Here is a 72,089-nt window from a genome sequence, read left to right as displayed (position 1 = left end):
CTGTGGCTGGCTGGCTCCCACAGTCACTGTGTCTGGCTCTTGTGGGTTGCTGGCTCCCTGGTGAGGATGGGTCACCATGGGTGACTGGCTGGCCCTGCTGTGGGTGGGGCACCATGGGTGGATGGCTGGCACTTTGGCCCTGCTATGGGTGGGTCACCGTGGGTGGTTGGCTGGCACACTAGCCCTGTTGTGGGTGGGTCACTGGGGTGGGTGGCAGCCTGGTTCGCCCCCTGGCCCTGCTGTGGTTGGCTGGTGTGTCCTCTCCTCTTCCACTGTTTCGGGCACTGTTTGCTGAAGTGAGGGAGGGATTGGAGGCAAGTAGCGGCCTTTGCCCTATCCAGGCAAACTAGAAGGTTTGCAGCAGGTTGAGAGTCTATGTTTGAAAGAGTCCCCATCAGTGCCCATCAAAGCAGCCTCACCAGTGCCCATCAATGCAGCCTCAAAAGTGCCCATCAATGCAGCACTTGATCAGTGTTCATCAATGCAGCCTCACCAGTGCCCATCAATGCAGTCTCACCACCAGTGCCCATTAATTCAGCCTCACCACATGTGCCCATGAATGCAGCCTCACCACCAGTGCTCATAATGCAGCCTTACCACCAGTGCCCATAATTCAGCCTCACCACTTGTGCCCATGAATACAGCCTCACCACCAGTGCCCATAATGCAGATTCACCACCAGTGCCCATAATGCAGCCTCATCACCCATGCCCATGAATGCAGCCTCACCATCAGTGCCCATAATGCAGCCTCACCACCAGTGCCCATAATGCAGTCTTACCATCAGTGCCCATCAATGCAGCCTCACCAGTGCCCATCAATGCAGCCTCAAAAGTTCCCATCAATGCAGCACTTGATCAGTGTTCATCAATGCAGCCTCACCAGTGCCCATCAATGTAGCCTCACCGGTTCCCATCAAGCAGCCTCACCACCAGTGCCCATATTTCAGCCTCAACACCAGTGCCCATAATTTAGCCTCACCACCAGTGCCCATGAATGCAGCCTCCCCACCAGTGCCCATAATGCAGCCTTAAAACCAGTGCTCATAATACAGCCTCACCACCAGTGCTCATAATGCAGCCTCAGCACCAGTGCCCATAATGCAGCCTCGCTACCAGTGCCCATAATCCAGCCTCACCACCAGTGCCCATGAATGCAGCCTCCCCACCTGCGCCCATGAATGCAGCCTCACCATCATTGCCCATAATGCAGCCTCACCAACGGTGCCGATGAATTCAGCCTCACCATATGTGCCCATGAATGCAGCCTCACCACCAGTGCCCATAATGCAGCCTCACCACCAGTGCCCATAATGCAGCCTCACCACTTGTGCCCATGAATTCAGCCTCACCACCAGTGCCCATAATGCAGCTTCACCACCAGTGCCCATAATGCAGTCTTACCACCAGTGCCCATAATGCAGTCTTACCATCAGTGCCCATAATGCAACCTCACCACCCATGCCCATGAATGCAGCCTCACCAACAGTGCCCATAATGCAGCCTCACCACCAGTGCCGCTCAATGCAGCCTGATTAGTGCATGGAGGTTAGAGAGGATCACACATATCTCTCACTGCTACACCTGGTGCTGCTGTCATCTGATGTTTTTATAGACACCACATGTCCCCCGACATTGGACCAGTGTGACATCTGTCAAAGGAGACAAGAGGCAGGGCATCGGATAATAGCGGTTGGAGTTTAAGCGGGACATCCCCACTCTGTGTGGCCCTCGCCCTCCCCACTTACGCTCTGAGGCAGCGCTGGGGCCTGGGTGGGCCCGAAAAGATGGTCGCCAGGGACCCACAGGAGCCCTTAGCCCTTGTACACACGGTCAGAGATTCAGACGGAATGTGTCTGATCGGACCGTATTGTCAGATAATCCGATTGTGTGTGGTCTCCATTGGACTGTTTCCGTCGGAATATCCGACGGACCAAATTTTCCAACTTGTCTATAAAATTTTCCGACAACATGCTTCGATCGGCCATACTCCGATCATGTGTAGCCTACTCCGATGGACAAAGTGCCACGCATGCTCAGATCAAATTCCTAGACCAAAGCTATTGGCTACTAGCCTGAACATAGTCCTGTCGTAACAAAATAACGTCATCACGTTATGTACAATCGGATTTCCCGACAACTTTGTCCGACCGTGTATATGCAACAGTTTCGGACAAAATCCGTCGGACAAAATCCAACGGATTTGGTTGTCAGAATGTCCGACCGTGTGTACAAGGGCTTAGAGTTTCAGCAGGTGGCGCTGGCGGGCCCCCTGCAGCAGCCAGGTCCTCAGGCCATGGCCGAACTGACCAACAAGTATACCTGATCACCACCACACCAATCATATGATGACGCTGTACTGCACTGGTGACAGTATGTAAATAAAAATGTGAAAATAAAAAGAAATTTAAATAAATTTCTTCATTTTCCAAAAAATGTTGACAAAAAAATTGCCATACCTCTTGCTAAATACCACAGACTGTTTACTTTTCAAAAAGGCATAATATGAGTGGTAATTGTACTGTTCTGGCTTTTTAGGGCCCCAAGAAATTAGAAAGATTGGAACTTTGAATGAAGCATGCATCAGGAAAGCAACAAGGACACTATGTACTGATAACAATGTATTTATTCCATGTAACATTGCACATACTCATGGCACACATGCAAGTATAAAATGAATAATAACAAATAAGTTTACAAGTGAACAACCATGGTAATGGTACAGGGCTTGCAATATACAAAATTAATCAATCCATATTTGCATATAAAATAGAACCCAACATGATTAATGTAGGCAAAAACTGTCCAAACATTGGTAAGAATAGATTAGGAATCCATGTTCTACACATCTGAATGTAGCATCTGAGAGCTCATTGTAATCATCTGAATGTAGCATCTAAAAGCTTGACGCGTTATAGCCATTCATCAGGAGCAGATGCAAGGAGAATGTCTAAAAAGTTTAGATAAATGAACACTATGTCAAAATAAAGAGGTAAAAAAAGTTCTATATATTACGCAGGGAGAGGATAGTGCAGCTGAAACCTCTCCCCATGAGCACCGAAGATAAACTGCAGACAGCATCTCTCCCGGGAGCAGAGGTGGTATAAACCGCAAAGATATACACAACGGATGTACCCGGGAATTAAATGGAATTAAATCCCCATGAAACAGCGTATGGTACGTTGTACATAAGTAGGGGCATCTGGGAATAAACATAAAAATAAAGAAAAATCTGGGTAGTGCTAAGTGATAAATTCTTTTTGCTGTATTAATAGGGAAGAAATGAGATAGGCCATCAATACATAAAGATTGATCAGTTTGTAGACGCTATAACTTTAATATATATATATATATATATATATATATATATATATATATATATATATATATATATATATATATATATATATATATATATATATATATATATATATATATTTTTTTTTTTTTTTACCAAAGGCATGTAGCAGAAGACATTTTGGCATAAATGTATGCAAAAATTCGACTTTATTGGATATATTTTATAACAGAAAGAAGAATATATTGTTTTTTTTCAAAATTTTCAGTCTTTTTTCATTTATATAATAAAAATAAAAAAGTCAGTGGTGATCAGATACCACTAAACAAAAGCTCTATTTGTGTGAAAAAAAATGATATACATTTCATTTGGGTACAGTGTTGCATGTCTGCTCAATTGCCAGTTAAAATTAGCGGAGTGCTGAATAGCAAATAATGACCTGGTCATGAGGGGGTAAAACTTTTTGGAGCTCAAGTGGTTAATGCGTACCTTGCCATGACACTGTAACTGTAATGGGGTCATTGCAATTATAACCTCGACGAGAGCAAATATTTCTTCTTAGAATAACACGTTTTTTGCTTGCTAATTTAAATAAATAAAATAACTTTATTAACAATTCTATATTCTCCAAGACATTAAAACAAAATAGAAATATAAAAAACAAAATAAATAAAGATTTTTTAGCTACAACTAGGAGTAACACTTTAACATAACAGTTCATTCTATGTGGTTTCATCATTACTTCACATCCCAGAACAAGGCTAAACATCTATACCAGCGACTGCCCTTTCCTTTTTAACAGTAAATTATTGCAGCTATTATCATGACTGCGGGACTACAATTATAAAGTGCCCTTTGTTCAAAGGTTTTGACAATAAAGAGCCTGGGCTGAAATTACGATGATAAACACTGGTAATATATATCCAGTTAAGACAAAGAAATGGTCTAAATATGCTTCCCGACCATGCATCTCCGACATCTGCAGAGCAGAGTGGCTTTTAAACATTTCAGTTAGCCCTGACACTGCACAGGATAGCCCACAGATTATCTCTGCACTGTGCTGTTTTATTAGCCTTCCTCTGCAAATAATATATTTGTGTAGCCATCTATAAATCCCAAGTGTTAAACAGCTAAATAATTGTTATAGATAATGTCAGTTCCTCATTTTCCTTCTTTTTTGTGTTTATTTTGTATAAAGCCATAGAACGTTTTTTCCTATTTTTCTTTCTAAATGGGTTAATGTATTCTCATTTAATACGATTTTACACTGTTTCAGGGTATTATGAGTAGCTGAATGCAAAATTCATAAAGTATCATTGTGTTCTCACACAATTGTGCTTCTGACTACATCAGAGGCACACCATTTGGAATTGACTATATTTTTGTAAGAGTTTTATAATCATCATATGTCTATCTATGTTATGTGTTTTGTGATCCTTTTCGAGAGCAATGTGTCATACAATCTTTTCTTATCAGATCCTCAATTTCTTGTGCCCAGCTACCAACAACTTCTTTCTAGAGGGTTCAGGGTGATTATGTAGCTAGATTTTTTTCAGGGGTGTCATGTTACCCAAAAGGTCATGATAATAGATTATTAAAGCTACTGTGGCATTAGAAATAAAATTTTCCTACTAAGGCCAGCCATACACCGTTCAAATCTCGGCCGGTTTCTGCTGAACCAGCCAAGATTCGAGCCATTAATGGGCCTGTCCAATTTGCTTTGGATTATCGCAAGCGACCAGGGGCGTAACTATAGGGGGTGCAGCAGTCGCGACCGCAACTGGGCCCTGTGCTGCAGGGGGCCCATGCAGCCCCCTCTACATATGTCCGGCAGCAGCATAGGCAGCTAGGGGTACCAGTGCACCATGCACACGGGTGGCTGGAGGTGGAGGGTGACTAGCAGAGCTTCACGCTCGACTATCGCACTGGCTGCTCTTTAGTTGTGCATTCCCCGCATGACCTGTGTCCTCGGCCGGCTCCTCAGAGTACCCCTCTCCTGCTCCATGCATTGCCGCTCAGTCCGATGTCTGTTCTCCCCAGCCAGAGTACCGCCCCCCCGAGTCCGGCCCACTACTTCTCCCGGGTAAACAAACTTTAAGCACACAGATGCAGTGCAGCCCTATGAGAGCCCCCCGGAGGACACTGCAGGCTTGTCTGCCAGCCCCCCTCCTCCCCCGTCATACACAGATGATGAAAGGTCTTTCTGTGAGATATGCTGATCGCCCGTCCAGCACACTGGATGGAGCCCAGGCCAACATGGATGAGTGCGCCGCCTACAGCTTGGTCATGGTGAGTGAGAGGACCCCATCCCCCACACACCATTACATACCCCCTCCATCTCCCCCTAGGGACAGGGACCCCTTCTCGCCTGGGGGTAGTAACTTCATCTGCCCTGGAGAAAAGGACCTCATCTCTTCTGGGGACAGGGACCCCATCCTGCCTAGGGCCAATCCCCCAATGGGGCACCTAAAAATGTAAAAAAATAAAATAAAAATAAACTACTGATACCAGTGGTGGGACTACAGGGCTCACAAAAGTCATACCTGTGACCACGCCCTGGAGTTCCACCGCCAGACTCAGAGGGAAGGGCCCTGGCTGAGGTTCAGGGGGGCCCTTCATGATTTCTTGCATCAGGGCCCTGAAGGTTCTAGTTACGCCACTGCAAGCGACTGCTATATCCGCTAGTAATAATCACTGTCTTCTCTGGGCGGGGACAGCTTGTACAATCTCCTTTAAATTTACCAACAGATATGTAGCTCAAAGGCCTGATATCTGAATACAAACTGATTGGACAGCTCCAGGTAGACACTCATATTACATAATTTTGGTAAATCTAAAGAAAATTGTACAAACAAACCTGTATAGTGAGCGGAGAGCCGAATTACATGTTTATTATGAGTTTAAATATTTTGTTTGGGCCAAGCTAGCCCAAAATAACTACTTCCTTGACAAACTGTGCCCACTAGGAGCATTGTAAAAACTGTATGTAGCATCAGCTACATGCAGTATACAGTGCTGTTTTCTGGCAGTAGGACAGAACTTCTGTCCCATTCCAAGAACAAAATTGAGTCCGGTGGGGGACTCCTGAACCATTCGTAGGAATCTTTGTATTTTATGAATGAATATAAGTGTTTCTCTGATTGGCTGAAGTAGATAAAGATGGGCAGATGACATTATAATCTCTGCTTCAGCCAATACAAGGAAGTCCTTCCCATGAATGGCTGAGCAACGCTCAGTCCAAATTGGTTCTGATTGGCAGCGGCGGAGAGACTTGACCTCCTACAGCAAGAACAGAAAAAAAAATTAATTGGGTTCCACCAAAGGTGCATACTAGACCTTTTGATTCTGATATGGATTCCAAGAGAGTAACTCACACAAAAAAAGTGTGAGATCCCTCTAAAAAGCCATACCAGGCCCTTAATCCAAGAATGCAGCGTTTCTGAGTATGCTTCATCACTCTAATGAAGTGAGGTTTCTGGGTTTGGAGGGGGCATGTGACCTACTTCATGTGATAGTTTTCATGTTCCAGTGGTCAAGTGCTAGGCCCCAAGCATGGAGGGAGATTTACTAAAACTGGTACATACAGAATCTGGTGCAGCTGTGCATAGTAACCAATCAGCTTCTAACTTCAGCTTGTTCAATTAAGCTTTGACAATAAACCCTAGAAGCTGATTGTTTACTATGCACAGCTGCAACAGATTCTGTGTGAGTTTTATTAATCACCCCCACTGCCACATGAAGTTTTAGGGATTTCATCTACCCAGTTACGCTCAGACACTGGAAGAAACCAGGGCTTAGTGACGGTGGACTCCTTTAGCATGGAGTCAATGAAAGATATGAGTATACTTTTCTGGACTATCAGCAGACACTGTCACACTGCTCTGAATGGGCAGGTGGTAGTATATCTTTAAAGCTCAACTCCATCTTTTGATACACTTTACAGCTTGATCCAAACGAACTATGTCCCCCACTAGCATGTGAGGCTGTTGGATGTGCAGTATAAACTGCATGTAGCTGAGGCTACATACAGCATACAGCTCTGTATTCCGGGTGCGAGCCGAGACTTCCTGTCTTATATTAGGAACACAGTAGGGTCTATCACAGCGGTGCTCAGCTATTCAGAGAAACCAATGTATTCTAGCAATGAATACAAAGCTTCCCTTGATTTGCTGAGTCAGAGAGGTGGACTAATTATGTCACAACCAGCCAATCACAGCTTCAGCTACATACAGTTTATACTGCACACCAGCAGCCTCACATGTTAGCAAGGGGCAAGCTGGACCAAACGACCTATGTAAAGTACAGTATATCAAAAGATGGAGTTCAGCTTTAACCTCCCTGGTGGTTTTCCACAGTGTGGCTTGGAGTTAAATTTCAGTACCATTAGCTGTAACCCAGAGTCACACTCGGGATTGCATTGTAGGATCCTGGTGTAGTGTACTTACCTTGTCCCCAGGATCCTGCGATGTCCCCCGGCTGTGTCTGCGGGTTGTGTCCTCCCCCGATGCCTCTGTGTGCCAGGCTCCATTCCCTGCGATTGTTGTGATGCACAGTTATGGATCCCAGCTTCAAATACAAAAAATAGAATATTCATGACACATACAGTACAATTTAATCCCTTTTGTCCCTAGTGCTTTTTTTTCCAATGCCCTGCATGCAGTTTTATATTATATATACTGTTCTTTCTGCTTGGAAATTTGAAATTGTCCATAGCAACTAAAAAGTGTCTATAAATATTTATAGTTATTTACTATATTATAATTTATGATTTTATGTTTCAAAATTTATCATAACATGGATATCTACTAGACTCTTGTTTGTACAGATTTAAATAAGTTATTGCTAAGAATTACAGGCCTACAATATAAAACGCCAAATTTCTATGCAAAACAATGTACCGCTTTGAGATGCAAAAATCTGACATAACCATATCATCGGGGTGGTTAAAGCAACACTCAAAAAGTCTTATTATGCTTGGGTGAAATAGTTCAAGGTTTGGTAATTCTTTAGATTCATGTGACAGACTGCACTTAGCTTTCAAACCAAGCCTGCAGGTGGAACCATAATAAAATTCCATGATCTATCCTCTAAGATGTGGTTGACACCATTGTTATGTTCCTTGTTCTTTATCTAGTTCAAAGGTTTTTATTGATAGATCACAATATGGTAACAAGTATAATGTATCAATTAAAGGTATTTTAGTAGTTACATGTAAAATAAAGAAGCAGGTTACGGCATTGTATTAATATGACACACAGGTGCTAAAATTAAGTTCCCCATTTATCAAAATAATACAGAGTTTTCAGACTGTTTCAATATTAGCTTACATTAATATTTAAAGGGTCATTATCAGTTAATGAAAGAAAATTAGGTCTATTTTTGTCTGAGTTCTTATGTGTGTTAAACGTTTGAATAACGTATATGTATCAAACTACTGAGTGTGATATTTTAAATATATTCTATATCACCTGTTGCTGTTAGGTACCTTCTGAAATGATAATAAGAGAGAAATAAGGAAGAGAAGAAAAAAGAAAGAAAATATGGGTAGGAAAAGGTGGGGGGACAGAGGATATGGGGTGTCCCGGAGACATAATCTATTCTTATAGTTTTATCATTGTTGCATATAACATTGTTAGTTACCATGGCTGGAGTACCTGGTGGTCAAAGTTTATAGGTAAACAATGTGTGATCCATGGTTTCCATAGACCATCATATCCTTTCATATTTTCTTTATCTAGGGCTTCCATTTTTGCATGCAACAATGACCGATTTATTCTGTGCTTGGTTTCTGCTATGTTTAGTAAGGGTGTTTGAATTGTTTACGAGTCATATAATCAGGTTTTATATTTAAAAGGGCAATTTCTGAATCTGGTATTATTGTTATTTTAAACATTTTGGAAGTGAGTAAAAAAAACGTTTTCCTTGTTCTGAACAGTCGTGAAAGCAGAGACCTGAGTAATCAGGCGCAAGTTTTGCTATTGTAGCAGGAACCAAATACCAGTGTGAGAGTACCTTGTAGGGGGTTTCAATATCTATCACATTAGGAGAAAAATATTTGATATTGGACCAGATTGTAGACCATTCTGTTTTTCTATAGCTCGATCAAGATATTTTTCCAATTTCACCACATAAAATGGTAATTTAACATTTGATTTAACAAGCAATATGGAGTATATTGTTGATTTGAAATCTCTGGTATGAGGGTCTTTCATGTACATATTTTCAAACTTAGTAAAATCATCTACAGTGTTGTCAATGCTTAGGAAAGGAATATAGAAGTTCTTAACTTGAAGGTAACAACATATTTCCGATTGGGGGAGCCGAAAAGACTTGCATAAGTCTGGGAAGGGACAGATTGTTGTATTTAGGATCATGTGATGTAAACATGTTATACCTGCTTTGGACCAAGCTCGAAAAGATCTGGGATAAGCCCATGCTGGAAAGAAACTTGGGTTTTTGAGACAAGATAGAAGTGGATTGTGTTTGGATTGCAGACCATGAGAGATTTTGAGTCTATCTCAGATAACTAGAAAATGTTTAGTGTTTGTTTTTTTTTAAGTTTTATGATCTATGGGACGTAACCATAATATATTGTGTATGGAGAGAGGGTCACAATATATTGCTTCAACCCACAGGGAAATCTCAGTTTTGGAATGATATTTTATGGATTGTGCTAGTTGAGCGGCTTTATATTATAATGAAATGTTTAGAATTCCTAGGCTATCATGGATTTTGGGAAGAAATAAGGTTTCTCTAGATATTCATGGTTTGAGTTTCCCCCAAGTAAATTGTATACATTTTTGTTGTATTATTCTAAGGAAATAGGCCGGGATGTGTATTGGAAGAACTCTGAAATGGTACAGGAATTTAGGAAGTATGGCCATCTTTATTATATTTATTTTCCCAACCCATTAAGTCGGTATAGATGACCATTTTAAAAGCAAGTTTGTAGTTAATTTTAGTAAAGGATAGTTGGCGGAAAATAAATCCAAGTGGCTGGCAGTGAACTGGATACCCAGATAAGGAATGCTATGTGTAGCCCATTTAAAGGGTAATGATTCTTGTACAATAATTTTTTTCTGCAGTGGTTCACGATATGTTCAGTGCTATACATTTTTGAGTATTACCCATAAGGCCTGAGATGATCAAATAGTTTTTCTAGTATATTCAGATGGTTAGGAGCTGAAATTTGAGGTGAAGATAAAAATACAGTAGATGGATGTCATCCGCAAATAAACATATCTTGTGGTGACAACCTCCCAAATCTATTCCTGTTATAGAAAGTTCCATTCTTATTCTTTGTGCTAAAGGCTCAATAAGCAAAGCAAATAATAAAGGTTAGAGCGGGCATCCTTGACGTGTGCCCCTTTCTATGTTGAATGTTTCAGATTTGTAACCTGCATATTTAATGTACATTTTAGGTTTGCAGTAAAGTGCTGAGATCCATTGTAAGAAATGGGGGCCAAATTCTCATTTACTAAGAGTATATATAGTGCATATAGGACCATATTGGATCATGTGCTTTTGGAATGGTAGAGGCTATAGTGGTAAGTATTGCACTATGATCCGACCATAGGATTGGTAAAATTTTGGATGTTAGGATTTCAGGCACCATACCTGTAGTTAGGAATACGTGGTCTATTTGTGAGAATAAGCAATGGGAATGTGAATAATGGTTAAATTGTCTTTCAAATGGATTCAGTTCATGCCAGGAGTTTACTAAACTATGTTTTGTAATAAGTTGTGAAAGAGAGTGTCTATTAGGGACATTTGATTGAGATATAGGTGATTTGTCTAGAAAGGGAAAGAGAGTTACAATGGAATATCCACATAAAAGTAACATTCCTATTTTATGTGATTCGATGACCTGTAAAAGGTGAGAGAGGAACGAAGTAGGACTTTGGTTGGGGGCATAATATGAAATTACTGTTATGGGAGTATCATGCAAATATCCTGTTAGAATCGCCCTTCTGGGTCTTTAAATTCCTTTAACAACTTAAGGACCGAGCCTCTTTCTGAGATTTGTTGTTTACAAGTTAAAAAGAGTTTTTTTTTGCTAGAAAATTACTCAGAACCCCCAAACATTATACATTTTTTTCTAACACCCTAGAGAATAAAATGGTGGTGATTGCAATACTTTATATCACACTGTAACTGCGCAGCGGTCTTATACAAGTGTACTTTTTTGGGAAAAAATACAGTTTTTTTTAATTAAAAATAAAACAACAGTAAAGTTAGCCCAATTTTTTTTTTTTATATTGTGAAAGATAATGTTATGCTGAGTAAATTGATACCCAACAGGTCAGGCTTTAAAATTGCACCTACTCGTGGAATGGCGACAAACTTTTACCCTTAAAAATCTCCATAGGCAATGTTTAAAAAATTCTACAGGTTGCATGTTTAGGGATAGTTCTGGGGCTAGAATTATTTCACTCACTCTACCAATCACGGTGATACCTAACAGGTGGGGTTTGAACACCATTTTCATATGCGGGCGCTACTCACATATGCATTCGCTTCTGCACGTGAGCTCGTCGGAATGGGGCGCGTCTAAAAGTTTTTTTTTTCTTACTTATTTTACCTTTTTTTTTTTTTACATTGTTTTTCAAAAAATATATGTCACTTTTATTCCTATTACAAGGATTGTAAATATCCCTTGTAATAGAGAAAAAGCATAACCTCTTAAATATGAAATCTGGGGTCAAAAAGACCTCAGATCTCATATTTACACTAAGACCCCTTTCACACGGGACGGATCAGTAATGATCCGCCCCGTGATGATCCGCTTGCTCAGCGGGGATTGCTCCAGGGATCGCTCGGCGGACAGGGTGGTCTCTGCACACTGTGCAGGGCCCGCCCTGTCAGCTCTCTGCTCTCCTCTATGGGGATCGGATGAGCACGGACCATCTGTCCGTGTTCATCCGATCGGCTCTGCAGACAGATAGAAAAATAGGATTTTCCTCCGTCTGCAGAATCGGACAATTGCGGAGGCGGACAATAGCGGGTGTCTGCAGATGTTCATCCGTAGACACCCGATATCCCATAGGAATGCATGTATGTCCGTATTTCATCCGCAAACGGATGGATGAAATACGGACATACTATCCGCATGTGTGAAAGGGGCCTAAGATGCAATAAAAAAAATAAAAAATAGTCATTTAAAAAAATGAAAAATAAAAGCTATGGGTGGAAGTGACGTTTTCCACTCTGCAATGATATGGAGATGGATGGGGACCATTTTCTCCTCACTCGTCTCCATGTCAGGCCACAAGAAGGATCTGATCATCTGCGCCACTGACAACGGCTCCTGTAAGCGGTGGAAGGGCACCAAAGCACAGCGTGGGGGCCCTCTCCCGCTGCAGATAAAAGTGATCTTGTGGCGAATCTGCCGCAGAGACCACTTTTATCTGAAACCACTCACTGAAGAAGAGAATACCAGGGTTATAGCAGCTAGCTACTGCCATAGCAATGATATTCCTCTTCAAAGTACTGACATATAACGACGGTGGCGGTCCGGAAGTGGTTAATAATGTAAATCGGTTATTGCAGTGAAATGCAATAAGTACGCCTCGCTGTTTAGTTGAAGCTGAGACTGTGTAGACCTATGAGTACATTTTGCTGAAAAATTTAGGAGTGGATTGTGGTGTGAAGTGGGTTCCTTGAAGGCACAAGATATTTGCTCTTCTATTGGCAAAGGAGGGAAAGGCTTTGGTGCATTTGTGTGAGATGCCCTGAACATTCAGAGATAGTATATTTATCGGAGCCATAGGGTTAATGTATGAGATAAGATATCATGTTTTCCAAAACATTATGTAGATAGACATGCCTCCGGAAGGGGGGGGGGGGGTAGGGAAGGATAGAAAAGGAAAGGGTAGAAGATTTAATAATAAAACATAAATATTCTTCATTTTGAATAGCAAATAAAACATATATAATCTCATAACACTTCCGTGGGGGTTAAAAAAACTCCCCCCAAAAGTACATTGGCCATTGTCGATTCTCCACTATATCAATGAACTAAGGCCGCGTACACACGCGCGGACTGTTTGCCCAACCTTGTTCGTCAAACAGTTTCGGCAAACAGTCCGCTCAAAATTTGCATGAGCGGACTTGCCCACACACGAGCGGACTGTTTCAGCGAACTGTTTGCCAAACAGTTCGCTCAACTTTTGAAATGAACGGACTCGCCCACGTAAGGAGGAGGCAAATCCGCCCATTTCGAGCGCGTGTACAGGTAGGCGGGGCCCGCGAAGGAGACGTTGCGGGCTCCGCCGCCTGGAATGGGCTTAAAGGGGAACCCCAACGCCGAAAAAAATCGGCGTGGGGGTTCCCCCAAAGTCCACACCAGACCCTTGTCCGAGCACGCTACCCGGCCGGCCAGGAAAGGGGGGCGAGCGAGCGCGCCCCCCCTCCTGAGCCGTACCAGGCCGCGCGGCCCCCCCACCCCAAAGCACCTTGTCCCCATGTTGATGAGGACAAGGGCCTCTTCCCGACAACCCTGGCCGTTGGTTGTCGGGGTCTGCGGGCGGGGGGCTTATCGGAATCCGGGAGCCCCCTTTAAGAAGGGGGCCCCCGGATACCGGCCCCCCACCCTATGTGAATGAGTATGGGGTACAATGTACCCCTACCCATTCACCTGTGAAATAAAGTACAAAAAAAACCACAACACAGGGAAAAAATATTTTATTGCACAGCTCCGGGGGTCTTCCGTCTTCGGGGGTCTTCTCGCCGGACTCCTCCGCTATCTGTGTGTAGCTCTTTTACTAGCGGAGGAGTCCGGCTTTCTTCCTCCCCGCCGCCGGCCTCTTCTCCCGACTTCGGGGGTCTTGTCCCCCTCTTCGGTTCTTCTGCCGGGCCACCGCGCCTTCTTGTAGCTCTTTTGCAGGCGGTGGCCCGGTCTTCTGTCGCCGCTGCCTTCCGTTCTTCTGTCGCCGCCTTCGGTTCTTCTGCCGGGCCACCGCGCCTTCTTGTAGCTCTTTTACAGGCGGTGGCCCGGTCTTCTGTCGCCGCTGTCGTCGCCGCCGCCTTCCGTTCTTGTTCTTCTTCTTCTTCTTCTTCTTCTTCTTCTTCTCCTGGAGATGTTGACTCGACGAGCTCTCCGGCCGGAATGCCAGAGCCGCGCTGTGCGGTCACTTATATAGTGACAATGGGGCGGTGTCACATGGTATATGTCACATGGGTTGGTCACATGGTGACCCCGCCCCCTTACGATGTCATAGTCCCCATGTGACATCAACCCATGTGACATATACCATGTGACACCGCCCCATTGTCACTATATAAGTGGCAGCGGAGCGTGTCCCTGGCATTCCGGCCGGAGAGCTCGTCGAGTCAACATCTCCAGGAGAAGAAGAAGAAGAACAAGAAGAAGAACAAGAACGTAAGGCGGCGGCGACGACAGCGGCGACAGAAGACCGGGCCACCGCCTGTAAAAGAGCTACAAGAAGGCGCGGTGGCCCGGCAGAAGAACCGAAGGCGGCGACAGAAGAACGGAAGGCAGCGGCGACAGAAGACCGGGCCACCGCCTGCAAAAGAGCTACAAGAAGGCGCGGTGGCCCGGCAGAAGAACCGAAGAGGGGGACAAGACCCCCGAAGTCGGGAGAAGGGGAGGAAGAAAGCCGGACTCCTCCGCTAGTAAAAGAGCTACACACAGATAGCGGAGGAGTCCGGCGAGAAGACCCCCGAAGACGGAAGACCCCCGGAGCTGTGCAATAAAATATTTTTTCCCTGTGTTGTGTTTTTTTTTGTACTTTATTTCACAGGTGAATGGGTAGGGGTACATTGTACCCCATACTCATTCACATAGGGTGGGGGGCCGGTATCCGGGGGCCCCCTTCTTAAAGGGGGCTCCCGGATTCCGATAAGCCCCCCGCCCGCAGACCCCGACAACCAACGGCCAGGGTTGTCGGGAAGAGGCCCTTGTCCTCATCAACATGGGGACAAGGTGCTTTGGGGTGGGGGGGCCGCGCGGCCCCCGCTTCCCCAAGGCACCCCCCATGTTGAGGGCACGCGGCCTGGTACGGCTCAGGAGGGGGGGCGCGCTCGCTCGCCCCCCTTTCCTGGCCGGCCGGGTAGCGTGCTCGGACAAGGGTCTGGTGTGGACTTTGGGGGAACCCCCACGCCGATTTTTTTCGGCGTTGGGGTTCCCCTTTAAGCCCATTCCAGGCGGCGGAGCCCGCGACGTCTCCCTCGCGGGCCCCGCCTACCTGTACACGCACTCGAAATGGGCGGACTTTCCGAGCGGGAACAGTTTGCTCATTTCGAAAGTAGCCTACACACGGGCGGACTGTTCGCTCAAACACAGTTTCAGCGGACAGTTTTTCGGAATTTCCGAAAGACTTTGTCCGTCCAACTGTCCGCTGAAACTGTCCGCTGAAAGCCCACACACGGGCGGACTGTCCGCCCAAACACTGTTCAGCGGACAAGGTTGGGCGAACAGTCCGCCCGTGTGTACGCGGCCTAACCGAGAGTAGCAAAAAGGGAACACAAGAAACATTCCTTAAAGAACAAAAAAGTCTACTAGTAGCAAGTTTCCATAAGTATATAAGTAACAAGAATATTTTAGCACTAGCAGGAACTGGGGGACAAATAATGGAAAAAAAACATGGATATTGAAAATTGATCCATTTTGACCATTAACCTATTTATCTTGGATCTGGAGTAAAGCAGTTGTTACAATATGTTATATTAAGAACTTGTTAAGACAATTAACCGCCTCAATTCAGTGCACTTATGCCGCGTACACACGACCAGACTTTTCAACATCAAAAGTCCGACGGAACAATTCCGCCAGACCATTCGATCGTGTGTGGGCTGCAGCGGACTTCTGATTTGCAAAAGTCTGACAGACTTTAGAAATGGAACATGTTTCAAATTTTTCCGCCAGAACTCCGCCGGACCAAGTTCCTACCGAGAAATCCACTCGTGTGTATGCTAGTCCGACAGACAAAAACCGACGCGAGGGCAGCTATTGGCTACTGGCTATGAACTTCCTTATTCTAGTCCAGTCGTACGTCATCACGTTCAAATCCGTCGGACTTTGGTGTGATTGTGTGTGGCCAAGTCCGTTCATTCGGAAAGTCCGTCAGAACTCTGTCAGAACTCTGTCAGAACTCCGTCAGAACTCCGTCGAAAGTCTGTCGGACCTAAGGTACTCGGGTACTCTGATGGACTGTGACAGGTACTCTGGTACTCTGATGGACTGTGACAGGTACTCTGGTACTCTGATGGACTGTGACAGGTACTCTGATGGACTGTGATTGACAGGTACTCTTTATTGGGGGGGAGGGAAATCAGTATGATTGGTGTACACTGCAAGCAGTAACGAGATGTTATCGCAATCTCCTCCTCACACAGGATCGGTGTGTGAGGAGGAGAAGCCGGTAACATCTCGCTACATCGGTTTGTTTACATTTTAGGATGGCTGTGAAAGGATCACAGCCGATCACGTGGGTAAACAGCCAGCCAATGGCTGTTTACCAGCGTCAGTGATGAGCAGTGTTCCCTGGGAACACGCCGCCACCGACGTGCATGCGCAGCGCGCTCGCGATCGCGTGCATGCACTGTGCACAGTGGGGGTGTGACCATCTGTGATCGGCCGTGACTTAATCATGGCCGATCACATGGTAAACAGCCATAACCAATGGCTGTTCACCCCATTCGGTGGCGATCGGTGTCTCCGTGACATGCCGCCACCGAAGAAACAGGGATGCACGTGCACGATCGCGCGCATTCCCTGTTTAAATGGGAGGCCGTCATATGACGGCCTCCTGCCACAATAGGTGCGCCGCCTGCCCATCATTTGACTGCCGGCGGACAGCAAGTAGTTAAAGGATCTCCTTGAGGTGATAAATTACAAAAAAACATAAGACTGTTTAGCTGTTTTATTAATCAAGAGATAGATGAAGAATGGATCCTAGAAGTATAAAGTTATAAAAATAGAAGAGATCATTTTCAGATTATCATAACTGAGTGTGTCTAAATATAATAAGAATTAATTAGATGCAAAATTTGAAATAGACAGTAAGGATTGGTGAACTTATCCATCAAGTAGAGAGAGAAATATGAGTATATAGTATTCTTCAGTCCATAGAGTCATCAGGCGCTCAATCAGGCGATCGATATCAGCCCCTTTTATGTGAGCTATGGTGCTCATCTCTCCTCGGCAATGCAGAATATTTGTTTGGAGAAGATGATGTCGGTCTCCGTCGAGTGGTTTCTTGATTCTGTGTCGAGTTCAGCAGATGCATGAAGTCTTGAAGGGTAGTTTGGAGTTTGTCAGCAGAACGACATGTACATTTAGAGCCTTGAAATGCAAACGGCACTGAAAAGGGGAATCCCCATTGATATGTAATTAGATTGCGTTGTAATACTTGTAGTAAGGATTTTAAGGCCCTTTTTTATTTGTTGTAATTTAGGACAAGTCTGAAAAAATCTGGTAATTATGTCCTTGGAAGGTAAGATTTTCTGTATTCCTTGCTGCAGATAGTAGTTGTTCTTTTGTTCTGTAGAAATTAAACTTTGCAAGTATATCGTGGGGTGGACCATCAGATTTTTTAGGTGTTAGGGCTCTATTAACCCTGTCCATTTCCAGACGGTCTATGGGGATGGCTGGTTGTAGTTCCTGAAAAAGTGCTGTCATTGTAGTTTGTACGTCAATTACAGTTTCAGGAATACCTCTAATACGTTAATTAAAGCATCTAGCACGATTTTTGTAGTCTTTCAATCTTGTCTGTAATGTTGCATTTTCCTCTTTAAGGTTGTCATTTTCATTATAGCATTCTACATTGTTAATTTCTAAGCCATCTTCTCTGGTTTTAAGTGTGGATGACGCTGCTCTCTTTTTTCCTTGGTAAGGCTAGTAGTAATATGGTCAGAGGTGCTTTTCAATGCTTTGTGAAGCATTTTTTCTATTTGTTTCAGTGTAACTAGTGAGGTAATCTTGTTCTGAGGTGAATCTTCCAAATACTCACAGTGTACTTCAGAATCATATAGTGAAGTCTGTGTGAAAGTATATGCCTTTAAGTTGATATAATCACCGCTGGAGGTACCTGAGGCAGACTGCAGCGCCGTTTTGGCTGTGTTGTGAGGCGGCAATGTTTTTTTGATTTTAGGACCCATATTCTGTCCAGCGACACTGGGACCGAGACCCCCAAATTCAGGAATGCTGTGGACACAAATTGATATATTTTATGTGCGGGTGTTTGGCGAACACCCACCATTATTCGGCTTTATCATTCTCTCAGAGAACAAAGTTTCAGGCAGGCATGTCTGCTCCACTTGACTCCACCCTGTTTAAGCAATTTTAATAGATTATCATAAGGTTTGATATATAATTATTATTATTGTTATTTATTTATTACAGGTATTTATTTAGTGCCTACAGTTTATACAGTGCTTTTTATAAATATTGTAACATTCACTAAATGGGCTAATGATTTAAGTAGGCCATACATTTATATTTGCCATCAATGTGAAGAGACTTGCCCATTGGTACAAAAATAAATTAAAAGAATATCAGATCTTGTAGATTATCTTTGTAAAGGTTCATGTGTTTCATGAAATATTGGTTTTCACTGCAGCTGAACCTTGTATTTTACTGGTGGCCCTATAGGCTTCCTTCTAACCCCTCACATTACTATTAATCATTTTGACTAAGGTATACGGATTTGAAGTCCTGAGTTACAGACTTTTAGTGTTATTGGAAAACCAGACATTTGAGAACTATGCATAAGAGCCATTTAGAAAGCAATGATGGTAAATAGGCAGAATGTGTCCCAAATAATGACGTGGGGCTATAAATCACAGGAGTAAAATCTAAAATGAGGAAATCCATGTTAAACAGAGGAAAATGCTTAACAGTCAAAGCACACTGTGATCCTCATAGAAGCTCAGAAGATTTTTTTTATTCTCATTAAAAAGTTAAATATTCCTTCTACTCCAAACTAATGGGAGTTTCTTTGATACACTTTGATATGCAGTGCTATTGCTGCACATATTATGAATAAACTCTGCAGTTCAATAGGGGTGGGTAAAATAAAACTGTTCCAAAATGGAAGGGCTGTAATGAAACTGAAGGCACCTATCACTCAGAGGGAACATGGGTGTAACTGAGAAAACTATAATAAATATAAAGGACATACAAATAGTATGTATGGATACAAAAAAAGAAGGATTTTGAAAAACATTCGAATGACAAAACCCAAATGGGCTGCATAGTAGAAACATCTTTCTACAGAACTACAATGAGGATCATGCAACTTGCATTTTGATCATACTGCAATTATTTTCCATTGCCACAGGAGCATGAACTAAATCATTTTAAGCCATCAGAATCAAGGTTTTTCTGATTAGAGAAAATTGATAGCACTCATTATAGAGGGAACAGAACATTCCAACCAGAAATAAATAACTCAATCTAGTTTCTGTCAAATGGGCTTGTTGGAAAATTTTACTCGATTAGAAGCTGCAGCTGCTGATCAGTGTATTGTATGAGACTCTCCGCTGTCAGATTACAATGTTCCAGCAGGGAGGATTCCTCTATCCACCTCAAATTTGTGGATGGAGGAATCTGTTTATTATTTTTTGTTCAGTCCGCTGGCTGAATGAAAAAAGCTGATCCCTCTATGGCCAACTTAAAGAGGAGCTCCAGTCATTTTGTGTTTGTTAAAGTCAGCAGCTACAAAAAGTGTAGCTGCTGACTTATAATAACTGCATACTAAGCTCCAGGGGTGTGCTCACCCAAGCCAGCCCTTCTCTTGATCTTCTCTCCCCAGCACCAGGATCACAACTTTGTGCACCCGGCTGTGACAGATTTCGGCTTCACACCCGGGTGCATTCTGTGCATGCAAGAACCATTCCACGCATTGTGAATGGTCCTGCAGTCTTCTGGGACCTGTGATGTCCCAAATAACTGCAGGGAGGGAGGAGGCAAGAGAACTTCCACTCAGATCATCTAGGTGACTTGATCGGGAGTCAAAACCAGGTACCCGCGCCCTCCCGCCTCCCCAAAGAGTACAATATAGGCTCGGTTCACACTGGTGCGATGCGGGAACCTTGTGAATCCTGCATCGCACCTGACTCGCAAGACAGTTCACACTGCCTTATGCAAACTTCTGGGAGTGTCAATACAAAGTGAACGGCACCCCCAGATCGGTTTGCATATCGCAGTACAAACTTTCAGTTCAGACATGAATCGGATCGCTTGGGTGTGAACACCCATGCAATCCAATTCTGGTGCAGACCAAAAAAACAGATCCTGTGAGAGTTTGGTCCGAATGCGATGCAAATTCAAGTAAATCTTTTAAAAGTGATGGTAAATCCAGTGGCGGCCCACTCATTAGGGGCGCAGCCCCCCTAATCCATGCTCCCAGCCCCTAATATCCATGCAGGACACCGAACGCATGGATTTTAGTATTTTTTTTTTTTGAAGCACGTGAATTGGCTTAAAAAAGGGTGGGCCCTGAGCCCACCTACTTGTGTGACATTAGTGAACATTCGGTAATGTCTTCCTGCTTCTAAACAGTTCCTCTCCCTGTGTGTTTTCAGAAACAAAAAGCAAGGATTTGGTAACTTCCTGTTTCGGCTCTTTGGTTACCTGGTGATTACAGGTCTAACTGATTAGCTGCACTGGAGACCAGAGGAGAGATTTGGTGTCTAACCCCCGTACACACGGTCGGACATTCCGACAACAAAATCCATCAGATTTTTTCCAGCAGATTTTGTCCGAAACTGGTGTTGCATACACACGGTCGGACAAAGTTGTCGGAAAATCCGATTGTTCGTAACTTGATGGCGTTATTTCATTACGATGGGACTACGTTCAGGCTAGTAGCCAATAGCTTTGGTCTAGGAATTTGATCTAAGCATGCGAGGCACTTGGTCCGATCGGAATTCTCTACAATCATGTTGTCGGAAAATTTTATATCCAAATCTTCTCTGATCACAAAGGAAACACAGGTCAAACACTAATACGGCTACAATCACATTACGTATATCCAATTCTCAAATTTTGTTGGTCGGACATTCCGACAGATAAAGTCCAATGAAGTCCACACACAGTTGGATTATCCGACAACACGGTCCGTTCGGACATTTGTAAAAGGGCTTATAGACCCCAGATCTCTCCGTAAAGAGGAACTGTCACGGCCCATGCTATTACAAGGGATGTTATTCATGCATTGTAATAGCAATAAAGTTGATAAAAAAAGTTTAAAAAGTGCAGCGGTGAACAAAAAAAAAAAATTACAAAATGAAAAAAAAATAATAATAATTTCAAGTTCCCCCATGCTCAGGTTTAAATGCACATGTAGGTCTTGCATGCATATGTAAAGGGTGATCGCACCACATATGTGATGTATCGCGACAAACATCATAGTAAGAGCAATCATTCTAGCCCCAGACCTCCTTGAAACTGGTAACTTGTAAAGTGTGACATGTTTGATATCTATTTACTCAGCATAACATCATCTTTTAGACTTTACCAAACAATTGGGTATTATATTGTGTCTTTGTGGATTAAAAACCATTAAAGTGTATTTTTTCCCAAAAAATTGCATTTGAAAAACCACTGCACAAATATCTTCTGACATAAATATATGCAGCACTCACTATTTTATTCTCTAGGGTCTCTGAAAAAAACTATATAATGTTTAGGGGTTCCAAGTAATTTTCTAGCAAAAAAATGTTTTTTTACATGTAGGAGATGAATGCTAGAATTGGCCTGGACTGGAAATTGACAATTTGGCATTAGGAGTGCTTACCTGACCAGGCTGTTGCTGGCCTTTCATTGTCCAGTCATAAGCTGTGAGAACTGAGGTGACCATGCTATGTTGCTTAATGGCAGCAGAGAAAGGTCAGGCTGACTGTGCTATATGGTAGGGCTGTGTAAATCACAGGAGCACATGGATACAAATTCATTCCTTTGCAACAAATGTCAGGTCATTTTATATGTAGTTCAGCTGGAGTTCAGCTTAAACTTTGAAAAAAATCTGATTGATTAAAAGTGGTATGTTTAAATGCATAGTTGATAAATCTCAAAATAGAATAGAAGTTCACAAGTAGTTAGAACATACATAACCAAAAGGGTTGCATACTACTTACTTTTTATAATACTCACTGCAAAGGAATAAAACTCAAATGATAATAGTGGCAGCAATTTCCTATAGTCCTTCAGGGAAACGTGATTCAACTGACACACCTATGCTCAGGCCTGGACTAGCCATAGGGCACACCAGGCATTTGACCCCCCCCCCCCCAGTACTGCCACTGATCCCTACCCCCATCCCCTATAGCAACCAGTCAGTGAGCAGTAATGGTGCGCAGTAACCTCTAGCAACTAATCAGAAAGCAGAAATGATTTTCTGTAACCTCTAGCAACTAATCAGCGAGCCATAATGTGGGTTGTAACCACTAGCGACCAGCCAGTGAATGGTAATGATATGCTGTAACCTATGGCAACCAATTGTAATCACTGCCTGGTCTGCTTCTGTGTCTAGATGCTATGTATTGTATGTCTCAGAGCACGTGGAAAACAAAATTGCATGGGGGGAGGGCTGGGAAAATGTTTGCCCAGGATCCCATCAATATTAAAGACAGCTCTGAATGTGAGACTCGCAGCATAAAATATGCAATAATATTGTATATATCATGCACCTGGCTCTCCCTCGTGGGTCTCTGTCTGCCGAAACCATGTGGGCCTCTAGGAAGTGACAGCGACCTGTCTGACTGGTTTTCCCTTTGGCCTCACGACAGAATATGATGACACCGCTTAGTGGTAGCTACCTGTAAAAATCTGGTGGTGAAATACAGAAAACAGAATCTGTTACGCGATGTGCGTAGCCAGTTTCTGTTTTATACTTCTATAGTGGGTCTGGTGCGGGCCTCCAGGGAGGGACTGTGGTATAGGCTGGAACTTACTCTGCTTGAGTAATGCTCCACTGCAGTGGGTCACCTCTCTTGGAGCTCAATAGAGATGCCTTTGTTCAGAGAGAGGCAGTAGGCTGCTAGCCTAGGCAACCCTTTGGAGGAGGAATAAAGATGTATCAGGCTATGCACATTGCGTAGGATACGCAATGTGCTTAGAATACACTATGGGTACAGCCAGAAACTGTCTTCATTCTTCTTTTCTGGTTCTGTGCTGGTCTGTAGCCCACGAATAAGCCGGCAGGGGGTTTTGTCCTCCTCTCACAGTAAGTTTGCGAATTATCTTCCCTGCCCACTGCCCAGAATTAGTGATTTTTTTTTCTTTATCATTTTAAATTTTACTTAGATGTCTCTGGAAAAAAAAGAGAGAAATATAAGAAGTCTTTTGAACTTGATGCACAGAAATGTGCTAAAATTTCAGATATGTTCAGTCCTCATGCACAGAGTTCCAGTGATCACATGGCAGGGCCCAGTAGAAAGGCAACAAAAATAGAACAAATAACAATAGAAGGTGATTTAGTGGAATCTGCTGATGAAACATCACAATTATCCACTGAAGAACTGGGGAACACTGAATTACCAAGGAAACAAGTTATTATGGATGTTTTTAGAGTGTTAAACTGAAGACATAGACATATAATTTAATTATTTTGCTCGTCCAAATAAAAATTATTTTGCTGTCTTTTTCCAATATCATCCACGGCAGGATATTCCAGATCCATTTGAGGAGCATGAGAAGAGTGTAATGCACAACGTGTGTGTTGATGCCCTTTTTGTGAAATCCAGCAGTGTTGGAGCTGATGATCTACTTTTGTATAAGCAAATGTCTTTTAGGCGAGAACAAGTGAGAAACAGACGGCAAGTACTGAATTGGGTTGTAGATGTAGTAAAAGTTATAGGAAAGCAAGGTTTGAGTTATAGGGGAGATAAAGATGAGGCTGCCTATAATTTAGAGGACATAACAAAAGACCATGGACATTTTTAGAGCTCATTCTTCTCATCAGCAAGTATGACATTTGTCTGAAAGATCATGTAAACAAATCTATTGAAAATACCAAGAAATTGCAGTCTCCTAGAGGAAAAGGAAGAGGATCTTTGATAACCGTGCTCTCAAAAACAACTGTTAGCCCTTGTACACACGGTCGGACATTCCGATGGCAAAAATGTCCGATTGGACTGTGTTGTCGGATAATCTGACCATGTGTGGGCTCCATCGGACTGTTTCCGTCGGAATATCCGACCAACAAAGTTTTAGAGCTGGGCTGTAAAATTTTCTGACAACATGATCTGATTGGACTTTGTCCGATCGTTTGTAGAGAATTCCGATCGGACAAAGTGTCACGCATGCTCAGATCAAATTCCTAGACCAAAGCTATTGGCTACTAGCCTGAACAAAGTCCCGTCGTAATGAAATAACATAATCACGTTCTGAACGATCGGATTTTCCGACAACTTTGTCCGACTGTGTGTATGCAACACCAGTTTCGGACAAAATCAGATGGATTTGGTTGTCGGAATGTCCGACCGTGTGTACAAGGGCTAACTGTGTTTCCCCGAAAATAAACCCGGGTCTTATATTAATTTTGGCAACAAAAGACCCAGTAGGGCTTATTTTCGGGGTAGGTCTTACCATATACAGTGGTGTGAAAAAGTGTTTGCCCCCTTCCTCATTTCCTGTTCCTTTGCATGTTTGTCACACTTAAGTGTTTCGGAACATCAAACCAATTTAAACAATAGTCAAGGACAACACAAGTAAACACAAAATGCAATTTGTAAATGAAGGTGTTTATTATTAAAGGTGAAAAAAAATCCAAACCATCATGGCCCTGTGTGAAAAAGTGATTGCCCCCTAAACCTAATAACTGGTTGGGCCACCCTTAGCAGCAACAACTGCAACCAAGCGTTTGCGATAACGTGCAATGAGGCTTTTACAGCATCCTGGAGGAATTTTGGCTCACTCATCTTTGCAGAATTGTCCTAATTCAGTTACGTTAGAGGGTTTTCGAGCATGAACGGCCTTTTTAAGGTCATACCACAACATCTCAATAGGATTCAGGTCAGGACTTTGGCTAGGCCACTCCAAAGTCTTCATTTTGTTTTTCTTCAGTCATTCGGTGGTGGACTTGCTGGTGTGTTTAGGATCATTGTCCTGCTGCAGAACCCAAGTTCGTTTCAGCTTGAGTACATGAACAGATGGTCGGACATTCTCCTTCAGGATCTCTTGGTAGACAGCAGAATTCATAGTTCCTTTTATCACGGCAAGTCTTCCAGGTCCTGAAGCAGCAAAACAGCCCCAGACCATCACACTACCACCACCATATTTTACGGTTGGTATAATGTTCTTTTTATGAAATGCAGTGTTCCTTCTACGCCAGATATACTTGGACACACACCTTCCAAAGAGTTCCACTTTTGTGTCATCGGTCCACAGAATGTTGTCCCAAAAGTCTTGGGGATCATCAAGATGTGTTGTGGAGAAATTGAGACGAGCTTTGATGTTCTTTTTGCTCAGCAGTGGTTTTCTCCTTGGAACTCTGCCATGCAGGCCATTTTTGCCCAGTCTTTTCCTGATGGTGGAGGCATGAACGCTGACCTTAACTGAGGCAAGTGAGGCCTGCAGTTCCTTCGACGTTGTTGTGGGGTCTTTTGTGACCTCTTGGATGAGTCGTCGCTGTGCTCTTGGGGTAATTTTGGGCGGCTGGCCACTCCTGGGAAGGTTCACCACTGTTCCATGTCTTCGCCATTTGTGGATAATTGCTCTCACTGTGGTTCGCTGGATTCCCAAAGCTTTGGAAATGGCTTTATAACCCTTTCCAGACTGATAGATCTCAATTACTTTCTTTCTCAATTGTTCCTGAATTTCTTTGGGTCTCGGCATGATGTGTAGCTTTTAAGGATCTTCTGGTGGACCTTACTGTGTCAAGCAGCTCCTATTTAAGTGATGCCTTAATTGTGAACAGGTGTGGCAATAATCAGGCCTGGGTGTGGCTAGAGAAATTGAACTCAGGTGTGGACAACCACAGTTATAGTATGTTTTAACAAGGGGGGCAATCACTTTTTCACACAGGGCCATGATGGTTTGGATTTTTTTTCACCTTTAATAATAAACACCTTCATTTACAAATTGCATTTTGTGTTTACTTGTGTTGTCCTTAACTATTGTTTAAATTGGTTTGATGTTCCGAAACACTTAAGTGTGACAAACATGCAAAGGAACAGGAAATGAGGAAGGGGGCAAACACTTTTTCACACCACTGAAACATGCTGTTTTCTCTCCCTCCGTGCCTGTCAGGAATCCCCAGTTTGAACAAAGTTAAAATGCTTGTAAAATGCCCAAATCCTCTCTGTTACAGTAGCACACAACACACAATTTGTGTGACCCTGCATTCCAATGGTGCCAAACACCTTAGCTCTGCTCTCCTCCACCTCTCCCAGCCACCAGCCGGAGTCCCCAACCCCACTCCACAGTGCTAAGAGGGGCAAAGAGAGCACACCGGCATGTGAAGAAAAAAAGATCTGTAGCATTTCAGTGCTTCAGTTGTATGCATCACGTGAAGATTGAGTTTAAGTAAATACCTTGTGGAGACACGAGTATCGTAATGCACAGAATATGACATGTTGATTGATTGCAGAGGATCTGCACTGAGACCACCATACCTTCCGTGACCTGCCAAAGCTCTGCAGAGGGAGGGGGGGCCTAGATCCAGGAGAAGTGCAAGAAACCAGCGGGAAGATCAGCTGAGCGCCACTCTGTACCAAAGACACCTGACACCACTAGATCACAGAGAAACACACAGCACACTGCCATAACAGAGAGGATTATAGTGGTACACAAGTACCTCAAACTAGGGCTTATTTTCAGGGTAATGCTTATATTGCAGCCCTCCTGGAAAATAGCACTAGGTCTTATTTTCGGGGAAACGCGGTAACTAAGGATGAGCTGAACACCCCCCAGTTCGGTTCGCACCAGAACCTGCAAACAGACCTAAACTTTGTGTGAACTTTAGAACCCTATTAAAGTCTATGGGACTTGAATGTTCAAAATCAAAAGTGCTAATTGTAAAGGCTAATATGCAAGTTATTGTCCTAAAAAGTGTTTGGGGACCCAGGGGACATGTAGCAATGCAAAAAAAGTTTTAAAAACGGCCATTTTTTTGGGAGCAGTGATTTAGTAATGCTTAAAGTGAAACAATAAAAGCGTAATATTCCTTTAAATTTTGTACTTGGGGGGTGTGTATAGTATGCCTGTAAAGGGGTGCATGTTTCCCGTGCTTAGAACTGTCCCTGCACAAAGTGTCATTTCTGCAGGAAAAATATAATGAATTGTTGGCTCCCCGTAATACAGAGAACAGTCATTGAAAGTCAATGATAAAAAAAAAAGTGTGGGGTTCCCCCAAATTCAATTACCAGGCCCTTCAGGTCTGGTATGGATATTAAGGGGAACTCCACGTCAAATGAAAAAAAAAAATGATGTGGGGTTCCCCCCAAATATCCATACCAGACCCTTCAGGTGTGGTATGGAGTTTAAGGGGAACTCCACGCCAAATGTAAGAAAAAATGGCGTAGTGTTCCCCCCAAAAATCCATACCAGACCCTTTATCCGAGCATGTAACCTGGCAGGCCGCAGGAAAAGAGGGGGGCGAGAGAGCGCCCCCTGAACTGTACCAGGCCACATGCTCAACATTGGGAGGATGCTTTGGGGGTCTGTGACCCCTCAAAGCACCATGTCCCCATGTTGATGGGGACAAGGGCCTCATCCCTACAACCCTTGCCGGTGGTTGTGGGGGTCTGTGGGCGGGGGCTTATCAGAATCTGGAAGCCCCCTTTAACAAGGGGACCCCCAGATCCTGCCCCCCCATTTGAAATGGTAAGGGGGGTACAAAAGTACCCCTACCATTTCACAAAGAAAGTGTAAAAAATTGTTAAAAAACACACACACCATTGGGAAAAGTCCTTTATTAGAAATAAAAAAAAGTTTCCAGCGGTGGAAATCCACTCTTGCTATCCAACGATGGCTGATCTCTTTTCCGGGGTCCAGTGATGGGTGATCAGATCTCTTCTCCGGGGGGCCAAGCAATGGGTGATATCTCCCGATGGTCCAGCGCAGCGCATCCATCCTGTCTCCACCGGAGACACTGTGGGAATCCCGGCAGCCTGACACGTCTTAGCTGAGGAAGACGGGGTCACCCGTCACCTGACCCAACCCCCCCGAGGCAAGGGGAAAGCCGGGCTCTCCCAGTGACTTGCGGGTTACCCCGTGTGCTTGTGTGTGGCCAAGTCCGTTCATTCGGAAAGTCTGTCAGAACTCTGCGGAAAGTCTGTTGGGACCTAGCCCATCAAAGTCCAGTCGTGTGTACGCGGCATAAGAAGTTCTGTATCTCAGGAGCATTTGAACTCTTTGATGCTGATGGCAGTCGATAGGATATACTAATGGAACCTCGATTTTGATGATGTCATTGACTTGCAGAAACCAGTGAACTTCTACAAAACCTGCTGAATCCTTGTGGCAGTTATTTTGTTCTGTGATTTTGAATATAAAAAAATATATTACAGAAAATGTAATATATTTTGCTATTTGTTAGGCCGCGTACACACGGGCGGACTGTTCGCCCAACTTTGTCCGCTGAACAGTGTTTGGGCGGACAGTCCGCTCGTGTGTGGGCTTTCAGCGGACAGTTTCAGCGGACAGTTGGACGGACAAGGTTTTTCGGAATTTCCGAAAAACTGTCCGCTGAAACCTTGTTTCAGCGAACAGTCCGCCCGTGTAGTAGGCTTGTTCGTCAAACAAAGTTGCGCGCATGCTCAGAAAGGATTTTCACGCCGAAAGCTATAATGCAGTGTATAGGACGTCGTATTTTTCGTCCCGTCGTACGTGCCGTTCACGTCATCGCGCACGGTTTCAGCAAACTGTTCGTCCGTCGTGTGTGGCCATGTCCGTCCATGCTAAGTTTGAGCGGACTGTTTGCCAAAACTGTTGGACGGACAAAGTTGGGCGAACAGTCCGCGCGTGTGTACGCGGCCTTATGGTATTAATTAGTTCATTAACCACTTAAGGACCGCCGCATGGCAATTTACGTCGGTGCAATGGCACCGACAAGCACAAGCATGTACATGTACGTGCTCGCCTTCCAGCGGGTGGGGGGTCCGATCGGACCCCCTCCCGCTGGATGCAGCGGTCCGTTTCGCTGCAGGAGCGATCCGGGATGAGGGGATAGCCATTGGTTTCTGGCCATCCCCTCTCGATCGCTCCTAGCGAATGAGAAGCTTCCCCCGCTGTGTATAGTAAACACAGGCAGGGAGGAAGTGATGTCATTCTCCTCGGGGCGGTCTTTTTGACTCTACTACGAGGAGAACAGTGAAAGTAAGTGTGCACCAACACTACACTGACATGTAGGTACACATAGGCACACAAACCCCCCCCCCCCATCACCCCCCCGATCAACCCCCTCCCCCTCCCAGTCACAGTGTCACTTATTGCAGTGATCATTTATTTTCTGATCACTGCATTCAGTGTCAGTTGTGACAGTAAAAACTGTCAGGGCAGTTAGTGTTAGGTCCAGGGTAGCTCCCTACCCCCCAATAAAGGTTTAACCCCCTGATTGCCCCTAGAGTTAACCCTTTCACCCCCTTTTGTCAGTGTCACTAAGCGATCGTTTTTCTGATCGCTGCATTAGTGTCACTGGTGCCGCTAAGTAGCTAGTTATTTTTTTAGGTTCACCGCCAAGGTTTTTATAGCGCTAGGTACCCCGATATACTACCCAATAACGGTTTTAACCCCCTGATTGCCCTTAGTTAACCCTTTCACCCCCTTTTGCCAGTATCACTAAGCGATCGTTTTTCTGATCACTGCATTAGTGTCACTGGTGCCGTTAGGTAGCTAGTTATTTTTTTAGGTTCACCGCCAGGTTTTTATAGCGCTAGGTACCCCGATATACTACCCAATAACGGTTTTAACCCCCTGATTGCCCCTAGTTAACCCTTTCACCCCCTTTTGCCAGTGTCACTAAGCGATCATTTTTCTGATCGCTGCATTAGTGTCACTAGTGCCGCTAGGTAGCTAGTTATTTTTTTAGGTTCACCGCCAGGTTTTTATAGCGCTAGGTACCCCCATATACTACCCAATAACGGTTTTAACCCCCTGATTGCCCCTAGTTAACCCTTTCACCCCCTTTTGCCAGTATCACTAAGCAATCGTTTTTCTGATCGCTGCATTAGTGTCACTGGTGCCGTTAGGTAGCTAGTTATTTTTTTAGGTTCACCGCCAGGTTTTTATAGCGCTAGGTCCCCCGATATACTACCCAATAATGGTTTTAACCCCCTGATTGCCTCTAGTTAACCCTTTCATCCCCTTTTGCCAGTGTCACTAAGCGATCGTTTTTCTGATCGCTGCATTAGTGTCACTGGTGCCGCTAAGTAGCTAGTTATATTTAGGTTCACCGCCAGGTTTTTTTAGCGCTAGGTACCCCGATATACTACCCAATAACGGTTTTAACCCCCTGATTGCCCCTAGTTAACCCTTTCACCCCCTTTTGCCAGTATCACTAAGCGATCGTTTTTCTGATCACTGCATTAGTGTCACTAGTGCCGTTAGGTAGCTAGTTATTTTTTTAGGATCACCGCCAGGTTTTTATAGCGCTAGGTACCCCCGATATACTACCCAATAACGGTTTTAACCCCCTGATTGCCCCTAGTTAACCCTTTCACCCCCTTTTGCCAGTGTCACTAAGCGATCATTTTTCTGATCGCTGCATTAGTGTCACTAGTGCCGCTAGGTAGCTAGTTATTTTTTTAGGTTCACCGCCAGGTTTTTATAGCGCTAGGTACCCCCATATACTACCCAATAATGGTTTTAACCTCCTGATTGCCCCTAGTTAACCCTTTCACCAGCGATCACCGTATACGTGTCACTGGTGACGCTGGTTAGCCAGTTAGTTATTTAGGTTCCCCGTCAGTTTTTTATATAGCGCCAGGGACCCCCATATACTACCTAATAAAGATTTTAACCCCCTGATTGCCCCTAGTTAACCCTTTCACCAGTGATCACCGTATAAGTGCTACGGGTGACTCTGGTTAGTTAGTTTGCTTTTTATAGCATCAGGGCACCCACCATTTATTACCCAATAAAGGTTTAACCCCCTGATCACCCGGCGGGTGATATCAATTAGGTTTTAGGGTCAGGGTCTGCGTCGCCCCAGGCAGCGCTAGGTTAGTGCCAGTACCGCTAACACCCACGCGCAAAGCATAAACCTCCCGTAGTGGTATAGAATCTGAACAGATCAATATCTGACTGATCAGATCTATACTAGCGTCCCCAGCAGTTTTCCAAAAAAACACATTGTTAGCGGGATCAGCCCAGATACCTGCTAGCACCTGCGTTTTGCCCCTCCGCCCAGCCCACCCAAGTGCAATATCAATCGATCACTGTCACTTACAAAACACTAAACACATAACTGCAGCGATCGCAGAGTCAGGTCTGATCCCTGCGATCGCTAACAGTTATTTTGGTAGCGTTTTATATTTAAATCCTGAAGGCAGTGCTTGGTTTTCGGGGTCCCATACGTGGCTAGGCTCCCAAAAAGTCCCCCACATGTGGTATCCCTGTACTCGGCAGAAGCAGCAAAATTTATTTTGGGGTGTAATTTCACTTATGCCCTTAGCATGTGTGAGCAATATATCATTTAGTGACAACTTTGTGCAAAAAAAAAATAATTGTAATATTCCTGCAACTTGTGGCAAAATATAAAATATTTCATGGACTCAACATGCCTCTCAGTAAATAGCTTGGGGTGTCTACTTTCCAAAATGGGGTCATTTGGGGGGGGTTTGTGCTATTGTGGCATTTTATGGCCTTCGAAATGTGATAGGTAGTGAGGAGTGAAATCAAAAATTTGCACCCTTAGAAATCCTGAAGGCAGTGATTGGTTTTCGGGTGCCGTACGCGGCTAGACTCCCAAACAGTCCCACATATGTGGTATCCTCGTACTCAGGAGAAGCAGCAGAATATATTTTGGGGTGCAATTCCACATATAACTATGGAATGTGTGAGCAATATATCATCTAGTGACAACTTTTTGTAAACTTTTTTTTTTTGTGTCATTACTCAATCACTTGGGACAAAAAAATATATATTCAATGGGCTCAACATGCCCCTCAGCAATTTCCTTGGGGTGTCTACTTTCCAAAATGGGGTCATTTGGGGGGGGGGGTTGTACTGCCCTGCCATTTTAGCACCTCAAGAAATGAGATAGGCAGTCATAAATTAAAAGCTGTGTAAATTCCAGAAAATGTACTCTAGTTTGTAGACGCTATAACTTTTGCCCAAACCAATAAATATACGCTTATTGACATTTTACTAAAGACATGTGGCTGAATACATTTTGCCCTAAATGTATGACTAAAATTGAGTTTATTCGATTTTTCTTTTAAAAAAAATTGACGTGGGGTTCCCCCTAAAAATCCATACCAGACCCTTTATCCGAGCACGCAACCTGGCAGGCCACAGGAAAAGAGGGGGGACGAGAGAGCGACCCCCCCTCCCTCCTGAACCATACCAGACCACATGCCCTCAACATTGGGAGGATGCTTTGGGGGTCTGTGACCCCTCAAAGCACCTTGTCCCCATGTTGATGTGGAGAAGGACCTCATCCCCACAACCCTGGCCGGTGGTTGTGGGGGTCTGCGGGCAGGGGGCTTATCAGAATCTGGAATCCCCTTTAACAAGGGGACCCCCAGATCCCGCCCCCCCTGTTTGAAATGGTAAGGGGGTACAAAAGTACCCCTACCATTTCACAAAGAAAGTGTAAATAAATTGTTAAATAAAACAAACACACTTTTGAAAAATTCCTTTATTAAAAATAAAAAAAAGATTCCAGAGGTGGTAATCCACTCTTGCTATCCAGCGACGGATGATATCTCTCCAGCGATGGCTGATCTGATCCAGCGCAGCGAATCCATCCATCTTCTGTCTCTACGGAGGAGACACTGTGGGGAGGGCTGGGCCATCCGTCACCTGACTCCGCCCCCCTCTGACGCAAGGGGAAACCCGGGCTTCCCCGTGACGTATAGGTGACCCTGCCCCCCTCTGATGCCAGGTTGTGTGCTCGGATAAAGGGTCTGGTATGGATTTTTAGGGGGAACCCCACGTCAATTTTTTTTTGAATTTGAGGCGGGGTTCCCCTTAATATCCATACCAGACCTGAAGGGCCTGGTAATTGAATTTGGGGGACCCCCACACTTTTTATTTATTTATTTATTTATCAATGACTTTCAATAAGTGTTCTCTGTATTACGGAGCCGACAATTCATAATAGCTGCGAGTGATTTTAAAGGACTTTTTTTCCTGCATAAATGACACTTTGTGCAGGGACAGTTCTAAGCACCAGAAACATGCGCCCCTTCACAGGCATACTATACACACCCCCGAGCTACGAAATTTAAAGGAATATTACACTTTTATTTTTTCACTTGAATCATTATTAAAATCACTGCTCCCGAAAAAACTGCCGTTTTTAAAACTTTTTTTTGCATTGATACATGTCCCCTGGGGCAGGACCCGGGTCCCCAAATACTTTTTAGGACAGTAACTTGCATATTAGTCTTTAAAATTAGCACTTTAGATTTTGAACGTTGGAGTCCCATAGACTTTAATAGGGTTCTAAAGTTCACACGAAGTATGCTATATACTAGCTCTGTTGAATCTTCTTTATACATTCGACAGACACCATAAGCCTTCAAAGACAGATTCGACCGTTATTCATGTGGATTTTCGGACGAATGCAATTTTTGAACGAAAAACGAAATAAATAAAAACGAATTTCGGGAGTAACTAAATAAATACATTTTTCGGACGAAAACTAAATTCCGAAACGAAATATTTTACTCTGCAAATGTCTAATATAATTCCAAATGAGTGACAAATTACAATGACTGAAGCAGGCTAAATATAACTAAGACCCCTTACACACTAAGGCCACTGAGCATTAGCGGTAAAGCGCCGCTCCTTTTAGCAGTGCTTTTCAGCCGCTAGTGGGGTGCTTTTACCCCAGCTAGCGGCTGTAGAAGGGGTTAAAAATGCCCTTGTTGCAGTGCCGCTTCCAAAGTGCATTTCAGGTGCTTTGGGAGTGCTGGCCATTTATTTCAATGGGCGGGGCATTTTGGGAGCGTTGCATACAGTGCTCCCAAACCACCTCAAAGATACTGCTTGCAGGACTTTTCCTAACATCCGCAAGCGCACCGCCCCAGTGTGAAAAGTCACACTGAAATGAAAGGGAAACAGTTTTCAGGTGCTTTATAGGTGCTATTTCTAGTGCTAAAACACATTAAAACTGCCTCAATGTGAAAGGGGTCTAAAATACATAGAGAAACTGGATGTCATTATTTGTAATTTGGTTTAAAAAAAAAAACATTGGCTGCTCATCTTAGAATGTCCAGGCCTATTTTTTTGTCCCAGATAGGGCTTGGATTCAAACACGTTTGGGACAAATATAAATCTATATTCAGACAAAAAAAAAACGATACATAAAAATCGGTCAGTCTCGATGGAGTTTTTTATTCTACTCTCGCTCTTCTATGTTTTTATGAGTTTAGCTTTAATGTTATGTTAATGTTTAATGTTATAGATGCCTAACTTTACTTGCATATACTTTTTATAGTTATTTTGAAATCTGCTCAAACAAATACAACCTACCAAATCCTTTTTCATAGATGGCTTAAACATCACTGCATATTTCACTGTCATAGGATATACGTATCCTCTAGTAGCGGCTACTCTAGTTTTCCCACATGGCTTTAAGTCTCTTTGCTTGAATAAGCAAAAGTGACAGCTATTTATGATGTGGCTGACAGCAGATCTCAGTAAACACTAGACATGTTGAAAGACATGTTCTACTATGTACAAAAACCACAGAAGCCTGAATATTTACTTAAAATGTTTTAATACACCTCCAATAAGTAGCCCTCTAATTACATCTCAGAGATACATATCCCACATATAAAACCTGACATGAACCTGCCTTTTTCCGTTTGACAGCTGTCAGCGCGGATAAATATAATTTCCTCCGAGGCCTTTACAAGGCCAGTAACAGGTAAGAACTGGCGAGCGCTGCATCATTATACAGCTGATTGAGTTATGACAGCTGAAATCAGCTGGGAGAGAGATGTGTGGAAGGCATAGGGCAGGGAGCAGACAAATGATGATTAAGTGATCACTTTAAGGAACAATCTTCATGATATTTCATGCTCAGTCCACAGTATAAAGTCTCCGCTCCTAACAGCTCCATCAATTGATTTGATTTAGTGCGGCAGCTTATCCCAGTCATAATATTTCATAGAAATGGTATTGCAGACAGAAATAATATCTACATCAATATTAACCCTGAAAGGACTAATGGACACAAGCTATAATTTCCTGGACATCCATAAAAACCATTTTGCTGGTATTTGGCATTAGGCAATTTGTCTTTCTTATTTTAATCCCCCCCCCCCCCTCCTCCTTCCTGTTTTACTGCATCAGAGCTTATACGGTTTTCACCTCTGACACTCTTTCATTACCGCTGATCACAAGCCCAAGACGCGCTTCTAACTTCTGTATTCGGGGACCATAACAAGCTACATTATAGTCATCTGGAAAAATTGATTGTGATGTTAAGTCGTTCTCAAACCTTGAACCATTTTGTGATGTCATTTTTTATTTTAGTAAAAATGGGGAAAAAAAATAACTGGATATTTCACAAGCATCCTGCGTGCCAAATACTAACCTAAGAATTGTAAATGGTCTATACAGCACAAGCATTAGTAGCAGAAAGATTTTTTTTTATATAGTGGATGAAACTGTTACAGCCAGTTGGGGCGGTAAGCTGCACTGCATCCCCCTACACCTACTTGCTACTTTATGCTTGCAAAAGAATTTGACTGTTTGATAGAGAATAGCATTTTTTTCTTTCTTGCATGTTTTAAAGGGTGTCTAAGCTCAAAAACAAACATTTATTTACTGCAGCTTACCAGTTTTTAGATGAGGTGGCAGCATACTTACAAGTCTTTAGATGAGGTGGCAGTGGCTTTTTTCACTTTTTTTGCCCTTGAGAGTCCTTTCACACTGAAAGTGCCCGGGCTTCGATGGTAAATCAGTGCTATTTTTGGTGCCGCTTTACTGTCATTTTTGGTGGTGCTATTCGTCCGCTAGCAGTCGAAAAAGGGTTTAATACACTTGCAAAACGCCGCTGCAGTGGCACTTTGCAAGCAGCTTGGCGGCGCTGCTCTTTCATTTCAATGGGCAGGAGCGGTGGTGGAACGGTGTATTCACCACTCCTCTACCGCTGCAAAGAAGCTGCTGGCAGGACTTTTTGTGATGCACTGCCAGCACAGTGCCCCAGTGTGAAAGCATTTGGGCTTTCACACTGGGTTTGCAACTGAGGCTTTTTTAGGCACTATTTTTAGCGCTGTAGCTCCTGAAAAACGCCTCCAGTGTGAAAGGGGTCTTATATGCACCTGGTAATTTAACAAAGACACACATCCTATCCCTGAGTGGCAATACTCATTCATCTACTGTATCTATGGAGAGAGATGTAATTACCACCCAGGCTGAACTTCAAACATAATAATAGATTACCGCACACACAAACAAAAATGACAGCAAATCCTGAAAGGCTATTTAAAACAACTAAACATATTTAAAAATGGGGATTTGGTCACACCATATGGCCATATATCGCTAAGCCCACTACTGCGTCAAAGTACCCCATTATCAGTGGGTCCTACACTATTCATAGAATGAAAGATCCTGCATCTCAGCCATGAGAGACAAACTGCTCTTTATGGGAGAACTGAAAGGACTCCTCCTATAACACAGGTGGACACTAATAAGAGGTAATGGCAGGGTGGGGTGCTCTAACCCAAAGGATCTGGTTAGGACCCGTACAATATATAGACAAGGGTCCTGACCAGGGTATGGGTCCTGACAAGATCCCTTGGGTTGGAGTACCCCACACCCTCCCACCATTACCTCTTATTAGTGTCCACCTGTGTTATAGGAGGAGTCCTTTCAGTTCTCCCATAAAGAGGACTTTGTGTCTCATGCCTGAGATGCAGGATCTTTCATTCTATGAATAGTGTAGGACCCACTGATAATGGGGTACTTTGACGCAGTAGTGGGCTTAGCACTATATGGCCATATGGTGTGACCAAATCCCTACATTTTTTTATCTGTTTAGGTGTTTTAAATAGCCTTGCAGGATTTAATGTAATTTTTGTATGTATGCGCTGTAATCTTCCGTTCTGTTTGTCGGTTTAATAGCAGCTCCATCCTAAATGTCAATGCATTTGAGGGTGTGCCCCCCAAGTCTGTCGTTTGGACCTCAAACATGTCTGCATTAAGATCCCTTTCATACTGTGCCACCTAGGGTGTCAGCGGTAAATTGGCGCTATTTTTAGTGATGCATTACCGCCGTTTTAGCAGCGCTATTTGGCTGCTAGCGGGGCGGTTTTAACCCCCCACTAGTGACCGAAAAGGGATTAAGTCCACCTGGCGGTATAGCAGAGCTGCCCTATTAATTTCAATGGGGAGGAGCGGTGGAAGAGCGGTGAGTTCACCGCTCCAAAGAAGCTGCTGCCAGGACTTTTTCTGACGCCCTGCCAGCGCACCGCTCCAGTGTGAAAGCCCTCGAGCTTTCACACTGGAGTGAACGGAGCAACTGTTTTAGGGCAGTTTGCAGGTGCTTATTTTAACGCTATAGCACCTGCAAAATGCCTCAGTGTGAAAGGGGTCTAAAGGATGTGCCTTAGTTGATTATTGTTGAGTCGTTTACACAAAAAAGATTACATGGCTTTTGCTTCCAATTCATCTCACTAAGGCTCCTTTCACACTTGTGCGACTTAGGATCTGACTTGTGACACCCCAAGTCGCAAGACATGGGAAATTCCATGTGTCTCTATGAGAACCATTCCAATTGGCATTACTAAAGTCGCTGGGACTTCCGAAAATGTTCCTACTTTGATCTGACATTGACACAACTTCAATGCCAGAGAGTGTAAAAGTCTCATCAAAGTCACTTTGAGGCCTGATTCACACTTTTGCAGGTTGCAGGTGCATTTTGCATTTTTCAATACACATCTTTAAACCATCAATGTCTATGGAACTAAAAAAAATCCCTGGCCCTTTCCATAAAATGCACAAATGTGAACTACATCCATAGGAAACCATGTTAAATTGACTGTAGTGTGTTTCTGCAAAACTGAAAACGCACTAAAAAATGCATAGGTGTGAACCAGGCCTAAGTGTGGCTACAAGCGGCTGTATATCAGGCGTAGTTTAGCCAGGAGCAAGACTCTTTAACTGAAAACCTAATGATTTAGAGCATACAGTGCTATATTTATACTATAAAAACGCCAATAAAATCCATGAGTGACAGCCCCACATACGCACACATTTTGCCCTACATACTAGGAGCCCTGCAGGAGAGATACATACATACATTTTTCCCTTCATACCCTGGACAATTATCCTGTGCTCTGATGATCAAATGCTCACACTACGGTATCATTTTTGGACAATGAGATCTGCATTTGCATGGTTTCTTTATACACTGCCCTAAGGCTCCGTTCACACAGGGGGCGACGCGAGGCGACACGACTTGCCGTGCCGCGACCTGACAAGTCGCCCCCGTTCTGTACTACGGAACCGTTCTAAGAGGAGCGACTCGAGTCGCTCCGACTTAGAAAAAAGGTTCCTGTACTACTTTTGGGCGACCTCGGGCGACTTGCATTGACTTCTATACAGAAGTCATTTGCAAGTCGCCGCTGAGGTCGCGGCAGGTCGCGGCGAGGCAAGTCGTGTCGCCTCGCATCGCCCCCTGTGTGAACCGAGCCTTAGTAAATAAGTTTTACATGTAAAAATGCTTTTAAATGTTTTTAACATTTTTAATCATTTTGGATTTTAGGAGGCAATTTTTTTCCACTAATTCTTGCATTTGTCTGTATATATTTTTCCTATTTTTTCATTGCATATTTTGTATTTTTCACATAGTTGTGCTATAATAAGCTATCCACACCATTGTTCTCATTGTAATAGTTTATTTTGAAAGTATAATACACAACCATATATTTTTGTACATGCTGCTTTTGTGTAACAGGGAATAATTACTCCCTCAATCTTTTTTTAATATTAATTATATTTTAACAACTAATTTAGTTTAATTTGAAGAAAAGGTCATATTGCAAATGATGTTCCAGGTCAGATGCCAAAATTGCTTTAACTCTTTAAGACCCATATAATGCTATTAAACGCAAGTAAAACTAAAATGCATGATTAGATGTGCTCCATTGTAGGCATTGGGCTGTTAACATTTCTGCATTTTCATCGTGCGTGTTTTTTAGGTTCCTTTTATTTTAATGTAAACAATATTTTTACTGCATTTTGACTAAAATATAGTTGACATAGTAATGAATGGAACTGTATGAAAAAGCATTACCAATGCACAATATGTAAATTTTAAGTGCATTTAATATAAGAGATTCCCTGAAAATTTATGTTGTGCAAAGCTCTTAGGCTTTGTTCAGACCTGTATATGGGAAAATCCAAGTCAAAAAGACCCCTGGTATTAAAATTGCATTAAATTATTGACCTAGGAGGATGCCTCACAACCAAAGCTCTACAAAAAAAAATATTTTTAACTCTGGGATGGGTATTGAGAGCCTCTTGCCTTTACAAGTTCATATCACTCAGAGGACTTTTTGAAATTGCTGGCAGTTCAAGATTTGACAGTCTTTAGCAAGCTCTATCGTTGGTCTCCTAATGCATTTCATCATGATTCTGAAAACATCCACTTTTCACACCCTGAGGAAGGGGGAGGCCTTTCACCTGATGCCATTACCCATAAAAAAAAATCAAAAAGACCCCTGATAGATATAAACTTTTGTTCTAGACTTTCCTCAGTGTTTGATAGGGAAGCTTCAGTTGCAGATTTTTCCAATGTTGTATATAATAAAGCAAACTGGCAATTGAGCATCCTGTTTAACTAACCGTTTGTCTATTTTTAAATTTGCGGTTTGTTTTTTCTTGTGTGGGTGCCTAAGTTTAATTAATAATCACACTTACCTTTGATTATTATATAAACATATATATTATATATGCAGAATTTCCTTTTTAAAGGTTTTCCTCAATACCCATCGCCTAGGGGTTTTCTTTGTTGCAATCATAGAGGTACTGTAGCAGGCTAGGACCAAAGCAAGGTACAATAACACTATAGCTTCATTAAGTATCAGCTCCTTTGACTGACAATGTACTTCACTGTATATCAATTAAAACCAAGCCTCAATTTAATTGATCCAGCACTATCCCACACATATCAGACACAAAACAATATAACATATGGTTCAGCACAAACAATGAAGCACAAACTGTTCAATTCCATATTCTTAATTCTTACATTTTACAGCTCAGGAAAATGCAAAGCTATAAGTAAGTCCTTAGGAGGACCAAGACTGAGAAGAGGATAGCTTTACACTTTACCACTTGCACCACCTTTACTTGAATCATATGAGCATTTTAAATCGAAAGCTACTGAGAAATGTACAGACAATAAATTGATAAATCACTGAGAAGTATGAAATTAAAATTCTCTATGAAGTTCAAGAGAACCTGCCTCCAGACCATGTACTTTTCCATAAGATTATATGTGCATTTAACACATTTTAAATATGTTATTTACCCATAAAAGCCTTCTTTGTGTAGACATTGTGCTGCCCATCCCCATCTTGGTTGTAATATCAGCAGCCCCAGCAGAGTGCCGATAATATTCTATAGTATTCCTCTTTGCTCCTCCCACAGCCACTATTTAAAAGGGAGGTTAGGAAGGTAAAGGTAGGTACAGAGAGCTGGACCAGGACAGAGTACCTAGACACTCCCAGAGAAGGAGACGGAGAGAATTGTGCTAGGAAATTGGCTTTTCTTGGAGTCATCACATTTTCTAGCAAGTTCAAAGACATATACTAAGTAAATAAAAAATAATTTAGTTGTTTCCAAATTACAGTACATGTGAAAAAATCAGCATAATACAAACATATTTATTAGGGTATGTTATTGTATCAAAAATCAAGTTTATGTGTATGTAATTGTCTAAGCAATAGATTCTCTGCTGTAATGACCATAGCCTGAGACCAAATGCTCTAGACTTCCTTGACAATGAGCTCAGAACATTAGACCTTATTCACAGCTAGAGATGTGTTCTACTTAAATAATATGTTATTTGGTCATTCTAACATCTGCATTTGATGCATGAGTAATGTGAATCTGAATTATAGGTTTATCCTAAGCTATTCAGAAATTTTACACTAAGTAATCCTCTTTCCTTTACACGTTCAATGCACTCTCACTACATTCACCAAGGTTTCACAAATTGTTTAGGTAAGCAAACAGTCACCTCTTACATTCTCCCTGATTAAATGACAGCAGGGACTGTTTATCCGGAGTGCTCAGAGTCACATGCTGCATTGTTTCACCCGCCATTTGTCCACAGTCTGCACCGTGTTGTAGTTAGCCTCAAATGTAACTGTGTTACTAAAAATGCACCCAGCTGAATGACACCATGCTGCTCTGTGTGAAAAGGTTGTAGTTACTATACCTTTACAGCAATAAGCTATCTTCCTCTGTTCTTCAAGTACTGAATTAAAGTTCTTTTTTAGTCCTTTCCATCAAGCAGAGAAATAAACATCCAATGCAATCATTTAGATGTTTAATGTTCAGAAATAGTTTATTTTGCATTCAAGGCATGTTTTTCTATCTATGAATATGTGTTCAGATTGTGGAAAATGAATAATCTTTAAAATGTATTAATCTCTAAACTTTGACAAGAATCTGCAACTCCACTGAAAAATGTAAACTGACACTTCCCACCAACAGCAATAACCTTTAGGTTCATACTCATCAATGTTCTCCCATGTGGAACCCCTTGGGACCCTGAAACCATGGTATCTCATAATCTGGGTATTTCTGTAATGCAGTGAGCAGCTTCCATACTAGTTGGCTTTGGCTTGCCCTATTTGAGTTTTATTGGCCCACTGCTGTGATTGATGGCCCCATTACTAGTGTGACAAAAGAGGATGAAGAGGGCGGGTCAGAGTCAGTGACCTTTGAGGATGCTCACTGGATGCATTACAGAGATACCGAAGCTATGAGGCATTTGGGCACCTATCAAAAGGTAGGTTAACATCAGTAAAGATTTTTTCTAGTTTTTCCTTCTGAAATACAGCAGAAACAAAGCAAACCATCACATACAATGCTAAACAAGGCATGGAAGTTGTCAATGAACAGCAGAAATTTTTTAAGAAAGCTGAAAGGCTGTCTATGTAGACTAAAAAACTTCCAGTGGTGTACACTGCTTCCTCTGACCTGTTTCAATAAAAGACTTAAGCCGGCCATAGATGGTTTGAATCTTGGGCAGGTCAGCAGGGACAGAGGACGAGATTATAACCATCTATGGGCTGGCTGACTGACATCACCCAAGACATCAATCAACTTGGGTGCATTCAGCATGCCAGATTTTTACATGTAATTATTGCCAGTGACTATATCCGTGAGCAATAAACAATAATTGTTCTCCTGGCAGGGACGGCTCCCACACGCCGGGGGGGGGGCACATTAGCTCCACAGGAGGGATTCCTCCATCAACACTGACTGTGTTGATGGGGTAATCAAGCGATTTTCTTCCATGCAACCTATGGATGCAGGAAAGAAAGTCTCATCCTCTATGGTCTGCTTCCTGACTGAGACACGGAAACTCATGCAACATAAAAAAAGGCTAGTACACATGGGCTGAATGTCAGTGGCATGTTCAGCACATTCAGCCTGTTGAAGGGTCCTGACTGAAAAAGGTCTGTCAACTGGCTCCAGATCAGCTCTCTCAGCCAACAGCTGAGATCACTGACCGGAGTCCACTGGTGTCCACTGGCGGGGGGCTATCCCCCCTGTCAGAACACAATAGCTCAGCAGGGAAGATCGCTGTATTAACACTGCATTGTTAGTACAGTGGACTAAACAACTGCCAGATCACTCTTTCTCTCCGGTAGATGTCTATTCCTGACTGCGTTAGGGGGCAGTGTGGTATGTGATGCAGCCCATGATACGCGGCTCCCTTTGTTTTTCCTTTGTACAAAGTTTATCTGATGTGTACAAAAGTACACTTCATTCATGTTGCTGTACAGCAGCACAGTGTGCTGTGTTGCTTTACAGTGTCATACGATTATGTACAGCACACTGTGATAAAATATAGCACGTGTGCAGTTTATCACAGCATGCTGCAGCGCAGCTGTGGGCTGCATTGCAGTGTGAATGACACACACAGGAAACAATTGTGCACAATTCACACTGTGAATTAGCTCTTAAACTTCTGGAAAAAATACTTTTTGTCACTGTAGCAGGTAAGTTGCAATAGATACATAATAAATACAGAGCTATGCTTTTGTCATTTCAGCACCCGTCTTACTGAGAAAAACCTTCTACATAACTAACTTTTCAAAAAAGTGTTGTGCAAAGCATGAACATTTCAGTTGAAAAAAAAAAACAGTACTTGTTGGCAAACAACAGAAAAAAAGTAACAATCACATTTGTAGAGAAAAATTTTGGCTAGGATGTCTGGTAACGTTCACATTTATCCATATCATAGTATAGATTGAGGTAGTTTCTGGCCATTGCTGGTATTTCCACCTTCACTCTTCTGGGTCCAAAATGTTTGGCTATCCTGCTTGGCTGGGCCAAGATCATGTACACTATATCATACATGTCTGTTATATCCAGGTTTTTTTTTCTCAGAGAACAGGTACAGGAACCCATCCTCCCCAGTCAACTCCCACCCTCAGCCCCACCTACTCCTGCCCACAATCCCACCGCTACTGGGGTGGGGGTCCCCCAGGCACTATATATTCCGAAGAGCAGTATATATACTATACGACTTGCCCTGTATACTCTGCAGAAAAATTGGGCCTTAGGCATTGGTGGTGCCAGAACACTTTAACCCCTCATGAGTTAATCTTGTTTGGTGCAGGAACGGGCCCTGCTGTTAAATATTATATAAAAAATTGTGCTTGATAGCTGCTGATCCAAGACTGATTCATTTTTATGAATGTGAGCCTATCAATGGAGTCCTTAGACAGGTGCACTCTTTGATCCATTACAAACCCTCCAGCAGCAATGAATGTGTATTCAGAAAGAATGCTGGATGCAAGACAGACCAGTAGCTCGATTGCATATTGAGCAAGTTCTGGCCAGTGGTCAGGGCCGGACTGGGAATAAAATCCAGCCCTGGAATTATATATATATATATATATATATATATATATATATATATATAAGCAAATTCCAGTTAAAAGTGGAAAAAGTGGTCAATCATCAAGGGGGACCCCAGGAACTTAAAACGTGGGGGGGAACCACCTTCTGCAGAAAGAGTACACTAAGGTAAGGGGAGGGGTGGGTTACTGATATAAGAGGGAAACCCTTTATATCAGTGCCCCCTTAAGTTATCGTATTTACTCCCACCTTACACCAGTGACCCCCCCCCCCTTCAGACTGACCTAGCAGTGCTGTCACTGACCTACTCTCAGGTGCACCATGCAGGGCTCAGTCAGTTGGCTCTAGCTCGGCAGCTCAGTGATTTTATCTTATAGTCTCCTCTCCACAGTCCACACATGTCTGACTTCTCCTGTCACCCCCATCCCAGTGACACTCCCACTCTTGACTCCTCTCCAAACTCTCTCAGAGACTGCAGACATGATAAAGAAGCTCAATGTAGCCTCATCAGTGCCAATCAAATGCAGCCTCACTGTGTTCATCAATGCAGCCTCACCATGCCCAATGTAGCCTCACTGTGCCCATCAATACAGCCTCACTGTGTCCACCAATGCAGCCTCACCATGCCCACCAATGCAGCCTCTCTGTGCTCATCAAATGCAACTTTACTCTGCCCGTGAATTCAGCCTCGTTGTGTCCACGAATGCAGCCTCACTGTGCCCATCATTGCAGCCCCTCCTATGCCCCATGTCCCAGTCTGCAGTCCCTGTCTGTGGGAAGGTGTGTTGTTGATGCTCAGTATGATACCTTGCATGCCAGCAGGATATACATGATGGCCAGCAGCAGGCTGGGTATGTTCTTGTTTTGGATGGGGACAGTGCTCCTTCCAGAAAATCTGTTTGCTGTGAGATGGAGTAGTCCCTGGCTACCTGCATCTTCAGCGGTCCTCACTTTCTGGCCCCAGTCAGCCTGTCCTCTGTTCCTGGGGAAGTGGAGAGCACTGGGTGGGAGCTGGAGAGAAGGGGGAGCAGAGAGTACTAGTGGGGTGGGAGAGCACATGGGTGGGGACAAAGAGCAGGGGGGAGTGGAGATCACAGGGGTGGGGAGCGGAGAGTGCTGGGGGGAACTTGAAAGCACTGGGGGGGGCAAAAAGAACAGAGGTAGAGAGCACGGGAGGCTGAGAGCACTGTGGGGTCTAAGAGTGTGCGGTGGTGAAGAGCACTGGGGAGCAGAAAAACAGAGTGGAGAGCACGGGGGTGGAGATCACTGGGGGGTGCAAAGAGCAGGGGGGAGTGGAGAGCAATGGGGGAGCTTGAGAGCACCAGTGGGGACCAGAAAGAACAGGGGTGGAAATTACGGGAGACTGGAGAGCACTGGCGGGGTTGGAGAGCACATGGGTGGGGGCAAAATGCAGGGGGAGTGGAGAGTACAGGGGTGAAGAGAGGAGAGTGGGGGGAGCTTGAGAGCACTGGAGGGGGAGCCAAAAAGAACAGGGGTGGAGAGCACGGGGTCAGAGAGCACTGGGGGGCTGGAGAGCGATGGGTGTAGCTTGAGAGCACCGGGGGCCAGAAAGAACAGGGGTGGGGAGAATGGGGGGCTGGAGAGCACTGTAGGGGCTGGAGAGTGATGGGGAGAGCTGGAGAGCACTGGGGGTGGGGAGAAAGAACAGGGGTGGAGAGCACTGGGGGGGGGGAGTGGAGAGCACTGGGATGGTGGCTAGAGAAGGATGGGGAGAGCTGGAGCACAGGGGGGCAGAAAGAACAGGGGTAGAGAGAACTGTGGGGGGCTGGAGAGTGTGGTGGGGGAGGAGAGCACTGGGGGGGGGGGGGGGGGGCAGGGAGTACAAGGAGAACTGGGGGGCAGTAAAAGAAGTTGGATAGGAGGATCGGCAGGGGGCTGCCTATAGAGGAAATTAGCTTTCTATATTCCTCCATGCACCCACTGAATGCATGATTCTCCTCCTCTCCCTCTTGCAAGCATATCCAGGCCTATCCAGGCACACAGGGTGGAAATCTCCTCCTGTGGATCATGGAGCTGGCTGGGTCTTTGTTTGGCGGCAGCACTGTAACACAGTCCCGCCCCCCTAGGCTGGCTCGTGTGATAGTAGATAGAATTAGTGGTTCTGTTACAGCACCGCCACCGAACACAGACCAGGCAGCTCCGTGATCCACAGGAGCAGGAGAGAGGGGGAGCACTGTAGCCACAACTCAAAGTGGCCCCAGGGCAGGCGGCCTACTGGGAAATCTCCTGGTTTCCCGGTAGGCTAATCCGGCCCTGCCAGTGGTCCATCCTCAAGACCCAGTAACCCAGTGGATATTCTGTTGAAAAGGTCTCCAAGTCTGCTCTTGCCCCTAGATATTTCTGCACCATATAATACATAATGCAGATGCTGGCGATGGTTACTTGAATCAATCAGACCTTGGCGCTGAGGACTGAAAAATAGTTTAAAGGCATCGGTCATCCGGCCACCTTCTCCACCATTCTTCCTCTGGCTGAACGAAGCCTCAGCAACACGTTGTTCAGCACCAGGAAATGGTAACCTCCCAGGGTCTGGAAATGCATTACACAAATCTTTTTTCAAGGCCTCTTGAAGATGTTTCATCCTCTGCTCCCTCTGTAAAAGCAGGATGAGCTCTGCAACTTTACCCTTGTAACGTGAATCAAGAAGGTTTGCCAGACAATAATGATCCCTCTCCTTGATACCACGAATCCTTTCGCAGGCCTTGCAGAATCAGGGAAACCATGCAGCATAAGTTTGCAGAGGCATTTGATTCTGAGTCCTCTTGGTCACTCTGGATCATATTGTCCGTAACTACCTTCTCCCAGCCACGTACAACTCCTTGGGTTTCTGAGGATTGAAAACCATCCCTTGAAGATTGCTGCTGAGTGTTAGCCTCTACATCCATGCTGATATAATCCTCCTCCTCCTCCTCCTCTTCTTCCTGTGTGTTTGGTGGGCCCACAGGAATGCTATCTGCATAAAGGGGGCCTTGAGAGGAAAGGAAGTCCTCCTCTTCCTCCCGCTGTTCTGCCTCAAGTGCCCCGTCCATGATTCCACGAAGCATGTGCTCCAGCAGGGAGACTAGAGGGACAGTTTCACTGATGCATGCATTTTCACTGCTCATCATCCTTGTGGCCTCCTCAAATGGTGAAAGGACAGTGCATGCATCCTTGATCAGTAGCCACTGGTGTTGCAAAAAGAAGTCAAGCTCCCCCGACCCTGTCCTGGTGCCATACTCGCAGAGGTTCTCATTGATGGCCCTCTGCTGTGTGTGCAGCCACTGTAGCATTGCCAATGTTAAGTTGAGTTTCACCTGGTGGGCATGTCACAAATGAGACAGTTGGTGGGCAGGTTGCATTCCCTTTGAATATCAGCCAGCCGAGTACTGGCATTATATGACCGGCGTAAATGACCACAGACTTTTCTGGCCTGCCTCATGAGATCTTGTAAGCCTGGGTACTGGGTCAAGAACTACTGCACCACCAAATTCCGGAAGTGTGCCAAACATGGAACATGGGTCAAGTGTCCCTGTCGGAGGGAGGAGAGAAGGTTGGTGCTAGTGTCACATATAACCATTCCTGGCTGAAGCTGGCATGGCTTTGACCACCTCTGAGCCTGCCCCTGCATAGCTGACAGAATCTTTCTTTGCCCCAGTGTGGCTCCTATCCCCTAGACAGACCAACTCAAGTACTGCATGGCATCTTTTAGCCTGACTGCTTGCGTAGCCCCTTCAAAGTTTAGGGAGCACTGCTGGTTCAGAGGACAAATCTGCAGAAGAGGCCATAGAGGAAGGGAAAGAGGAGGGGTGGAAGAGAGAGCTGTGGCAGAATCACCACTAGTATTTTGGAGGTGTGTTGGCGGAACAAGCTCCAACAACACTGAACCCTGTCCTGCATCCTTCCCAGCTGCCAGCAGAGTTACCCAGTGCACTGTGAAGAAAAGGTAACGTCCCTGCCCATGCTTGCTGGACCATGTGTCAGCGGTATTATGAACCTTACTGCTGACCGCCCTGTCCAACGAGGCCAAAACATTGCCTCCCACATGACAGTAGAGAGGCCAGAATGGCCTTCCGTGAAAAGAAATGGCGTTTTGGAACCTGCCACTGAGGTACAGCACATTTCACAAATTCACGAAAGGGGGCAGAGTCTACCAGCTGAAAAGGCAGTCATTGAAATTTGCCCAAGCTAGCATTTAGACACTGAGCATGTGGATGACTTGGAGCAAAATTATTTTTACGGTTCAGCAACTGGGGTAGGGAAATTTACCTGCTAAAATCAATTGGTGGTGTACTGCTAGCAGATTGGCTGTAAGTACAGATTTTGAGAAGACTGGAGATATAGTAGGTTTGGATCCCGCATGATGAGCAAAGACAAGTCTGCCTTTTTTTTTATGATGTGGTTCTTTCAAGTGCTGTTGTCAATGGACTGCATGGCAGGTCTTCATATGTCTGGTCAAGCATGTGGTGCCCAAGCGGCTGCTATTCTGGCCACGCTTGATCCATTTCAGACATAGGTTGCAAACAGCAATGGTGCGATCTGCTGAAGACGTGTCTAAAAAAGCCCACACCGAGGAACTTAAAAGTCAGTGGGAGTCAGCAGCACCCTGCACCTGTGGAGCTCTGCGGTGTGATAAAATAGGGTGGCTGCCCTTAAGCTGCTAACTAGAGGACATCCTGCCTCATAGAGTTGTGCCTCCTCCTCCTCCTCACTTTCCTCCTCTCTTCTCTCAGCCACCCAAGTACAGTCAGTGACCTCATCATCTCCTCCCTCCTCATCACTGGAGCAAACTTGGCAGCTGGGGGAACATGACTGCCAGTTTATTGTCCTTCTGTGGCGCCCCCTCTATCTAGGCTCGCATTACTCCCTTCCTCAACCTGTGAACCAACATCGGATCCTTCATATCGCTGTGCATCCTCCAGCAGCATATAGCCAACACTATGGTAAAATTATTCTGGGGACTTCTCCGTGCATGATGGTGAGGCTACGGAAGAAATGACTGTGGACAAGGAGTCGGTGGAAACGGTCGCTTTGGCAGCTACATTTGAAGGCAAACTACTCTGAGTCTAGGAGACAGAGGATGCTTGCCCTCTTTTAGTGGCCTGTGAGTATTTGCCTCTCCTTTCTGGCCTTCCGGACATGATGTACACCTATACACTCCATACACCATATATATATATTAATACACTGCCTGAAGTGTATTAGAAACTGTACACACTGTATTAGATATTGTGTACATCGGCTGCACTGTATTAGAAACTGTACAATGGCTGCACTGTATTGTATACTGTGTACACCACTAGAAGTGTAGTAGAAACTGTACACACTGTATTAGATACTGTGTACACCGCCTGCACTGTATTCAAAACTGTACAATGGCTGCACTGTATTGTATACTGTGTATACCACCAAAAATGAATTAGAAACTGTACACACTATATTAGATACTGTGTACACCGCCTGCACTGTATTAGAAATTGTACAATGGCTGCAATGTATTGTATACTGTGTATACCACCAGAAATGTATTAGAAACTGTATACACTGTATTAGATACTGTGTACACTGCCTGCACTGTATTAGAAACTGTACAACTGCTGCACTGTATTGTATACTATGTACACCACAAGAAGTGTAGTAGAGCAACCACAGATTAATACACTTTATGTTCCTGGGGGCCAAAATGACCATAGCCAAAGCTCCGAACCAGCCCAAATGCAAGAAGCCAAGCGCAAGATCTCATGAATCATGTCACAGGAGAAACTTGCTTGCAGACACCGTCCGGACATTTGAGGCTGTCTGGGAACCTTGGTCCCTGCATGTGGGCATCGCCCTACGTCCTGGACTCCAGGCCCTTCCAGACAGGGCTGGCGATGAACCTTCAGCTCCTCCCCGGTAGATTGGCCCCTTTTCTCCTCTTCTTTCTCACTCTGTGACTACCCCTTTTCTTTTTCACCTTTCTCTCTCTTCTCTTCTTTAATGCTTTCCGATTTTTTTTTTTTTTAATTTCTCAAAATCAGATTCGGAATGACTATATGTCATGTAATTTCTGCCCCTGAGCTGGCTGGCGAGGAGCTGGCACTATATTTCCACTATTGGGTGATTTTCAGCCTCCTGGACCAAGGGGGACCCCTCCAGGCACAGTGTGATCCCATAGGGGGTGCCAGAGGTCTTATCCCCCTTGAGCTGGGTGCAAAGTTCTGGTTGTGAGATGGAGTCTCCTGATTTCTAGTGCCAGTCAAAGGCTGTATGTTATGCTCCACGATAGTTATGATTGCTTGCTTCCCAACTTTGCTTACATTCTGAGTGCGGAAAGTCTGTACATTTGTTTTTTTTTTTTGTTCTTGTACAAAACTAATAAAAATCTTTGAAAGAAGAGAAAAAAAATAAGTGTAGAAGAAACTGTACAATACTGTTTACACCGCCTGCACTGTATTAGAAACTGTACAACGGCTGCACTGTATTGTATACTGTGTACACCACCAGAAGTATAGCAGGAACTGCACACACTGTATTAGATACTGTGTACACCACCTGAAGTGTATTAGAAAGTATACACCACCGAATACACTGAATGCAAAATATATATACATATATATACTAGACTGTATATATTAATACAATGCCTGATGTGTATTAGTGTCAGAAATCATGAATCAGACCAAGACAGAAGTACAATTAAATCACACTTGTTTATTAAATAAAAATAAAAAGGTAAATAGAGAAAGCGTAGTCTCAGCAGAGTCCAGTAACCGGATCGACTAGTCAGGCCGTCCAGAGTTCAATAACTAGATCGGTAATCAGCCAGGCCAGAAGTCAGGGATCCAAGTAGAGCAACAGCAAGCAGGATAAGGAGCCAGAAGGGATGTCAGCAATCCAGTCTTTGAACAGAACTGCAGGAGATGATTTCTTGTGATGTGACCAAGGCGAAGGCAGATATGAAGTGAGCTGGACAGCTTTAAGTAGGCAGGTCAGACGAGCTAGATAAGGAACAGCTGGTAACTGTGGAGGGAGATGGGAGCTGGCAATAGCTGACAGCTGAGCAGCCAACCCAGAGAAGGAAGGGCTAAGCCAGCCCTGACAATTAGCAATTGTACGACGGCTGCACTATATTATATACTGTGTACACCACTAGAAGTGTATTAGAAATTGTAAACACTGTATTAGATACTGTGTGCACACCTGCACTGTATTAGAAACTGTACAGTGGCTGCACTGTATCGAATACTGTGTACACCACCAGAAACTGTACACAATGTAGTATGTATTAGACTGTAAATACATATATATACTGAATGCAGTGTGTGTGTGTATATATATATATATATATATATATATATATATATATATATATATATATATATATATATATATATATATTGCTTGCACTGACTGAATATAGAGTAAATACTGAATATATAGTCTATGCTAATTGCAGATTATATATATATATATATATATATATATATATATATATATATATATTTGACTGATTCATAGTTGAGGAAACACACCAGAGATGGTACAGAAACAGATGAATAGAGATGCAGAAGACAAGCCATAGTCAGGGTGCAGAGATTGCAGGTCACAGAAGTTCCACTGAAGACCTTTCAGCACTGAGGCATTGCAGAGTTCAGCTTAAGTAGTTTGTTTGGTGTCACTCTGAACTGGCATGATCTTCCTGACACCATGTGTCATACTGATAATACAGACCAGTGCATACAAATGCATTCATATGAAATTATGTCCCACAATCGCAAATAAATATGTTATTATGAATGAATAACTCCACAATGGAAACAAAGTCCATCCATGGGTGAAGAAATACTGATTGGAATTCACACATGACCACTCTTGCGTTTCAACACCAAACACAACATGTTACCAGAGATGTCAGATCTCTGACATAAAGGTCATAAACACATGGAGGCTATTCAGGGTATCTGTCAGATGAACCCCCTCAGACAGGCATTGCAACTCCTTAAAAACATCATAAATGGACCATGGAGAGAGGAAAAGGATCCACTTATAGTGCAATATTGTCACATAGTTTTATTTTAACCGCTTCCTGACCATCCGCAGCAGTTTTACTGTGGCAGAATGGCATGGGCAGGCGAATCACCGTCATGTTACATTGGGCCCTTGGCAGCTGCGATGATCGGATTTGATCCAGAACCAATCAATCTCTAGGCCCAGGCCAATGGTATCTGGCCTGGACCTGGTGATCGGTCCTGGTGAATGAGAACTTTCCCCTGTCTGTGTAAGTGTAAACTTACATGTAAACATCTCTCCTCGTGTCAGTCTTTTCCATTCCAGACAGAGGAGAGAGAACATCTAATAGTAAGTGCACCAACACTACACTGATACCAGTCCACATAGGTACACTTGCCACCCCTGATCACCCCCCAGTTAACCCCTTCACCCCCTGTCACTGTGTCACCCAGTGCAGCATTCAGATTTTTTTTTTTAACTGTACTGGTGTCATTAGTGACAAAAATCATGTTAGGGTAATTAGTAGGCCAAGATAGGTCTAGGGACCCCTCTAACATAAATAAAAGTTTAACCCTCTGATCACCCAACGGGTCATATTAGTTAGGTTTTAGCATCAGTCAGGGTCTGCATTTCCCCAGGCAGCATCAGATTAGTGCCAGTAGCGCTAACACCCACGTACGCACCATACACCTCCCTTAGTAGTGTAGTGTCTGAACAGATCAATATCTGATCAGTACTATATTAGCATCCCCAGCAGTTTAGGGTTCCCAAAAACGCAGTGTTAGTGGGATCAGCCCAGATACCTGCTAGTATCTGCGTTTAGCCTCTCTGCCCAGCCCAGCCCACCCAAGTGCAGTATCAGTCGATCACTGTCACTTACAAAAACACAACACACATAACTGCAGCGTTCGCAGAGTGAGGCCTGATCCCTGCGAATGCTAACAGGTTTTTGGTAGCGTTTGAATCAGTCACTGACAGTCAGGAGCATTTTTTGTGTGAGTCTCAGTAACAGTAAATTTAGAGGCCAAGATATCAAATTGAAGGTACACTAGTGAAGAGTCCTAGCCCTTGTACACACAGTCAGAGATTCCGTTGGAATGTTTCCGATCGGAGCGTTTTGTCGGATATACCAACTGTGTGTGGTCTGTTTCCGTCGGAATATCCGTCGGACCAACTTTTCCAACTTGCCGGAAATATTTTCCGACAAAATGCTCCGATCAGACATACTCCGATCATGTGTAGCCTACTCCGATGGACAAGGTGCCACGCATGCTCACAATCAAATTCCGACACGGAAGCGCTCGCTCAGGTAAAACTACTGCTCGTAATCGATATAGCACATTCGTCACGCTGCAATGTTAAAAATTCTTTCATGAAGCACATTCTCTTGTTCTTTACAATGCTGCAAGAAGGAACTTCTTTTGATGCTCATAGTCATACACACTTCTCCCAAACGTATTTCCTGACTCTTTTTTACTCATTTCGGCAATACAATTTTTGAATTTGTCACATCTACACAATTTTATATTTTGTTTATTCTTTTTTGGCTGTATTTTTTTTTTTTTCCTAAACATCTCCGTTTTTGACAGTTTGTTCATCTTTCCATTTTTTGTGGTGTGTTTTGGGTTTCAACTTACCATAACGACATTATTATATTTTTTATATTTTCTTTTTTAATCTACAGGAGGTTGTTTAGTGTTGTTACCCCTTGTTATTCATTTCACTTTGTATTTTTGAAATGTACCTGCCTGCTCACAAATAATCTGGCCTTTTGGAAGGAAAACACATACGCAAGTATTTCTTCAAACAAAAAAAACCTTTATTTAGGTCTCAATAAACTAAAAAGAGGAAGGCAGCACTGGAGAAACTTGTTACTTTGGTGCAGCCTTTGGCCCCTAGGGCAGACGTGAATTAATTATAAAAATAAAAATTGGTGGCCTGAGGAGTACATATCTCAGGGAGAGAAGTCTGGTCCAGAAGTCCTAGAGATCATGAAAATCAGATGCCATCTATGTCCCCAGGATGTGGTTCTTCAAGAGGCTGCATCTTTTTTCCGACCAGACTGAACCCAGGCCATCACTCTCTTCCTTAGGCACTTCCCACCAGGCATCCTTTGAGGCTGTGGCTGGGCTCCTGTAGTTGTGGCAGGAGGAGAAGGAGGGCGTTGGTCGACCTCCTGGCTGCCACTTGCCACAGCCTCCCCCCGACTGAGGTCTTCCTGTGTATGAAAATGGGACATAGGTTTATTTTTTTGCTCATCAATCACACCATTTTTAGCTCATGACTTTTGCAAATTGAATGTTACCAAATAGAACAGACTATAATTCTGAGCCCAGCATTTTTCATTCTCGTCCCAGTCATTTTTGGTCACTACTGTCTATTGATATGTAAACCACTTTGTTAAATCACAACTTACTGATCAATAATTACATCTAGTTAACATCATTAAATGTACCACAAGAAATATGTTCAACAATGCAATACCTGTCTCAAGCTGGGCCCCACCACATGTTGCTGCCTGGAAGGCCCAGGTTAGACGTTAGAAGCCTTAGCTGGGGGTGAAGGAAGCCTTGAAGGAAGACTGGAGAGTGGTGGCCTGGGTACCCCCTGGTCTACCAGAAAATGCAGCCTCTGGAAGTAAACCATCCTGGGGTAATAAACAGCATCTGGATATCCTGATCTCAAGGACTCCAGGTGCTTCTTTCTCTCCCTGAGATATGTACTCTTCATTACACCAATTTTCCTAGTCACATAGGCCATGTCTGCCGTGGGGACCATGATCCGCACCAAAGAAAGAAGTTTCTCCAGCGCTGCGTTCCTCTTTCTTCTGTCGTAATAAAACTGGTTGTTGATCTGCCACAGGCAGGGCATCTCCCTGTACAGTTCCAGGAATGGACCCATAAAATTGGAGTTTTTGAATGGATCCATCATCTTCTCTGCAAGACACAACACAAGACAAACCCTAAAATACTAATAATGCCATGAAAAACCCTCCTAATCTTGTCCCAACATCAGCCTAGATAGAAGCTGTCTAGTCTAGTGATGTACCAAGTTCAAAATTTTACCTTCGTTTGCACGATCGTTGCGTCAGCTCCTCACTCTGTTCCCAGATCGTACGGACGACACACACGTGTTGCGTTTTATATACAGTGCACATGCTTGAAACTCCACCCGCCCCTGACGTTCTTTCTAGACTATTCCCCGCCCCTTCGCTTTCGGCGCAGTGGGGGTAGGACATGGCGGAGAGAATGCAGGTGCGCAATCACAGATCCACTAACGAGGAGGAGGGTGAGGAAAGCCCGGAGCCTGAAACGTCCCGATCCAGGAAGAGAAGATTTAAGGCCTCAAATATGTCTTTTGGAGAGATGTTGGAGATGGTGGACATATTGAACAGGACCGACTATGATGGGAAGTATGGACCTTACCCAAACCCAAATATCAGAAAGGCCAAGATCATGAGTAAAGTTGTGAAGAGTCTTCATAAGAATTTTGGGGTACGCCGATCCAAGGATTAACTGAGAAAACGCTGGTCAGACCTCTAAACTGAGGGAGCACGATCAGTACAGAAGGATCAAGTGTGTTCTTCAAAAAAGTAAGTAGTTGGCATGTGTTCATATCATTATTCTTGCTTGCATACTCAGTGCTCCATGTGCTTTGATTTCATGTTGTGCATTTTAAAATGGCCACTTTCAAATTCATGGTTTCATTCGTTCGTAAGAAACATCGTTCTGCAGGTAAGTATTACAGCTTAACAAAGTGTCCACAATAATGTTCTCACCTTGGAGCTCGGCCAAAAAACACAATTGTACAACACTTCCAAGCAATGTTTCATATTCCTAATTCTGCCCTCTGTGTGCTAATTATTCTTTTTTTACATTCTCATAGGGGAGAGAAGACTCAGCAAGTATGAGGACACCAGGGACCACACCCCTCCCAAAGAAGGAGAAATTCAAAAACCAGAAGCAGAGGAACAGGAGGAGGAGGAGGAAGGAGAGAAGGAGAAATCGTTGAAGTTGGACAAATTGTCACCACAACAGGTGAGTGTCGGAGAACACAGCTTCCGGTAAGCTCATCAATGTATGTCACCAAATTTTTAATACATGGTGTGTTTTTTTGCTTTGTTTTGTAGATGATGTGAAAGAAGAATCCCATTTTACCAGTGAAAGTGCCCAGATCCTGATTGGGGAGATAATGGGGTGCAATCGGGATTTAGAAAATATACAGCAAAACATCAATGATGTTAAAAATAAAATTAAGAACATCATTGATGTTTTGTGGAGAGTGTGAAACAGCCCAAACTAGCTAGGGTTTTATTTTTTGACTTTTAATCAACAACTTTTGTATTTTTTGAAAATCCAAATTTGGAAGATGCACAGTGTGTCAACATGCTCCCATCATGGGGGATCAATGTACGTGTTTTGTGGAAAGTGGCTGAGATGAAGGGGTTGCAGCCCCAAAACATGTACATTGATCCCCCATGATGGAAGATAGCACATGTTGACACACTGTGTGCATCTTCCAAATTTAAATTTTCCTGGGGTGACACCCCATGTGATGAAGGCAATATCAGCCCAGTTTGTACATACTCATGTTTGATATTGTCTTCACTTTTCAAAGTTGAACTTTGTAAGTTCCTGAGTTCTGTATGTTACACTTTGATACATGCCTGTTTACACAAAAACACCAAGTAAACAAAAATTACCTGAAAGAATGTTTTTGATACACCCAATTTGTTGGTTTGTTGTAAAACCATTTTCTAAATGCACATGTGAGTGTGCTTTGATGAAAAATTTAAATTATGAACAATGTGGGGCTTCCTTTTTCATTGCGCAAATGATGTATTTGGAGTAAAATTGTTGTTTTCGGTGAGAATGGGTGTTATTTACTAAAGGTAACTCCACTTTGCACTCCAAGTGCAGTTTCAGGTGTACTTTTGCAGTGCACTTGTAGTGCATAGTGGATGTGCCTTTAGTAATTAACACACACAGTGATGTGTTAATTTTGACAACATTTTCCTGCCATGGTGCTGAAAATTAGCACGAGTTTGGTCATTAATGCACTACATACATTATTTACCAAAAACAAGGTGTGTGTGTGTAGCAGACCCACAACATAATAAGCTTATCTGAAGAAGAGACTGTCCCCTCATCTCGCTCAGAAATTTTGTTTGCACTGTTGGTGAAAAAGGCATAACAAGAAAAAACATACATTTACATAGGAGACACCTAAAAGCAAGCCAAGCAGTAAATGAAGGAGTTTCAAAGTAAAATGTATTCTGAAAATGCCGCTCAGACATTGTCTGGCATATCAATGGCCCCCCTACCCACAAAGTAGTCCATGTATTGGGTTCTAACCTCACGGGCGCTTTGGGGGGGGCAAGCCAGGATGAGCAGGTTCAAGGCCCGTGAGGTTATCATTTTCCAGCAAGTCTGCTTCTTGTTGGACAACTGAGACCGCATAGTTTGCAGAATGTCTTTTTAGAAAATTGTGAAGAACACAGCAGGCCAGCACAATGTGATTTAGTTTGTATTCCGCCATGTGGATAGGCGTTAAAAAAAGACGGAACCGGCTGGCCAGTATTCCAAAGGTGTTCTCCACCGCTGTTCGGGCTCTGGACAGGCGGAAATTAAAAATCCTCTGGTCTGGTGGGTGGGTCCTCATCGGGAAAGGCCACATCAGATGGTTCGCCAGGACAAACGCCTCATCCACGACGAAGACGAACGGGAGTCCTTCCTGATTCTCCTCTGGGGGTGGCAAGCCCAGACTGCCACTCTGGAGATGCCAGTAGAACTCCGTACGGGAGAACACTCCACCATCCGACATCCGTCCATTTTGCCCCACGTCCACATACAAAAACTCATAGGTTGCAGACACCACCACCAACATCACGATACTATGAAACCCCTTGTAGTTAAAATAGTACGACCCCGAGTTGGGTGGTGGGATGATGGGGACGTGCTTCCCATCAATTGCTCCTCCACAATTGGGAAAGTCCCAATGACTGGCAAAGTGGGAGGCCACAGTCTGCCATTCCTGTGGCGTTGAAGGACACTGTGGAGTGAAACAAGACCAAAAATTAGTAATTTTAAAAATCAACATTGCAAGCAGATTAGACACCAACATTTTTGGCCAAGATTAGTATAACATTTTGGGAACTGAGTATTTAACCCCCCTGACGGTATTCCCGAGTCTGACTCGGGGTGGATTTTTTATACCAAGAGCGGTATCCCCGAGTCAGACTCGGGACTGCATCGCTGGATCCAGGAGGAGGTTTACTTACCTTCTCCCTCGGATCCAGCGTTGTCTCCCCGCTGTACGAGCGAGCCGTGTCTCGCTCGATGCATCACATCGCCGATCTCCGTGCCCTGCGAGCGTTGCGACGCACGGGCACGGAGATCGGCGCCAAATTCAAAAAGTGAAACAAACAGTAAACATACAGTATAATGTAATCTTACAGATTACATTGCTGTATGTAAATATTTCACATCCCCGTTGTCCCTAGTGGTCTGCCCAGTGTCCTGCATGCAGTTTTATATAATAAAAACTGTTCTTTATGCCTGGAAACTGGAGATTGCCCATAGCAACCAAAACTGTTACTGTACATCAAAAATGATTTTAGACCAGCTAGAAAACAGCGATAATAAATTAGAATCACTCGCAGAATTGAGCGATAGCGATTTGTGGGGAGATCCGTCATCAAATACTGAAAAGTAATGACAGTGACAATTCTGCAACTGAGCAAATTTCAGTGTTTTTGATTTGATTACATTATTGAATAATTTTTATTATTGTTATATTATTATTTGGTACAATTATTTATAATTATTTATTATATTATAATTTATGATTTCATTTTTCAAACTTTATCATACCCGGGATGTCTGCTAGACTCTGGTTTGGACAGATTTAAGAGAGTTATTCCTAAGAATTGCAGGACTACAATATAAAACGCCAAATTTTCATGCAAAATAATGGTACCGCTTTTAGCACCTAAAATCCGAAATAATCGTACCGCCAGGGAGGTTAAAGCCTAAAGTATAAGGTCCCCTCTCCATTTGATTGAGAGCTGAATGCCTAAATAATGTGTGATACTTTGGGAAGCCTCTCCTTACTTACACTATTGGCAGCCCACCGGACAGGTAATAAGTGTCATAATACCAAAAAGAAAACAAAATGGAAGCACATTTTGACATTCTGCTATTACATATCAAGATAATAATAGGGGAGAAAAAAATATAGCATTTGAAAGTATTGAGGCAGGCCCTTGCACTACATGCTTTGGTCAATTCATCCATAAATGTGAGCATCAAAAAGGTAGATATAGTGTGTATTGGGTTTGGTAAAGTCAGCAGATAGAGGATTGCTATCAGCTGAGCTAGCAGTTGGGGGGAGGGGGGTTCCTAATGAGTTTGGTACAACCAAAAAAAAAAAAAAAATGTCACACTGCATGAATTGAAGCACACACATCACATTTGTAGACATTTTAGGGGGTGTTTAGGGGAAAGCAATACTATGGAGCTGACTAAAGACATTGGCAAGTGACTAGACTATAGTTTTATGGGCCAATAAGAGCATGGTGGGAAAGTTAATGAGGCAAATATGCCTGAGGACAAAGGGGCAAAGCATATGAATTAGAACATATTGCAATGATGTTAATTAGGGAATGAGGAAAGAAATGCAAGACATTAGCAATCATGAAATACATAGAATGTGATGTTAAAGGATAAAACTTACCTTCATATAGTCCTTCTGCAGGACCTGAATGATGGCAGAACAGGTCTCTGGAATAATGATCTCCAGAGCCTGGGGGGGGATACCTGTAGAGAACTTGAGGTCCTGAAGGCTTCTCCCAGTCGCCAAGTAGCGCAACGTGGCGATGAGCCTCTGCTCCGGAGTGATGGCTTGCCGCATGCAGGTTCCTGCCTGCTGATATAAGGGGTCAGCAAAGCCAGCAGACGGTGAAAAACGGGATCCATCATCCGGAGATAATTCCTGAAATCATCAGGATTATTCTCCCGGATCTATCGGAGCAAAGGCATGTGCGAGAACTGGTCACGCTGGCGCAACCAATTCTTGGTCCACAAACGCCTCCCCTCCCTGTTCATGGACTGGGCTTGTGTCAAAGTAACAACCCCAACACGAAGCCCCTACACAGTACAAACTCTACAACGAGTACGTAGACAAAACATGGTTTCAAAATGGTCGGCTGGTCAGAACGGACAACAGAAAGCACCGATAAACAGCAATGCCTGAAAGAATGAACTGAATAGCAGAAGCAAGCAGACAGTAAGAAATGCAAATCAAAGCGTACAATACCAAGATATAGTCCACAATGAGAAACAAATACTTACTGATTGCACACACTGATTATCAGATACGCGAAGACAAGCAGAAACTGAAGAGCAGTAGCGATCTAAATCACTAATCTGAAAAGCGCGAATCGTCTCTCACCAAACTTCTACTAACACGCGATACACACGAGATCAGCAGAAGGAGCCCAAAGGGTGCCAGACGTGGTGCTGAACTTCCCTTTTCTAGTCCCGTCGTACTCGGCTTACGTCACCGCGTTCTTGGCAACCGGAAATTCCGACAACTTGGTCCGACCGTGTGTATGCAACATCACTTCCGGACCTCGTCTGGAATTAATCAGTCGGAATAACTCTGACGGATTTGGTTGTCAGAATCTCCGACCCTGTGTACAAGGGCCTACACGTTTCTGAGCATGACAGATAGTGAAGAGGAAGTCACTCATTTGTCAGATTTAGGCTCACAATACGAACCAGTAGACAGCAGCAGTACCCTGACAGATAGCTCTGATGATGGAGTTGTGGTCCCTGCTAAGGTCAGGCATACCAGACCCCATTCTTCTGCTGTCGCTTAGGTACAAGAACCGCAGGGCTCTCATTTGGAGCAGAGAGCCATTACTAGCGCCGCTCATCCTTCTGGTGAACTGGCAAGCACTAGTGGCTTACTACATCCTGGTTATACATCCAGCACTGCTATATCACGTGGTGACATGGCAAGTCCCATAAGTGCAGTTCAAGCTGGCGAGGTGGCTAGCACGAGTAGAGTCCTGCAACCACCAAGAAGACAAAGACAGGCCCGTTGAACCCATAGTGCCCTTCCTTTTGCATTCGCCAATCCTAATTGGGAGCTCACCACTTCTGCAGCACCTGCACTTCCCCCATTCACTGGCCAACCCAGAATTCAGGTGGAAACAGTTGATTTTGAGTCACTTGATTTTTATTCGCTGTTTTTCACGGAAGATCTCTATAGATCTATTGTGGACCAAAGCAATTTATATGCTGGTCAATTCATTGCTGCTAATCCCCAGCTGACCTTTGCCAGAGAATGGAAACCAATTACAGTTTCCGAATTTAAGACCTTCCTGGACCTATCCCTCCTCATTAGTATAACTAAAAAGAGTCAGCTGTGGTCATATTGATCTACTGACAAATTCACCATATGCCTGTATTCTCTGCATCCATGACCAGGAGACGATACAAGTAAATCTTGCGGTTCATGTACTTCAGTGATAATGAACTCTGTCGCCCTCGGGGTGACCCTGAATTTGATCAGCTCTGCAAAATTCGGCCCCTCGTAAACCACTTCAACCAACAGTTTGCAGCCTTGTTTACTCCCGATCAAGTTGTCTGTGTTGATGAGTCCCTAATTATGTGTGCTGGATGCTTGTCATTCAAATAGTATCTTTCCAGCAAGTGTGCCAAATATGGGGTCAAGACGTATAAGCTCTGTGACAGGGCTCTAATCGCCGGGGCTTACCCCAACGGCTTGTAGATTCCCCTCTTAGGCTGGGGGAGAGAGCCTGCTTGAGATGTAATAATTTGCTTTCTGTGAAGTGGAGGGATAATAATAATGTTTTCTTTGGTGGACCTCAACGACCAGTTGTTGGCGCTGTACCTAATTGCCCGTAAGGCCAGACGCTGGTACAAAAAAGTGTCTGTATACTTATTTCAAAGCTTACAAAGCTTCAGGACGATCTGATCCTTTTTTACATTCCAGGAAAAGATCATCACAGCTCTTCTGTTTCCAGACGGTGCTGTGGCCCAACTTCCCAATCCAAATGCAGTGAGCCAGCTGCATGAGAGGCATTTTCCGTATGTCCTCTCTGGTACCCCTACCCAAAGAAACTCCCAAAGAAGATGTTGTGTCTGTAGAAAGCGTGGATATAGTCATGGCACCCGATTTTATTGTCCCGCCTGTCCTGACCAACCTGGTCTTTGCATCGGTGACTGTTTTGAACGCTACCAGACATTAGTGGAGTATTAGTATAGGTTACAGCATTGCACAGTCCTAGGCATACTAACACAGGGTCTCGAAAGATGTGATGGCCATCACATTTTGAGAGACCCTAATCTGGAATGTTTACAGTTTATATAAAAGTGCAAAAAAATAAATAAAAAGCACGCAAAAACACAAAAATAAATAAATAAAAAAGCCAAAAATAGTTGTGGTTTTATTTTTCTTCTCTCTATTGCTCTCTCTCTCTCTCTCTCTCTCTCTCTCTCTCTCTCTCACGTTCGCTCTCTATTGTCTGCTCTATTGTTCTTTCTCTTTTGTTACTGTATTTTAGAACTGTACTGTTTTATTTTTACTATGTTTTATTGTATTTGCTTTGCAGGTATTACTGTTATACTGTAATGTTACGTTGTTTTATTGTTAACCATCATTTGCTTAGCAGGTACACTATTCAGCTGCAGCACTGATTTATTTATCTTGACAGCAACAGTGTTTGCTCCCAAGATACGTAAATCAGTGACTCAAGCGCTGCAAGAGGTGATTTCACCACCACAGTTAAAAGAAAATGGTGCATGTATGCCCATCATTAGAAGATAGAGGGCAGTAATTTTAGCAGTAGACCTCCTCTGTAAATCTAAAGTGGTAACCTGTAAAGGTTTTTAAAGGCATTTTTTTAAAATGTATGTAGTTTGTCGCCGCTGCACGTTTGTGCGCAATTTTAAAGCATGCCGTATTTGGTATCCATGTGCTCGGCATAAGATCATCTTTTTTATTTCATCAAACATTTGGGCAATATAGTGTGTTTTAGTGCATTAAAATTTAAAAAAAGTGATTTTTTTCCAAAAAAATGCACTTGAAAAACCGCTGCGCAAATACTGTGAGGAAAAAAAAGTTGCAACACCCACCATTTTAGATTCCAATAATTTTTGTTGAGTTTAAGTTTAAAAAGAAAATATACAAACATTTGTAAGGCCATATGATACATTAAGTACATATTATAAGTAAAGTACATACATTTGCAAAGCAATACCATACAGATTCCTATGTTAGCTTATATGTCATAGGTAGTGGTATTGAGTGAGATCTCTAACCAGGTATGGCCGAGAGTTCACCAGTTTGATATCTGCTATACTAGGGTCCTGTCTTAACCTTCTCTACCGGTTTGCGTCCTGTTGTAAGGTTCTATCAGTACGATTAGGTTTGTATCACATGGAAACTTAGGCCTTGTATTGGGGTAATATATAACTAGGGGTGGGGGGGGGGGTAACTGGGAAGGAGGGGGGAGGAGGGGTTGAATGTCTGCATTTAACCTGAATGAATTTTGTTCAACACCCACCATTTTAATCTGTAGGGCCTTTGCTTTAAAAAAATATATATATAATGCTTGGGGGTTCATGTAAACAAAAAGTGTCAGAAAGGGCTTTGTCTTCAAGTGGTTAGAAGAGTGGGTGATGTGTGACATAAGCTTCTAAATGTTGTGCATAAAACGCCAGGACAGTCCAAAATACCCCCAAATGACCTCTTTTTGGAAAGTGGACATGTTGAGTCCATGGAATATTTTATATGTTGCCACAAGTTTCGGGAATATTACAAACTTTTTTTTTTTGCACAAAGTTGTCCCTAAATGATATATTGTTCAAACATTCCAAGGATATATGTGGAATTACACCCCAAAATACATTCTGCTGCTTCTCCTGAGTATGGGGATACCACATATGTGAGACTTTTTGGGAGCCTAGCCGTGTACAGGACCCCGAAAACCAATCACCGTCTTTAGGTTTTCTAAGGGCAAAAAAATTGTGATTTCACTTCCTCACTACCTATCACAGTTTTGGAGGCCTTAAAATGTCAAGATAGCATAAAACCCCACAAAATGACCCCATTTTGGAAAGAAGACACTTCAAGCTTTTTGCTGAGAGGCATGTTGTGTTCATTAAATATTTGATATTTTGCCACAAGTTTCGGGAAATTTTTTTTACACAAAGTTGTCACTAAATTATATATTGTTCAAACATGGCATGGTTATATATGAAATTACACCTCAAAATACATTCTGCTGCTTCTCCTGAGTATGGTATGTGTGAGAATTTTTGGGAGCCTAGCCGTGTACAGGACCCCAAAACCAAGCACTGCCTTCAGGCTTTCTAAAGGCATAAAATTGTGATTTTACTCCTCACTACCTATTACAGGTATGGAGGCCCTAAAATGTACATATAGCACAACCCCCCCCCCCCCCCAATGACCCCATTTTGGAAAGTAGACATCCAAAGGTATTTTCTAAGAGGCATGGTGAGTATTATTTTTGAAAATAAAGAAAGAAAAGAAAAACATATTTTTTTTATTTTTTCAAATTTCAAAACTTTGTGACAAAAAGCAAGATCTGCAAAATACTCAACATGAAAAAGAAATCAGGTAGAGTTGGCGCTATACCTTTAAATGTGCTATATTTGTCACCGTGCAATCCTCTAATGGTGTTAATAAAAAACTTCCTTATCAGTGCAGTGGTTTAAACAATTATTCATCGGTGTTAGTTTCATCGCATCGGTTTCGTCACGCTGACACTTGATGACGTCAGATTTCGTGATGGGCTCTTGATGACGTCAGCGTGACGAAATCAGTAGGCGTGGCTATAGGGACGTGGCTTCTCTCACACACACCGCAGCAGCCGGCAGTGTGAGGATTTTATATAGTGTTTTTATTGTGATAAAATGTGAGTAGTTTTTCTGTTTGCAATAAACCCCCTTTAAAGACATATTACACTATGGGTTTTCTTCCTCTTTCCTTGCAAATGCACGATTGAGAATTTAACTCGTGGATGAATGGCCAGATTCCCAGGGAGACGCCAGAGAGTGACACAGGGGCTTAACACTGTGAAGGCTGGTTTCCCCCAGTAGGGGTATGGATCTGGTGAGCGCAATATAATTTATTTTCACCAAAGCGCACCGGGGATTCTCTTTGGATACTTGCACAAGGCACCACTTGGAAATCATATACTGGCTATGAACGGTTTAAGACACCACAAAGGACTTATTGGTATTTTATATTTATAGGATATAAAGATTTGGTTTTATCTATTTTTATTTTAGTTTTTAGTATATTTGATCAGTTTTTTTTTTTTTTTTCCTCTCTCTCTAACACCGATGAATAATTGTTTAAACCACTGCACTGATTAGGACGTTTTTTATTAACACCATTAGAGGATTGCACGGTGACATACATAGCACATTTAAAGGTATAGCGCCAACTCTACCTGATTTCTTTTTCATGTGTCAATAAGCCCCATTCGTTTTTGGGAGGGGCATACCAAGTAGAGGCAGCTCTTATCTTAATAATCAGTTTATTTAGCACTATTCCATAGTGCAATCTCACCTTTATTTACATTTTTTTGGGCATGAGGCCCCTGGTAGTGGACACATAATCCACGTTCTTGTTTTTTAACACCGATAAATAATTGTTCAGACCACTGCACTGATAAGGAAGTATTTTATTAACACTATTAGTGACACACATAGTATATTCAAAGGTATAGCGGCAACTCTACCTGATTTCTATTTATATGTCAATAAGCCCCACTCGCTTTTGGGAGGGGCATACCAAGTAGAGACAGCTTTTACCTTAACAATCAGTTTATTTAGCACTATTCCATAGCGCAATCTCACTCTTATTTTTCTTTAAAATACTCAACATGCCTCTCAGGAAATAGCTTGGGGTGTCTACTTTCCAAAATGGGGTTATTTGGGGGGGGGGGGTTGTGCTATATGGACATTTCATGGCCTCCAAAATTGTGATAGGCAGTGAGGAGTGATATTACAAATTTACGCAATTAGAAAGCCTGAAGGCAGTGATTGGCTTTCAGGGTCTTGTACGCAGATAGACTGCCAAAAATTCTCACTGATGTGGTATCCCCATACTCAGGAGAAGCAGCAGAATGTATTTTGGGGTGTAATTCCACATATAACCATGCCATGTTTGAACAATATATCATTAAGTGACAACTTTGTGTAAAAAAAATAATAAAATTGTAATTTTCTCAAAACTTGTGGCAAACTATAGAATATTCCATGGACTCAACATGCCTCTCAGCAAATAGCTTGAAGTATCTTTTTTTCCAAAATGGGGTCATTTGGGGGGTTTTGTGCTATCTTGACAATTCATGGCCTCCGAAACTGTGATAGGTAGTGAGGAAGTGAAATCACCATTTTACACCCTTAGAATGCTTGTAGGCGGTGATTGGATTTTGGGGTCATGTACACGGCTAGGCTCCCAAAAAGTCTCACACATGTGGTATCTCCATACTCAAGAGAATCAGCAAAATGTATTTTGGGGTGTAATTTCACATATACCCATGGCATATTTGAGCAATATATCATTTAGTGACAACCTTGTGCAAAATAAAAAATATATGTAATATTCCTGCAACTTGTAGCAAGATATAAAATATTCCATGGACTCAACATGCCTATCGTCAAATAGCTTGGGTTGTCTACTTTCCAAAATGGGTTAATTTGGGGAGGGTTTTGTGCTATCTTGGCATTTTATGGCCTGAAACTGTGATAGGTAGTGAGGAGTTTAATCAAAAATTTACCCCCTTAGAAATCATCAAGGTGGTGCTTGGTTTTCAGGGTCCTGTACGCAGCTAGGCTCCCAAAAAGTCTCACACATGATGTATCCCCATACTCAGGAGAAGCAGCAGAATGTATTTTGGGATCTAATTCCACATATAATTATGGCACGTGTGAGCAATATATCATTTAGTGACAACTTTGTGTAATGTTTTGTTTTGTCATTTTTCAATGAGGCTCAACATGCCTCTTAGCAATTTTCTAGGGGTGTCTACTTTCCAAAATGGGGTCATTTGTGGGGGGGGGTGTACTTCCCTGCCATTTTAGCACCTCAAGAAATGAGATAGTCAGTCATAAACTAAAAGCTGTGTAAATTTCAGAAAAAGTTACCCTGGTTTGTAGACGCTATAACTTTTGCGTAAACCAATAAATATACACTTATTGCCATTTTTTTACCAAATACATGTGACTGAATACATTTTAGCCTAAATGTATGACTAAAATTATGTTTATTGGATTTTTTTATAACAAAAAGTAGAATTTTTTTTTCAAAATTTTCAGTCTTTTTCCATTTATATCGCAAAAAATTGAAATCGCAGAGACAATCAAATACCATAAAAAGAATGGTCTATTTGTGGGGAAAAAAGGATGCAAATTTTGTTTAGGTACATCATTGCATGACCGTGCAATTACCAGTTAAAGCAGAGCAAGGCCAAATTGTAAACAGTGCTCTGGTCATTGAGCAGCCAAATCATCTGGGGCTGAAGTGGTTAAAAGGCATCAATGGGTTCTCACGTGAGTAAAAAACGAAATACAGCATGTATCGGTCAAACGCTGTCTGCCCACAAGCGTGATGGTGTCAGCCACTCAGACTCCACCCAACATGTTTCATCACTAGAGAAAATCTTCTGAAGCCAGTGCACTGATATCTGATATCTCTGGTAAGAGGCTGTGTTTGGTGTTGGAACACAGGCGTAATCACGTGTGATTTTCCAATGAACACTTCTTCAACTGTGGATGGACTTTGTTTCTATTGTTGTGATTTTTCATTTATATTATTGTATTTGAGATTGTGGAACACTATTCTTATGGATGCATGTTTTTTTCTAAATGCAATACATGAAAAAAAATATGAACAAAACAGATAAAAATGAAAAAAAAAAAAAAACGAAAAATAAGCTCAAAGTGGACGTAAAGCTGGTTTGTTAACAAAAGGCTGACAGGCAGGGTATTAATAACAGAAGCCAAAAATACATCCTTCTGCCTGTCAGCTGTCACATTCGCTGAGCCGTGCATGCACAGCTCAGCAAACATCTATGGGATCTGTGCCAAGGTGATGTGACTCCTGTGCGTATGGGCAGAAGGGGTGTTATCGCGGCCTGACCTATCAAGTGGCTGAACACACACTACATGGAAGGAAGACCGTGTTAAGATGGAAGTGCTGGGGTACCCATCAGATTGGTCCCAGCAGTGTGCTGGAGGACACCATATGACCGGTAAGTCTGCCATAATGTACTAATATGCTGTGCATACTAGTACATTATAACATAACCCACCCGTAGGCCTTTAAAAAAAATTATAGCAGACTTTACTTCCGCTCTAAAATGGTTTTAAAATGGTGAGTAATGGTTTAAAAAACATTTTTTAAATGGTTAAAAAAAAAAGTTTAATAAAAAAAAAAAAAAGATAGGTAAGAGATATATGTTTAATAGTCCTACAGTCCCAACAGGACTTATTCAATTGCAGAAAAAGTGTTACCATTTTGCTGTAAGAGCATTGCTGTATGAATAACTTTGCTCTCTCTTGTAGGCTACATTGTACCACCTTATTTAAAATGGTTAATTAAAAATAAAAATGGTTGAACATAACTTTTTTTACTGGGGTAAGCAATATTTATTATTTAAAGTGAGACCAGTAGAAAGAGTTTTAAACACACCATGCAGTGTCTATATGTTGAAAACCAATAATTGAAGCATCTCTAATTCAACAATAAATCACCTAGCTCCCTGTAATTTGCCTTCCAATAGTCTCTGTATCACTAATTTATTCACAAGGAAATGCCGACACTTCTCATTTACTGACAGATTTCAATAATTCTGTATTCACTACACCAATGATTCCCTATTCCGACCTCATCAATAAATGTCTGTGCCATCTCAGATCTGCTCTGCTGTAACTCCTTCATAGCCAGGACCTTGGAGACTTGGCTTTGTTAATGTTTCCCTGTGTGTCTTTTTCTTTCCTAAAGAGTTTGTGGTGCAGAAATAAATTTTGAAGTCTGTTTAATAACATAATTGTACCAGTTGCGAGGCTCCTACAAAGCAGCACCATTTACATGAATGGGTCGCATTCGACAGAGGATATAATTACTGTTGTGGCATGTGTACACCCCCAGCAGCTGTCTCTGCAGCTAAAGAGCAAAGTATTTGGGGATGGTAAGAGTACAGCCCAACCATGGGGCTTTACTATCCCCATACCCTCACATGTCAACGAGCCCTAAGGGCTCATTCACACAGGTGCTCTGGCCGCAACCACAGATCTCAAGCTGACAGGTGTGCACAGGGTGGGTGGTCCCTGATTACACACTGTCTGTGTTCAAGGCCATACACCCACCTGCCTGTCCAATTAGAACCCATAGCATAACATTGGCTGCCTACACACAGGTCCAGGTGGGTTCAAGCTACTTCAACAAACCACTGATTGACACTGTACAGGCCACAGCGCCCATGTGAATGAGCCCCAAGACCTCATTCACACACAGATACTTATTTATTAACTCAATACAATTGTATCTTTCAGTTTTAGCAAGAATGTTGTAAGTTATGTTGTGTTTGTGACTGCTAATAATGGTTTTAGTGTATTTTAAGCCAAAATATTGCTTTGATGTTATCTTTGGGGTCCCTGTTAGGTAGGCTGTACAGGTCACTGTGACTTCTAACAGCAGCCCTGCACACAGTAAGTACATGAAAAATGTTGAAGCAAAGTTTTAGTTGCAGGGCCCCCTGAGGATGGTCATATTGCAGTGTGTGCCTGGATGTCGGAGACCTGAAGACAAGATCTGTGATGATGGGGAGACCCCACAGCTGTTGTCCAATCAGCATGGAATGCAGCTTTTCACCAGAAGAAACCGTGGTGTGGCACTGGAACTAAAAATGAGTCTATCTACTCTGCATCTTTGTCCCTAGTAGCGTGTTATCTGTTGTGCAGACGGACCTCTAATTACCAAGTTTCCATCGGATGCCTAACCTGCCTCTGTAGTGTGAGGAGGAGGTGTTTCCATTCCCTCCAATGAGGCTCAGAGCTCTACTCCCTTCGTTGTGTAGTGTGTGAATTCAGACCCCCACTCCCTGCTTTTTGCTGGCGAGATACTGACAGATTCTGTGTATATTCTATATTTTGAAATACTGTAGAGGAGAGATTGGTGCAGATAAACAGGTGCAACTTATGAAGGAGGATTTGTTTCATCTCTGTGTATCATATGAGGCCAGTCCCTTCACCAGATATATGGAAGGGTTTACAAACACTATTTTAGTGTACTAACCTGTAATGGGCAAACAGACTTCTGACTTTTCTGAGTGTGCATGAACTTGGTATTCTTATCCATTATTAGCCTGGCAAATCATTGAAGCAATCTAGCTGTCAAGAAGGAGAAGGGGGTTATGTCACTGATTTCCTAAAATTGTCTGTATCCAGTAACAAAACTATCCTAGAAACCCTAGCAACCAACATGTTTACTAAAATTACTTTAGAACTTCAACCTTATACAGGAAATATTGGGCACACATGAATTGAGATGAATTCAGTGGAAATGGAAAAACACATCACTTATAGAATTCAGGTCAAAACCTTGTGTTATTTTTGTATCATATGCTACATTCTAGAGACAGGATATGAATATAATTATGTACCATTATACTATACATATATTGTGAATATTTAACATCAAGTGTAGGGCTTTCAAAGATGCAATCCACTGGCCAACTTGCATTTAAAGGGGGGCGTGGTTTCCGCATGGAGCTGTGAGGACACATCTTTAACAAGCTCTGACTGAGGTTTCATTATTTGCTTCATAAGCATCTAAATCCACATTGTACCACCTTCTCTCACCTGAAGGTGCCTACCTTGTTACTATTGATGTGGAGGCTCTTTACAGCTCCATTCCCCATGACAAGGGAGTGGCAGCTGTAAAGTACACCATCTATCAACGAACGGACATAGATTGGGGATATAATGAGTTCATCTTGTCCCTCCTGGAATATATCCTACATCATAATGTCTTCACCTTAAATGGCTCCCACTATCTTCAGGTGCAGGGGGTAGTGATGGGAACATGCTGTGCCCCATCGTATGCCAACCTGTACCTGGGGGAGGGGGAGACCATGTTTCTCAATGCCGAGGCCTTGTCAATGTACACAGACCCTATTTTGGTGTGGTTTAGGTATATTGACGACGTGTTCCATTTGTGATGGCCCCCTGGAATTGCTCAATCGTTGCTTGGCAAGGATTCATTGCAATGATTTCAATCTAACCTTTATTATGTCCTCAAGCACCCATAGCATCTCTTTTCTTGATGTTCAGGTCACGAAAGAGGTTGATGGCACACTCAGCAGCAGCCTGTATCGCAAAGCCACCTCAGGCAACACCATTTTACATGCTACAAGTTTCCATCCTGAAACTTTAATCAGATCCATACCTTACAGTCAATATTTAAGAGTTAGATGCAATTGTACAAACAATGATGTCTTGAAAATCGAGGCTGTAAAACTGCGTGACAGGCTGCTGCT

This window comes from Lithobates pipiens, unplaced genomic scaffold, assembly GCF_037356315.1.
Source record: "Lithobates pipiens isolate NorthernLeopardFrog02 unplaced genomic scaffold, aLitPip1_a1.2 Scaffold_10, whole genome shotgun sequence".
NCBI lineage: Eukaryota > Metazoa > Chordata > Amphibia > Anura > Ranidae > Lithobates > Lithobates pipiens.
The sequence above is the reverse complement of the archived record's forward strand: the minus strand, read 5'-3'. Positions refer to the sequence as shown.